The sequence below is a fragment of the Corvus cornix genome, chromosome 3, assembly GCF_000738735.6.
Source record: "Corvus cornix cornix isolate S_Up_H32 chromosome 3, ASM73873v5, whole genome shotgun sequence".
In the NCBI taxonomy this organism is placed as follows: domain Eukaryota; kingdom Metazoa; phylum Chordata; class Aves; order Passeriformes; family Corvidae; genus Corvus; species Corvus cornix.
In genome coordinates, this window is record NC_047056.1 from 57,607,433 (window position 1) to 57,672,957 (window position 65,525).

At 41.8% G+C, this 65,525-nt stretch overlaps 2 protein-coding genes across 4 annotated transcripts; one reads left to right on the forward strand and one right to left on the reverse strand.

Moving 5' to 3' along the window:
• Window positions 1–2,736: 2,736 nt before the first annotated feature.
• SLC22A3 (solute carrier family 22 member 3) lies at window positions 2,737–32,805 on the forward strand. The gene is made up of 11 exons (XM_010401221.4): window positions 2,737–3,495; window positions 12,534–12,637; window positions 14,600–14,754; window positions 17,195–17,360; window positions 18,339–18,456; window positions 23,082–23,179; window positions 23,317–23,531; window positions 25,936–26,044; window positions 26,288–26,400; window positions 27,580–27,679; window positions 28,411–32,805. The coding sequence occupies exons 1-11, from the start codon at window positions 3,082–3,084 to the stop codon at window positions 28,466–28,468; spliced, it is 1,650 nt and encodes a 549-aa protein (XP_010399523.1). The 5' UTR covers window positions 2,737–3,081; the 3' UTR covers window positions 28,469–32,805.
• A 7-nt stretch (window positions 32,806–32,812) lies between these two features.
• LOC104690418 (plasminogen) lies at window positions 32,813–57,199 on the reverse strand. Of its 3 annotated transcripts, none has more exons than XM_010401242.4 (19): window positions 57,092–57,199; window positions 53,739–53,874; window positions 51,275–51,381; window positions 47,528–47,642; window positions 46,539–46,678; window positions 45,818–45,935; window positions 45,606–45,724; window positions 44,578–44,740; window positions 43,855–43,985; window positions 42,935–43,100; window positions 42,017–42,183; window positions 40,970–41,118; window positions 39,388–39,481; window positions 37,719–37,839; window positions 36,910–36,984; window positions 36,433–36,573; window positions 35,268–35,374; window positions 34,286–34,431; window positions 32,813–33,503 (listed from the first exon to the last, which is right to left on the reverse strand). In XM_010401242.4, the coding sequence occupies exons 1-19, from the start codon at window positions 57,138–57,140 to the stop codon at window positions 33,342–33,344; spliced, it is 2,406 nt and encodes an 801-aa protein (XP_010399544.1). In that variant the 5' UTR covers window positions 57,141–57,199; the 3' UTR covers window positions 32,813–33,341. The 3 variants fall into 3 exon arrangements, with proteins under 3 accessions (XP_010399544.1, XP_010399536.1, XP_019145818.1); XM_010401234.4 differs by having other exon boundaries at window positions 45,818–45,938; XM_019290273.1 differs by lacking the exons at window positions 32,813–33,503; window positions 34,286–34,431 and adding an exon at window positions 34,911–35,139 and having other exon boundaries at window positions 45,818–45,938.
• Between the last annotated feature and the right edge of the window lie 8,326 nt (window positions 57,200–65,525).

Genomic DNA, 65,525 nt, shown 5'->3' on the forward strand with positions numbered 1-65,525 from the left:
TTATCCAGGGTGTTGCAGTAAAGTTTTAACTTTCCAGGATTCAGTCAGAGCAGGTATTGATCAAAATGTCTCATGCTGTCATCCAGGCATGTATAAATGGTCATCTAGTGCCACATGTGTACAGGGTGTGTATGTGCCTTCCTCTCTAGACTACATAGTTTTCATTCCATGTCCAAAATAGCTGTGACATTTGGGCTGCTAAACAGAGCTCCAAGTGAAGATGCCTGTGATTGTAATTTAGTTGTACTTCTATATCTCTTTCTTCTCTGCTCCTCTTTCATCACCACTTCTGCATCTGCTCTTTCCCTGGCTTGCTCTGTTTACACTCTTCCCCCTCCTTCTTTCTGTTCTCCACATCTATTTTTACTGCTTCTGTTCTTCTCATCACTCAACATCTTCCTTGTCATCAAAGAGCATAATTCTTTACTGTATGCATAGGCTAGAATGTTTAAAATGATGACCCAGAGATCTGTTCTCAAAGATTTAAATCATTCTTTCCATGAGGTTACAGTTACAGGCTTTGTGTACAAACCCATTATCCTCCTGTCCTTAGATGTGCTCAGCTGCCACAGCACATGAAGCTGAAGTTCATGGAAAACCACACAGAAGCTAGGAATTGCTTGCTGTGGAATAAATGCACTAATGCACACTCTCACGCATCTGCCACTGGGATATTTTAGATTTCTTTGACAAACTGGAGTCTTGCAGTACACTGATATGGTGCCAAACACTGATAAGCTGTTTTTGGACAGACGACTTAAAATACAGGTTAACACTGAGAAACCAAGGTTGCTATGACATCACGTATGCCAGGCAGTGGAAATGATTTTACTGAATGAGTCCTTGCCTCTATGACCAGCAGTGTAGCTGCAGGGAATGCTAGGGAGAATCCCAGATGTCCTCTGCCATGACCTTAGCACTGGTCCCTCCCAGGCTTTCTGGCTTCTGGTCTGACAGATTGCAATGCATGTGCTGTGCATGACCAGAGCACAATGGACAGGGATGTGTGAAATTTCGACAATGGGTTACTAGACCATGCTTTCTTTTAGGGAAGACAGTAACTCCAGAAGCAAGGTTCCAACAGTGGACTGAATTCTCCCTCAACTGAATCTGGTCTAGCTCCACTGATTACCAAAGAGGTGGCCACAGTAATGACACCAATGGATTTATGAAAAAGGTGGAATGCTGGGCACAACTATGTTGGTGCAAGGGGACTAACCCTCATGATTCAGAGTTGAGCTAATATTCTCTATGTAATAGTAGAAGGTGTCCCTGCCCATAGCAGGGGAGTTAGGACTAGATAATCTCCAAAGTCCTTTCCAACCCAAAGCATTCTATGATTCTACGGTAATATTCAACAGGGATAAAACCAATATTTTTTTTATTGGGGTAAGGCTTGAAGAGCAGTGGATGTTTAATACACCCTTGGTCGGATCTGTGAGAGCAGCACACAGCCTGATTATCAGGCTCTGTCCACATTTCTTCTCTTTATGGTGTTCCCTACATAGACAATCTCCTCCCCAGTCACTGGAAGCTGTTGGAATAAACATAATACCTTTGACATCTCAGCATGATTGACTTCCTAGTTAGCGCTATTGAGATAAAAGAACTTATCTTGTTTGAAACCAGCCATCAGAGTGTTCCCCATCTCCACCTGGACCCAAAGGTGATACATTCATGGCCTCTACGCTTGAGTACTACAAAATAGCATAACCAGGCATCAAACCAAATTCCCTCAAAAGCATATTCTGATGCAAGCACAGGAGTGCACCCACCTAGAAATCTGCATCTCTGCTGAGCTCACACTACAGTATCAGTTTTCATGCCAGATAGCCTGTATAGTAATCAAAGCCTTCCTTGATTTGCACCTGTTTTTAAAACTGTATTTTGTTTCAAAACCGTAGACAACCATAGTCAAAGACATCAAGTCAAAGGTAACCAAAGACAAGGCATTGCAGGAGGCATCTTTGATAGGTCCTGTCCCTCTGCTCCTTCTCACAAGAGAATTGAGTTGCCGTGGACCTCATGATCCTGAGGTTCAAAAGACCCCACTATTGCATCTCTGCTTTGATTCACGGTGTTCTGTGCAAGATGCGCTCACAGGCACACAAAATGCACCCTGGTCCTGGCTCCCTCTTCCCTTCCCCCCCTCCTCAAACAGCTGAGTAGAAAAGTGACTTAACTTGTTTTCCATTCATTTTTGATAAAGAAACACTGCCATTTCTCTTTTAAATATTTGAGATATTTTTTGAATAATATTTAACAAGGTCATATAAAAGCCTTCTTGAACAGATAGATCAAACTTCAAGAAAAATTCTTGGATTTTGGTTGCAGTTTGTGACCTTCACTTTATTTATGCTACAGAAGGAAAAGACCCTTGCGAATTAAGTGTGTACAGATGCCGAAGTAGTGCCTTGGAGAAGTAATTAAACTTTGCCAGAGTATTAATTTCTATTTGTGGAAGGAAAGACTATAGGTCTTTTAAAACAACTTTCTTCCGGCCTCTGCCATCCTGCAGAGAGCCTGCATCACTCACTGATGCTTTTTGCAACAGCTTCTGTGCTCTTTCCTATTTAACTTTCACCTTTATCCTTGCACCTATTAATTTATCGCAGCCGCTGCGGGAGCTGGCCTTTGCAGCTGGCTCGTCCCTTAAGGAGTTAACCGGGTTTATTGCGTAAGCTGTTTAACATTCGGAATGAATAGGAAATGCACGCCCCTCCTCTCCTACAATCTGTTTGTTGGCTTCAGCTCGCACTCCTCCCCGTCTGTGTGTAAGCCCAGTGCCACTTGTCGTGCCCTGAGTCTCCTCGTGTGTGCCTGGGTGTGTGCTGGGTGTGCGCCTGCATGTCCGCCTGCCGCCGAGTCCCGCTCCGCCTCCGCTCATGCCACCGGCAGCATCCTGGTGTCTCCGTGCCTGCCTGTCTGTCTGTCTGTGCGTCTGTGTGTGCTCATGAGAAGAGAGGAGCGAGGGGAGGCGAGACCGTCACGTTTGTAGGAAGTGTCAGCAGCCGATGCGAAGTGTGAAAGAAAACTCTGCCATCTCTCGGGCTGCTGCAAGTGGACAGACCACCTCACATAATGCCATCTTTTGATGAGGTTTTGAAGGAGGCCGGGGAATTTGGAAGATTTCAAAAGAGGGTCTTTTTCCTCCTTAGCCAGACAGGCATAACTTTTTCTTCCCTGTTCGCCAGCGTAGTTTTCCTTGGGCAGGCACCAGAGAACTTCTGGTGCAGGATCCCTGGGGCAGCTGAGTTAAGTGAACGATGTGGCTGGACACTGGAAGAGGAACGAAACTTCACGGTACTGCCCCTGCACCTGGGGAACAAGTCCATCAGTGGGGAGTGTGAGAGGCTGGATGTCACTTGGGACACCTCTGTCAGCTGCACCAGCCCGCTTGCCCACTATGGCAATCACAGCGCGGGCAACCTGCCACTCGCCACTTGCCACGATAACTGGGTCTATGAACAGCCCCACTCATCTGTTGTCAGCGAGGTAAGGAAAACACCCATCCTCTAATCGGTGGTGTCTATCCTGGTGTGGGATTGCAGCAGTAAAATGGGATTGCCAATGCAAGGGTCATTGCTTTGCTGGCTGGTTTTCCTTCCCAGATTTATTTCATTTTGAGTCATGAGCAAATCGGGACAATGAGTATGATCAAGTGCTGGCATCAAGCTTTTAGGGAAAGGTGAGCTGATATGAAAGGTGGCTATTCAAAGCCAAGTGCCCAAGCAAAGCCAAATATCCTGAAGAGATATTGCTCTGTCTGTAGAGGAATGTCAGATTAAAACAAAAACTTAAGTCCTTGCAGCTGAGGCTTCTGCTGCTCAGTTTTGGGCCAGCAGCTTTGGCGGTGTAAACTCCAAGGGTACTCTATGACCTGGATCAATGTAGATTATCTCTTCTCTGTATTTCCAGTATTGAATATTTAAGTTTGCAGGTAATAAAAAACAACAGGTGGCAGACTGCCTATCTGAGATCCGGCAGGAGTCAGCAGAAGTGATTGTGCTTACTTAAGAAAAACCAAACGCACATTTCTGCCCAAAGCTGACATTCATGCTTTCCCTCAACATCAGTGTCAGAGAACAGCAGGCTATTGTCACTAGTGGTAAGCACTGGCAAGTGCAGTGATTTTTTTAATGAGGCTGCAAAAGGCCATTGCAGATTCTTTCCTAGGAGATCCTCTGTGTAATCTGTAATTGTGCCATGGATGTGCTGTGATTTGGCTCCAAAATACAGTCTGCACTCTAGGAGTGTGTATGTTAGGGTCATTTTGACAGCAATTGTCACCCACGCAGTGATGAAAAATACAAAGTGTGCTTAGAGGGATTGGCTCAGAAATCATCAAGGTGCACTGCAAAATGTGTCAGCACAGCTGAGGGCTCTGGTTCCTCTCTGTCTCAGGAGCCTCCCACTGTGCTTACACCAGAGCTGTGTCCTCCGAAACACAGAGCAGGGCACAGCAGGCAAAGCCCTGAGCAAACACTGAAAAGAGATGCCTATCCCATCCTTTCAATTCACCATCCTTCTCCCATCCAGCTGGAACTGCTGTATCCACTTGCAGGCTTCAGGCTGTCCATTCCCTGAGCACCGCATGCAACCTGAGCAGCTTTAGCCAGGGTTTACGCTCAGGAGAAGAGAAATCAGAGCACCTGACTGGCCCTTGAGCAAAGGTTCAGAATTGGCTTTTGTGTATGATCGATGAAGTCAAGGCTGCTCAGAGGGCTGCAAATGACACGCAGGGAGCTGGTGTCAAACTTTGGTCCCTAATAATGATGTATCTCTGCCCACATTGGCAGTGGAAGGTAGGGCTGGGTGGGCAGGAGGCCAGATGGTGCCTGGGAGCTGCAGCCTGGCTGTGGAACAATCCATGGGACATGGATGTGGTGGGAAGTTTATACTGCCACCTCCAAGGCACCTCTGCTGGGGCACTGTGAGGAATTAGACCTTAAAATTAAAAATATAGATTCCTTTTCTGTTGCTGTCCCTTTTTTTTCCTGTTCAGCCTTGCTATAGGTGAAAGCATGTAGGTTGTGTCTGTAAGATCATGCTCAGAGTCTGTTTATGGCAGCACTTTGTGTATCAACCGATACACTGTGATTTTCCAGCAGTGATGAGTACAGCTATGGGAAAAGGAAACCAGTATTTGTCTTGCAGCAATAAATGGGAGAGAAAGGTTCAATGTTCTCGGGCAAATACCTCATCCATCTTCACCTTCTTCCTCTTTTCTGCTGGGGAGACCCTTCAGGGCCAGGGAAGGGAGGAGGGATGAAGGGATGCTTGGGGAAAGCACTTCCCACCTGTGCTCCCAAAGGTGCATATTGGGAAAACCATGGAGTAACAGTCTGCAAGGAATGACAGGCTGGGACTCTCTCTCCCCTGTGCCAGGGCAGCAGGTCCCACCATCGGTGTCACTGTGACTCCTAGAGGTACTTTTGCTGGCCAGGTCCACCTTGGATAGAGGCTGCTGGGCTGTGACCTGTGCCACTTGGAACCTCTTCCCAGTTTTGCAACATTTTCTGGATAAATCATATCCCACCAGGCTTGATTTCTTCATCTAAAAAGGAAGCTTGTGGCATGCATGTCCTGACTCAATTGCTCTGAGATCAGCTACTAAAAGGGGCTTCATATCTTATTAATGAGTTATATATCCAGCAAAGACAATTTAATTCTCAGATTTAATTTAACCTCTTTTTTGCCCAGCTGAGTCTCTAACAAACCATGACTCAATTTAGGCTCTGTTTAATTAGCTCACCAAAGACTTGTTTTCTTATCCATCTACTTGTAAGTGCTTCATTTTGCCCGTGTGTGCAGAGATGTTTCTTTCAACTAAAGATTTATGGCATGTCTTGTTGAATCAACAGTGGAAGGGACTAGGGAGACAAAATTAAAAGGATGAGTTACAAAACAGTCTCAGGATATACATCCAGGGAGAAAGAGAGAGGATGGGGGGAAAAGTCAGTGTGCTCAAGTCCTTCCAGGCTTATGGCAAGCACAGGTCCAGTATGAATTTGCAGTGTGACAGGGGATTCAGAGGACAAAAGAAGGCATATAAAGCCTTCTCTGAGAAAAGATGTCACATAACACCACAGGTCTGGCAGCCAAACCACAGGCTGTTGCAGTAAGTTCTGAGCACCCTTCAGATGATAATCATGTGGCTGGATGGACTGATTCATGAGAAGTTGTGAAACGAATGGCATTGTGGTACCTGACTTCACTGCTCATGTTGCTCACTGGCCATTCTCTCATCTTAGATAGTTGTCTTATGCAAAGGTATTCACAATAGCATCAGCAGAAGGAAGCAAAGGAAAAAAAGGGGAGTGTGGATTGATAAAAAGCACACACTTCTCTATATATAGTACTTGGGGTATCTGCTGCACCACCTGCTACTGCAGGACTCCTGAGTCTCAGTGTTGGGGTAACCTCAGTGAGGTTCTGAGAGAATGTACAGGACTTTCCTCCTTCAGCATTTGAAGAGAAGAGCAAATTGTATTAAAAAGTCATCACAGGACCAACACATGGCAAAGCCAGTGACCTTGTTCTAGTGATGGGCAACACAGTATTGCTAAAGATTCCCTCTTAAAATCTTCCTTTGGTGTCCAATGGGCTCTGACAATAGGTCCCTACTTCTGCAGTGACATGGCCAAGGGTGTCTGTTCCATTGCTTTAGGTCAGGCTTTAGGTCAGGCCTTTCTGTGAGGGCAACACAGGTTCGAGGAAGTTGTCACTGGTGCTGCACACAGAGATCTGCACTGTGTTGGAGTTGAGCAAAGCAGACCTGGGTTGACATAAATGTTTCGAGATACCATTTTGAGACACAGCTGCACTGAGGTGGTGGATCTGTGCAGAGGACCTTCCACTGCCAGAGGACCTTGGTCTGGTTTAGCTGAGCATGTCTTGCCCATCTCCCTGTGAAACTGCATCAGCAGCAGGATAGAAATGCAGTGGCTTCTCAGATTTTTCTTGGAGAGAGAAGCTGACAGGGTAAATTATCAAGGTAAATAGATTCCTGGCTCATGCCAGCTGGTGCCATCTGAAATGATGCTGGTCCCAGCAGGTGGCTGGCACTGCTCAGGAGGGAGGGCTGCTGACAGCAGCAGCTCTTTTAGAGGGAGGAGGGAAGGGAAGGGCTGTGTTTCTGTGCAGTGGATGGAGATGGAGAAACAACAGGTGTGCTGGGAGGCTGCAGTGGACTGGGGGCCACAAACTCATGCTCTGGCCCAAGGGTCTGGAGGGGAGCCCAGGTCACCCCCTGAGCTCTGTAGCACTTGAAACAAAAAGTGTTTTGCCTGCCAAGACCTGCTGGGTGAGCCTTGTGAAGGACCCATGTACCCAGGACATACCAAAGTCAATAAACCTAACTTTTCCAGGAAACTGTGCTGAAGTTGGGATCACTGATCTTTAATACTGCCAGGCTTTGGCACTGTGTACTTTTAACCCTGAGGAGACAAATCTAGTACTTTGTGACAGGGTGGCTGAAAATAGTGTGCAAAGGGAGAGCTATTTTCTTCAGACATTTTTGGCATTGATGACTCCTTGAGGCATGGGCATGAGTTACAATTGCAACTGCAATGAAATGGCCTGAGACGCTGGAGGAAAGGAAGAGGGAGGTCTATGTGGTCATCAGCAGCTACAGCACAGCTGGGCCTATTTTAGACAGCATTTATCTCAGCCTTTGTTGGCAGGAGTTGAGCAGAAGGGACAGTTCCCAATATGTCCTGTCTGCAGCAAGTCTTCATGCTGTAGATGATGTCATTTTGAGACCTAACAATAATTTGTTGCCGAAGTGTGAGGTCTGAGGAGGACAAATGATCATCTGAACATAGCCTATTACACCTGCTGGGAATCAATCTTCTTACTTCTCGGCTTGCCAGCCACCTCAGAAAATACCAGCCAACATTTGCAGAGAAACCTGTAAGGCAACAAATATTGTTTGTCTCATGGTTTTTACAGTCCCTCAGAGAAGAAGATAACATGTCAGTCAAACTCAGGATGGAGAAAGCACAGCTGGTCCTTCTGCTATCCTCCTCCAAGGGAATAAACAACTCAATTTACCCTCAAATTGTTGATCTAGTGTGACTGCTGTTATTGGCATGTCAGTATATCCTGACTTATTTTCACTGTCATGATGGGATTAGTATTAATTAGGGAAGGGAAAAGGGAAAAGGGCACAGAGAGCAGAGGGAGCTGCAACTGCTGAATTTCTCATGAAGCTCTGACTAAGATTTGTCTGTATGGGAGGGGCTGGAGCGGTTGCTTGCAGGGGTTAAGCCAATGGGGTGGTGTTTCTTCCATTGCCATCAAGCCCACTGGTACTAGCTGGGGGTTTAATTTTTTTCTTATTATTTTGCGGACAGCTGCTGCTTTTCCTCCGTTAGGAGATGAAGAGTTTCTCCACCTCCCTCTTTTTTTGGCCCTGAAGAGACAGAGAAAAAGGAGGAGGACAGAACAGGTCATTTGTCCTAGGATACTCAATGAATGAGGTGATCCAAATGTCAGGGACACAAAGGTCATGGGCCTTCAGTCATGCACAGCAGAGAAACTTAAAAAGCTTTCAAAGCTAACCGGTCCCTCAGGCTCTGAGTCCCAGTGCCCTGGCAGCAGGGTAGTGACTGATTCCTCTTGTCCTGTTAAGTGCTCAGCTTGAAACAAGATATGCAGAATGACAGTTGCTTCATCCCTTAGCACTCTGAGAGAAGCTTTAACAGAAAGAGAAAAAGAAGGTAATTTCTCCCTTTCCACTGCACTCCCTTGCAGAGGGGTTTGTTGCAATAAGGATGTGGGAAAGCTAGTAGTTTGAAAGGCCAGTGGACGGGAGAAGAGCTGCCCAGAAACAAATAAGGAACATGCAGCAACAGTCAGCATCTCCCCGTGTTTCCTTAAACTATGAATATCTCACTGAACCATTTGTCACTGGGAGTGAAAGGGTAAACCAAACACTTTTTGGTCACTTGTATGAATACCATTTAAAACGTGTCTGGGCTCTGGACATGCTGCTGCAAATGGGCTGGGGAATCACTGTAAAAGTTTATTGATCATAGAGTTTAATCCATTGTTTTGTAATTTAATTGTAACAGGCAGTAAAGCTCTTCAAAACTCCTACCCAAGGCTGCTACATTTTGAGGAGCTTTTAATGGCATGTTGCGATTTAAAACAATATATTTCTACAGGCATACGTGTGCTCAAGTGAATAAAGGTCTCTCAAGTACCAGGAATTACAAGTTTGTGCTTACTCTGTAGGTCAAACTTAAATGGAAAATGTTTGCCTCGTTTCAAAGCTACGAAGAAAGGAGAAGTTGCCACAGCCCCATATTTCCCAGTCATTAGTCATGTACAAGCTCATCCAGTTGCCACTCTTTCTTAGGCTGATTACACCACTAATGAGCTACAGGGAGCCAGTGCAAAGCCTCTTCCTTCTCCTAGAGAAATCTCACTCAGGTGGTTTGCTGCTCCTTTATAGATCAGTGAAGCATACCAGTGCTGCTCCTTCCAGTCATGCCACTGCTTCTGTAAATCTGAGCATCTCGTTGGTGTCCAAGCCTCAGCAGATATGCAGATATTCATGACAAGGATGTATTTCCAACCAGCAGTGGATGGCTGCATGGACTGCAAGGCTGGCAAGGAGGACAGAACTGTTTTTCCCATCTGTTAAGGACACTATAGAGGAATTCCGGAAGGAGCTGGTTCCTGCTGCCTGTCTGTGATGGCAGCACCTCATTTCTGCTTACAATGGCAGCTCATTGTCAAGGCTAAGAGAAAAGGAGTGAGGAAGTGGATTGTTTACCACTTTGGGCAGTTTTTCAGTCAGCTCCCTAAATGGAAAGGGTCGGTGTTCAGGTGCACAGTGGTTTGTGTCCTACAGTGGATAGAAATCCTGCAGGTGAGGGCAGGACTGAATACAGAGGTGAGTTGTAGGGCTGTGCTGGGTGCCTGCACTAGAGCAGTAAGAGGCTTGGCTGAGAGCACAGCAATGCCAGGAAGGGGATGTGCCCTTAGCTGGAGCTGGCCAGCTGAGCTAGATCACCTGCTTGGTGATTACAGTGAGGAGCCAGCTCGCTGCGTTCTAACAGGCTTTACTTTGCTGTTTTGTATCCTTTTCCCCCCGGCTGCATGGCACTGCAATAAATGCTTTAGCATTTTTAGAAGTGTAAACACCAGCCCCTGCATGGATGGGCATATGAACGTTCAGAAACAGACAGGAGGCACCATGCCACTACCTTTTGTGGAGGCTGCTAGCAAGGAACATGGGAAGTGTTTGGTAGGGGTGTCATACAGGAGGACTAAGGACTAACTGGAGGCAGTCTGAAAACGTGGGTAAACTGTTGCCGATGATTTTTGTCCAAGGGAAGCATATAGGGATAACTTTCAGGCACAACCAAGCCAGGTCACAGCTGAAGCAGTGAAGTGGGTCTGACATGCAGCTTGGATAAAGAAAAGATCTCTGCGGGGCATTCAATTCTCTTTTAAAGGTTACATTCCCCTCTAAAGGTTATGTTTGCAAATGAAAAACAAGACATTAGCGGGGTGATGACTTCAATGCTAGGTGTTACTGTCAAGCAAACAGAAGTGCTTATCTGTACCAGAATTTATTTAAATACTTAGAAAATGGCAAAGTGCAGGACTAACTTAGGAGAACAGTTAGTGTATTGTCACTAATCTTCAGGAAGAGCCCACAGCTCCTTTAGAAGTTTTCTGTATGTTCCTATTTCCCAGAATATATACAATATTTGATGATATTGTTAGTGTAGAGGTAGTTTCAGCTGCTGCATAAATCATAGGAAATTGCTGTACAGATGAAAGAATCCTCTCCGTTAAAGATACTTTCACCTTCCTTTCTGGCATGCCTTTGTTCTTCTGCTTTCTTTCATGATAGTTTGTTCCTTGCCTGTTTACAGCAAAGAGAGATAAAATAATTTAAAAATAAATACAGTTTTTGAAAAGGGGTCAAGGAGAGTCCCAGCCTCTGGCATCAGGACAGGGAATTGCATTGTGTTTTAAAAGTCTTCTTTTAGTGGTCGTTCTCACAAATCCCCATTATTTTTCAAAGATACATCTTTTGATACTATTTGCCAGGGTTTTCATTGCTTCAAAAAGCAAGAGGTTAAGCAGCATTTGAAATCTGAAAGTGCTGCTCCATGTTCAGGCTATTTTAGGAAAGCATTTCAATTGCCCTTGAGTATGACAGCTGAGAACTTTTATTCTTCTTAGAGGCTTCTGCAGCTCTTGCTCAAGATTTACAGAAGTGGAAGCCAGTGCTCATAGCTTGAGGTGGCTGAAAGGTGGCCAGTCAGGCTCCCTGGAGTAATGGGGTTGCCATCAAAACCATGGCTTTGCTTAAAGTCAGTGGAGGTGGGATATCTATCAGGTTAGAGACCTATGAGGTGCCCCTTGTATGTCCTGTGTAGGCACCTCTGAGCCCTCAGGCCCAGATAATACTCTGGGCATTACAGCATGCAAATGGGCTGAGATGGAGCTCAGGCACATGACACTAAATTTTAGGGTCTGGAGAACTGTGAATGGCAGAAGAGGCTGCTATCTCTCTATCCCATCCTGTGGCCATTCCCTCTGAGAAGAGTGCTTGAACATTGGTGGTTTCATGTGCTGGTGAGCACAAATGTGGCACACTGTGTGTGCTTCGGCAACCAGCACCTTGTTGACAATGAAAAAAATCTTATAGCTCACATTTGAAAGCAAAAGGGTGTCTCTAGGTAAATGGTGGCAGCTGCTGTTGTCTGTGGCTTCCTTTGGTCCTGAGACCTCATTGTTCAAATGATTACCCCAGGTATGGATTGAAACCTCCCAAATCCCATATAGTCTGCAGTGTTTAATATTCCTTTATTCTCCAGGAACTGTAAAGTAATTTCCCATGCCATGCTGTCTGTGTTAATTCTATTTTTAGTTCCTAGTCTCTCCCTTCCTCTCAACCACTTCCCTCTTCCTTTTGCCTCCATTCATCCCCATCCCCATCCTTGTTAGTATGCTAGGGAGCTATGGATGCTGCAGTATAAGGAATAGAAAAGTCTGGGAAAGCTACACCAAGAAAACATTTGTTCAATGTGTCTGAAATTGATCTGAGATCTGTTTGCAGTTTCCTCAGGGACTACATGTTTTTGCTTTTATCTAGAAGGCACAAAGAAGAATAACTAAACAATTTCTGTAAGATGCTGTTTTCACTGGCAATAGCTGTGGACCCTTATTCTGCACTAAACAAAGTCAGGACTTTGCCTTGGCAATGTATTTAACAGCGTTGTTTGCAGAAGAGTGATTTGCTGTCCAAATCTGGACAACTGATGTATGAAAGGCAGCATCCTTTTGGCAAGGAGGAGCTCTCCCTGTTCATGGCCACTTGAAGAGTGCTTGCTATGGGCCTACTGGTGCTTGTTATTGAGCAAGAGTATTTGAACTTCCCCTTCCCTTCCCTCTTCCCCTTCCTTTTCAGCTTCCCATGTGGACCTATGCAGTTCTGTAATGTTTTGCCCTGAGGGTGACAAATGACCCACCTGGGTGTTTATGTCTCTCCCTTGTTCCCACAGTATGATCTTGTGTGCGCCAATGCCTGGATGCTGGATCTCTCACAGGCCATCCTCAATCTGGGGTTCCTGGCTGGTGCATTCATCCTGGGCTATGCTGCAGACAGGTACAGTATGAGTTCTGCTGTCCTTTGGTTTGTTGGGAGGTGAAATCACTTCCAGTATCACCTGAAATAGACATGTGTCAACATTTTGCAGGTTTAATTCCCTTTGGATAAACATCCCCAAATGGTGCTAACAAAATCCAGCCAATGTAATTTTTGCTCTGATTTGGGCTGGAAACTTTATGTGATTGTACTTACTGGTCCTGTTTGGACCTCAAAATTCCATGAAATGAGCTTTTCTTGTGGTTTTTGATGTTTCCTGTGCACATCTGGACCCAGGAACGGCAGAAATAAAAAGGAAGAATTCAGAGCAATTTTCTGGACTGATGTTTACTTGAAGGATGGCACCATTAATAGGCACCATTGATGAAGAAAGCAGCTACTTGAGGAAAGAAGGAAGGGGCTCAGTGGGTAACTCTCTCCATTCACAGGCTGTGCTCATATACTTACCTCTGAGGTCACAGCTCTTGCCAGGCTCTCTCTGAGAGCTGGATGAAACCAAGGACAAGTCCCTCTCAACCTTACCTATTCTGTGATTCTGAAAAGGTGTGGGTGACATTCAGGCTTGAGTACCTAACCTGTGCCAGAGGCAGAGCTCCCATGAGCTCTACCTTGCTCTGAGAGTAAAGAAGGGAGCCTAGTTTGTGCTTTGTGCTGCTACTTAACAGTAGTCAACCTGTGCATTGGGTGAGTGCACCACTGATGATTTCAGTGACAGAGCATTTTTCTTCAGTTTGTAAATTACTTTCTGCCTGGTTCATATTTTCTTTTGTATCTCTAGTAATAATAATAACTTATAGTACAACTTCTTCATAGGTAGAAATACTTACAGGCTTATCTTCATCTCAAATGGAAAATTTTGAACTACCAAACAAAAGTAGTTTCAAGGAGAACCTCATCTTTCCAAAGGATATAGTAATAAGGGAAAAAGCAAGGCAAAAAAGCAGCCACAGCATTGAGTAACTTAAAGTATCTCTGTTCAGTGTCTGGCTGGGCAATTGTGACACTAGCACCTCAAAACTGTGAAAAAGCAGAGATATTACAGCCAATTATTAAAAGAAAATAATACATCTAGGAGTATGTGTGTAGTAAGCCTAATGTAGCCTACTGTAGAACTGTGAATGTTGTTCATTGACAGCACTGGGGGAACGTGCTGCAGCCAGATCATTTCACTCTTGTCTCCTTGACAGCACTCAAAAGAATGGATCTTGTTGAAAATTTCCTGGGTTTTGTCCTGCATTAATTCTTTTCATGAAACCCTTTGAACAAAATGAACAAACAAATACTGTTGCAAATACTTTATGGTAATATAAACAGCTGCATAATTTTTCACCGTTTCTTCTTAAAACAATGAGAAAAGATCTAGTTGTGTTCCAAGGACACAATTCCATGAAACTACAGGAAGACTTTTTTTTAAGTTATGGCTTACCTTGGGCACATAATTATGTTTCTTGCTGGAGAGTGAGATTCCTGAATACATTAGGCGTATTTTGAAAAGAAGTGATCTAAACCTAAACCAAACCTAGAAAATCACACCGAGTAGGTAAAGCAGAAATTATTTTCACAGAACTGGCTGTAATTATTATTAGAAGACTAATTTGTGAAAACAGAAATTCCCAACAAAAATTGCCCTTATTAAAAACCTGATCAGATCAAACACCTGAACTGGAATGTATGGGCCATAGTTTAGATACAAAAAGACAAACAGTTTTCTAAAACAAAATGAGGGCTGGTGAGGACATCACTAGTTTTGAAATTAGTGATATAAAGACAGTGATAACTACTACAGGGAAAAGAGTTCCATATCCCAAGGGCCAATACTACAAAATTTCAGAGAGCTACCTTTCGGAAAAAGGCTGGTCTCAAAAAAGCACTTTCAGATCTATCACTAAAATGAAATGTTGAGAAAAAAGAAAAATATTTGTGTCTTTTCATGATTTCCACTTTCTTTTCCTTTTTCAACAGATACGGCAGAATCCTCATCTACCTGCTGTCCTGCCTTGGGGTTGGGATATGTGGTATCATAGTGGCATTTTCACCAAATTTTACTGTATTTTTGATCTTCCGTTTTCTCCAAGGCATGTTTGGCAAGGGAACCTGGATGACATGCTACGTGCTGGGTGAGAGCTGTTGCCTTCTTTTTTTCTTGGTTAGGAAGAGTGAGGCATTTCTGGAGGACAAAGACTCTTGCTACATCTTCTTGTCATAATATTTTTTCTTGGGAACAAAGCACTGGCCCTAGAGTCAGCAGAAAAATAATTACGCAAATCCATCCTGGTTAATGCATTTGCTCTCCAATGATTAAGAGGTGAGGGAATGGATTATTCATATATAAACGTTTTGTTATTACATAGAAGATAACCAGGATGATAAAAATCTACAGAGCAGCCCCCAAAGAAACCGGATACACAAACAGGGACATGGTTTATTTTGGCAGAGTCTGAACATCTTCCACAGATGCTCAGAGGAGTTTGCTTCTCCTCACTGGGAGGACAGCTTGGCTGGCTGCTTTCATTCTTTAGCTGGGAGACTTTGCTTAGTGTCAGGCTGGACACCAGGGTCCTTATTAGGGTTATTATTTTCCTGAAAAGGGAAAAGAAAGGGAAGCTTTGTTATAAATAGCATCAAAACAGCAGGGATACGGAATCTTTGGTACATTGTAATTTATCAGTCTATGGTCTATAGCAGTGAAGCTCCTTGCATAGAAAGCTGCCTTTTGACAGAGAAAGGATATTGTTGTGATGTCTTGAATGACTTCCAGGTTCAGTAAGGCAGTCATAAAGCCTGAAAAAGCCAGATGGTGAGGAAGGCCTCCTACAGGAGATGGGATGTCAGATTTACTTAAAAATAAAACCAGCCATTTGGTGATCTACTGTTATAAACCAAAACATTGTGATAACATCATGATATAGGGCAAAAACTTGTATCATTGCTGTTGTCTGTGAGGCCTGTGACAACTGTTTAAAATTCCTAGTGGAATTTAGATGAATGGGAGCGGAATTTTAGCCAGACATAAACACTTACAGTGGGACCTGGGAGCACTGGGGTGATGTACGTGCAAACATACCAGTCTAGCCCTATTAGCATCTAAAGCCCAGAAGAACTTTGTTTTTCTGGGCAAAGTTACACTGCTGAGCAGCTCATGTTCAATATCCAGTGAAAGGACCAGAAGCTGCTTTTCCTCTCACTTCCATGCACATGGCTTAGTTTTAAACTGAGATCTTATCTTGAAACTTTGGCAAGTGCTCTAACCAGCAATATGTTTTATGGCAGATCCATGGCTTCCTTAAAATGGCCAAGCTTGAAAGGAATGTTTTTCTATGCTCAGATCAGGCTGCCTGACTTTAGGGAAAGGTTTGGAGATCCTGAGATCCTCAGGTACACTGTATTACTGCAGACCTAAGCAAGGTGACTAACTCTTGGATAGGGTGCTTCCTTCTAAATCCCTCCAGGGATTAACTCTTATCTGCTGGGATCACCCAGAGTGTTTGCCAACCTAACATCTCTTAAGAAACATATACAGACCATAAGTTGGTTTGCACCATGAGGGTGGTTGCTATTAATACATCTCCAAAGCTCTTGATCTGTGTTTCAGGCTGACCCAATAACCTCCCTTTGCTTTTACATACGACCCAACTCTTTTGGGGGGCAGTGCTAAGCAGCTACCTTTAGGCAACAGAGTTGCCCCTGAGCTATGCAGATGTGATGAATAGTCAATAAAAATGTTTGTGGTGTCATATCTCTCTGCATTGCAAGACAAAGCAAACCATTGCTACTTGTAAAATTGTGCCTGCTTTAGTAAAACAAACAAACAAATAAATAAATTTAAAAGAAAGTGTTTTCTGTGTGTTGCAAACCAAGGTAAAACCCTCTGCTTTTAGTCTGAAGGTGTTGTAGTGGTGACACTTTTGGAACAAACAGGAGACACTTTTTCATGCGTTGCTCACCTCAGTTGTGGATGTCACGGCCATGGGATATTGTCTGAAAGACAGGCATAGGTTTCACAGCTATTAGACACATTCACAAAATAAAACATCCACCAAATAATTATAAACCCCCCCCAAATAGCAAAAGCTATAATTGTCCTAATAAATAAACCAGACTGGATCATACCTTACCCTCAGAGCAACCAGCATGGTGTGGTTTAATTCTTTTCCCCACCGGTGCCTTGTCTATATTACCTGCTGGGAGCAGCCTCTGCCTGAAGGACCCTCTTGTCTGGGGCATGAGCCAAAACTGCCCCAGGCAGAATGCTAAGAATTGCCCACCAAGCATGATCATGATGCAATCTCAAACCCGTGTTGTGGCCCTATGTGGATCAGTAGTAAACACGCAGACAGAAACCCCTCTGGCTGAAGGAGGGTGCGTGAGTTGATGAGGAGGTGTCACCAGTGTTTGCCCTGGACAGCCTGTGACACGCCTACACTGCTGAAGACAAGATGCTGGGCTAGACAGACCTGTGGCCTGATACAGAATACCCTTCCTTATATTCCACCTCTTATAATTTTTTTTTTAATTGGGTTTGTTTCTGTGTTATTTATTTTCGCTTTGTCTGCTCAGTGACAGAGATCGTTGGTTCTGATCAGCGGATTGTTGGAATCGTGATTCAGATATTCTTTACCCTGGGAATTATAATTCTCCCTGGAATTGCATACTTGATTCCCACCTGGCAGGGGATCCAGCTGGCCATTTCACTGCCCAACTTCCTCTTCCTGCTCTACTATTGGTAATGTTGCTGTCATTGCTCTAGTCTTTATTGCTATTGCTATTTGAGCACCTTGAGACTCCTGCTGTGGTCCCAAGTCTCCAGAGTGGAAGATGTAGGTTAAGAAGAAGATATTTGCATATTGTTGGCTTTGTAATTTGTGACTCCTTTTTAGTGAACCACAGACATACATTACTTTAGTTTTTCTACCCAAAGTTTGTCTCTCTGATCAGCCACAGCTGGCCCTTCACAGAACCCTGCTCTGTTTATAAGGTTAATTTGACCAAAGTTTATTTTTCCCATCAGCCATGAGACCCCGCTTCTGCCTCTCATTATCTACTCAGTTCAAATCTGACCTTGCCCTCAGGTCCCCTGAAGGACAGCTGATGAGAAAGCAGAGCACTGTGCCATGGTAAACACCTGTCTCAGTGCAGCCATCCTATGGGATGGATCCGAAGAAACTAACTCACAGAGCCTCTTCCTGAACATTGCTTCCTTAAATGTTGCCTGCCTTGAACTTCTAAATTGTGAATCCTCTTAATCCTAGGCTAGCAGAAACTGAAACACCCATCAGTGGTATTGCTTTGTGTTCAGTTTATAGAAGATGTGTGTGTCTGTCTTACAGTGATACAGCCAGAAGCTTCCTGATCTGCCTGGATGTGTTACTCTACGTGTTTAATGTTGGCTTTCATTGCTGCTATTCTACAGGAACCTTCTTAGCTTGTTGGTTATACTTTTGACAACCATTGTGCAGACAGTTAGATTTCTGGTTTTTCAGCTTTGCAGAGTATAGATGTAGTCTATTTTCCTCTTTCTTGCCCACTAGGATCAAATATTTTACTGACTGACTGGAAAAACACTCCTCAAAAGTGTTTCTGTATCCCAAAGACTGAAAAATCAGTGTGTTTTTTGTTAACACAGGGTAAAAGATAGAAGACTTTGGATTACTTATGATGTTACAGGGTAAAAGACTAACTTATGACTTTTGTGTTCTTACAGGGTGGTTCCTGAATCTCCACGTTGGCTCCTGACACGCAAAAAGGGAGAGAAAGCATTAAAAATCATGCACGACATCGCCAAACACAATGGGAAATTTCTCTCACCACATTACTCAGAGGTACAGTCATGTTTTTGAGCTAGGGTTTTATTCTAAGCTTTCTTAACCTTTGGAAGGTTCAGAGGTGTTAAAATGCATTCTCTTTAAGGCACAGACAGGACTCTTGAAGGGTCACACCAGAACAAGATTGCAAGTCCTACACCTACTTTGTTAATTGCAAGATGGTAAAAGTGGACTGGCTGGAAATATACGGGCTGAAAAAATAAGTTTGCAAAACAGGTGTTTCTTTTGTAAAACTCCTACTTTAAAAACTTGTGGAAAATACCAGAAACTAACCTGAGGGACAATAGTATTTCACAGCAGTTTCCATTTTAACTGACAGAGCAAGTGGAGATAGCAGGATCCACTTCCCTGGCTCCTTTTCTTGAACTTCTTTTACAACTCAAAGAGAAGATGAAATTAGAATTTAAGTATCAATTTTCTTCCATCTCAATAGAGAGAAAGTACACTGCAAAGTTCACAACTGAGGAAGCTCTCTCTGAGATCACTATTCACCAAGTAGGACGATATGTGTTAGAGTTACAGACCTTTGGCCAGTGGTCATGACAGAACTGATGAATTTCCAATAGCATGGTTGTGGCATTGCAGCATTTGGCTTGTTCTGTGTTGGTAGCAGTGTCTGGCTCTCAGACCATGATTATTGCAGTATTGGCCTTATGGTTCTGTGACAACAGATGTGGTTTACTGGAATGATCATTAAAGTTCCTTTCAACCCAAACCATTCTATGATTCCTGTGCTGGGGACCCCAGAGCTGGATGCAGCACTCCAGGTGGGGTTTCACCAGACTAGAGGGACAGAATCCCCTCCCTCACCCTGGTGGCCATGCTGCTTTTGAGACGGCCCAGGATACAATAGGCTCTCTGGCATCCAAGTGCACATGACTGGGTCATGTCCAGCCTCTCATCCACCAGCACCCCAAGTCCTTCTTGGCAGGGCTGCTCTCCATCTGTTCATCCCCAGCCTGTGTTGATACCCGGGGTTGCCTGGACCCAGGTGCAACACCTTGTTAAACCTCTTGTTAAACTTCATGAGATTATGAAAGGACATAGACCTTTTGGAGTGAGTCCAGAGGAGGGTCATGAAGATGATCAGAGGGCTGGAACACCTCTCCTGTGAGGAAAGGCTGAGAGAGGTGGGGTTGTTCAGCCCAGAGAAGTGAAGTTTCCAGGGAGACCTCAGAGCAGCCTTCCAGTACCTAAAGGGGAGTTACAAGGGAGCTGGAGAGCAACTTTTGTCAAGGGCATGAAGTAACAGACCAAGGGGCTTAAACTGAAAGAGGGCAGTTTCGGATTAGATATTAAGAAGTAATTCTTCACTGTGAGAGTGACGAGGCACTGGAACAGATTTCCCAGAGAAGCTGTAGATGCCCCATCCCTGATAGTGTTCAAGGCCAGGCTGGACAAGGCTTTGAGCAACCTGGTCCAGTAGACAGTGTCCTGCTCATGGCAAGGGAGCTGGAACTAGATGATCTTTAATGCCCCTTCCAGCCCAAACCGTTCATGATTCTATGAATTACTGTCTTTTGCTGGGGCATATACACCTGTGAGATTCCCACATCCTGGTCAGTATTATGCAGTGCCAAGCGTGCCCCAAGTCATGTAGCAGGAAGTTTGTGCTGCTGCAGCTTCCCCTCCACATTCAGCCCTGCATTCCTACACCCACTTCCTGTCTAAACATCAGCATTTTCAAAGCATCATGTCAGAAAGATGCGTCTTTCCTTGCTTTTTAAGTTGTATTTATTTTTTTTTTTCAAAAGTATCCATGTTCATGACCTTAAGCCACTCACAGCTGCAACAGATTAACCTCCACACATCCAGATTTGTGCTGGATCTGTTCCTGAGACCTTTTAAATGTATAATCTCTGTCCTCCTTTGTGCTGTGCCCAGAGGAAAGAGAGCATCTCAAGGAAGCACATGGGTAATGGATCAAGGGTATTTCTCACATTAACAGATATCAGACTTCTCTTTCATGAAACAACTCCAGAATTTCAGGCTAAGTGCTGCAGGTGTGGAGGCCCAGGGAGAAGTGAGAGGCATTATCCCTCAGTGCACTTTGACTCAGATTTTCCAGTATGTCTGTATCAATGTCATTGGCCAAGTCCCTTGCATAGCTCTGGATGTTGCAGCTTTGGGTTTTTCTTGGCATGCAGAAACCACAGATGACCTTTCTATGAAAAAGGATAAACATTTGCTGCTTTTGCTCTGTGAGTTATGACCCTGGTATAGGTCAACTCCAAACAGAACTCATTACATTAATTGTAAATTATAAACTCTTTTTTTCCTAGTTGCTCATATTTATCCTAGCATGGAGGATTTTTTCAAACTAATTTTCTAATTCTTGGTCTCTGTCCAAAACCAGAATGAGCTGCAACCCTCTGAGTAGGAGCTGCTTCTTAAGAGAATTGTGGATCAAAACCTGTCCCTTTATATATAGATTTTTTCCTACCCTATAGACCATATCTAAACATGTATTTCTTACATACATTAACTTACATGTGTAAATGTTATATACATGATATCTGTATAAACATGCATGGCCTATGCAGAATTAAGCATGTGTAGAACTATATACATAAAAAATAATTGTGGGAAAACTGGTATGTAATTTTGTTGGAACATGAAAATATGAGGGAAGTTATAAAACTTCATCCAGGGTTTTCAGTAGTGTATCTTTGGAAACATGTGCCCTGTCACTGAATTCCTGGCTGCACCAGTGTGAATAGCAAAGCTCTCCTTGACTTCAAAGAACAAAAAGAGGATTTCTTCCCCTGCAAAGAGTTGATTCTCCATAGTGCTTTTTTTCTTCATCTGTAAAAAAGTGCTCAGTCATGCTTCGGGTTATTTTGACTTTATTAAGACATAAAAATACAAGTGGCAGTTGTGCTGAATTTATCTTTAGTCCTCTGGAAAACTAAAACCATATTTGCACAAAGTCACAACTGATGGCTGGCGGCCTGTTCTTATAAACAACAGACATGGCAGCTTTATAACCATGTTATGAGAGAGTCCAAGAGCAGTGCAGAAACCCAGCAACCTCAGCTGCCTCACTAAGGGCTCTGGCATGCAGCACAAGTGGCAGTGCTTTGAAGAAAACTTTTGGCTCTTGTTACAGAAGAAAAGTGAGACGGAGTAGAAAGGAAGTTCAAACAAATGTGGGGTTTCTCTGTCTTACAAAGCTTTGTGTCAGTCAGTTATGAAAAAGTCATGTGTAAATACATCCAGCCAAATCTCATCAAAAAGCAGTTGTGCTACCTTATAATACAATAAAACAAATAAAGAGTGAAAGCTTTGGGCTCAGCCCTGGCTGAGCTGATGAGACCCTCAGGCAATGCCTTTTGCTTTACCTGTGTTCTCATCATGGATCTTCGTGTTGCCTTGAGCTTCTCCATCCCTTCACCCCTGTCTGCCCCTGGCCTGGGCTCCTGCACCTGTGTGAGCAGCAGGTGCTGTGGTAATAAAGAAGAGTTTGCTCCTCTCTTTGCCCTCTTAGGCCTCCTCTCAGGAGGGATCAATAATGGAGAGTTAAAGCAGGAAGGCTCCCTAAAATCCTTCTAAAAGTGGCCCAGCAGGTTTAATCCCATGTCCCCCACAGCTGCTTTGAGAGCTGACAGCAATCCCAGCTGTGGCTGCCAGTTCTTGGGCAGTCATGTTCCATCCCTGCCTAAAACCACCTCTGCCTTATCTCCCTTGCGTCTTCCTCACTTGCCAAACGATCATATGAACAAAGGGTTTCCACCTGGCTTGGACATCATGGTTAAAAACTGCTGGCCAGAGTTAAAAACAGGCTCAATCAATGTAACTAATCCCTTTTTGGCCCTGCTAGTATTCTGGCTGTGTCATATCTATAGCAATGAACTTCAATGGGTAAACACAGCCTGTGTGAAATGCTGCTCTTTTCTGTTAGTGTTAAACCTTCTAATCAGTAATTTCATTGAGTGTCTCTTTGTGATTGTATTGGAGGCAGCTGAGAACAGATTTATTATACTTTGTAGGCAGTATGAGGACAATTAATTCATACTTAGCAGGTTTTTTTCTTTCAGGGTAAAAGCCATGTTCAGCACAGTGCGTGTGTGTTTGAAAACACTCTGAATTTCATTAGTTGAATATTTTGTAGCACCCAAGCACTGTCACAGATCTCTCGCTCCCTTTCTCTTCTTGCTGTCCAGCTGTGCCACCAGTGACATTCCCAAGCCCATTTCTGGCTGCTCAGCCCCCCTCTCCCTGCTTCCCTCAGCCCATTGCTTTGCCGTGTCTCCTCCTCTCTGCCACTCTTTGCAGAAGGCAATTCTGTGCCCAGTGGCCCTGATGTGACAATGACAGCTTATTACTTTCCAAGAAAATCCAGGTCAACAAGGAGGAAATAATTTTTCCATTCTCAAGTAAAGACTGGGAATTTTTTAATCGATTTTTGCACATTCATCATTAAGGAAAGCCCACAGCCATGTCCAGTTATTAGCTGTTCCAGTACCTGTGCACTGCTCTGGAGTGCTATGAGCAGCAAACTGGCTCATCAGCACCTTTGCTTGCAGGACTGGAATATTGCTGATCACTGTATTTACACGGGAACTCTGCCCCAGTGCCTGCCTGATGCCTGACAGCTGACTACTGCTCACTTATCTCCTCAGATAACTATTAGCAACGAGGAGGTCAGTAACCCCTCCTTTCTTGACCTGGTGAGGACTCCCCAGATGAGGAGGAACACATTCATCTTGATGTACGCCTGGTGAGTGCCCATGTCAGTCCAACTTGTTACCAGGGTGGTGGGTTTTGAGGAAAGATTCCCTTGTGACTTTTAGGGTCTCTCCAGCTTCTTGCAATCATCTGTTTGCCTCTCAACACTTTTCTCCCTTTGCTGTTTAGGTTCACAAGTGCCCTGATCTACCAAGGGCTTGTCATGCGCCTGGGAATTATCGGAGGAAACCTCTACCTAGACTTCTTCATCTCAGGAGCTGTGGAGCTGCCTGCTGCTTTCCTAATCATAGTGACAATTGATCGCATTGGCCGGCGCCTGCCCTTTGCCATGAGCAACATCGTGGCAAGCATTGCATGTCTCATTACTGCCTTCTTGCCAGAAGGTAATTCCCTTCCCTGTGTCAGGCTCTTCAGGTCAATGGCTTCTCTCTGACACCCCCTGAGCAAAGATACTGCGACACACAAAACTGCACATAAAAGAAAAAGCATCTGGTGATACAAGCAGCACCCAGTCATGGAACAACACACCTTATTTGTATATAGATGGCCCTGCAACATGGAATAATCATATCTTTGATGGGTTATGAACAACAGCTGGGGGTAGTCTTAGAGAAAATGTCTGTAAAGGCCCTGTACTCTCTTTAAAGACAAATGCAAGGGAAGAGTATACAAACATAATGGAAAATACATTCTTTGACATGGAACACACTTAGTGATGTAAGAAATCAGTCATTTAAGCGAGTCATCTTGGTAGTCTTTTCCTTTACAAATAAAACAATGCAATCCTCAACACAATGTAGGGGCTGTGGGACAACACAGAGATTGTTGCCTTGCCCTCACTTTCCCAGGGGTTTGGACAATGCTAAGAGGCTGGAAGAAAGATAAGGCTTTTGATTAAGCCATTCTTATCTGGTTTCAAGGACAACTAAAAGGTCTGATATTGTACAAAGGCTTCCCAGCACTTCTGTCTTTTCTTTAAATTGTTTTCCCTACCATGTTTTTTCGGGGGGGTTCTTCTGGTTGTTTTTGGGTTTTGTTTGTTTTTTCTTTTTAATCCCTAGGGAAGGATTTGGAAGTGCTTTGAATTGTGTATAACCACAGGATTATGCTTTGCCTTACCGTAACTGGGGACCAGCAGCTCAGTGGACATGAGAAAGGCTTTTTCCTCCCCAGAACTATTCCTGTCAAAGTGAGGGACAGTCCTGGCCATCCTAAGAGGCTTTAGTTCCTCAAGTTATATCATGGGGCTGCCAAAAGCTTTCTTTCAGTAGTGGTGAAGTGCTGAGAGGACCCTGCCCGGATGAGGAGAGGACATCTTGGGGATTAAGATACTTGCAGATTGGACACTTGAGGTCCAAGTCCTGCTTTAAAGAAGTCTGTTTACACAGATGGAAAAAAATGCAGCTCTCAGCTGTGATCTCCATCATACTGTGTTGCTCACACGGTTCGAGTCCCCTGGCAGAGGGAGGATCCACATGGACGTCACCATCACCGTGGGAGTCTGATGGACTAAAGGGGTGCCAGGGAGATGATGTGGATTTGTTTTGCTCTTTCCAGCCTTTGTTTTTCTTATATGTTTTTGAAAACAGAACTTTTCAGGACATAAACAGTGTCTCGCAACATGGGATGAAATTTGATGGGGATTTGTTTGGTTGTTTTGGAAGGGAATAAACCCAAGTGTCTCATTTTTTGGTTCAGAGAAAACTGAAGTGTTTTCTTTTTCTTCCTACTGAAAGTTTGAAAAAACACAATCACTGCCAGAGCCCTCTCTGGTGGCAGAGCTCCTCTTTGTGCCGAGTTCAGATTTGTTTCACTTGCCTCCCTCTCTGTCTAGTCATGGTTAGACCATGCAGGAGACTGTCCTCTCCCAAGGGCATGGCAAAAGTGCTTATCACATTCCTTGTGATGCACTTCCAGAGAGCACCAGCTCTCCAGAGAGAGGTTGCTCACAATGAGTGGGGCAGCTCTGCCTTACCGTGTGTGGGTGACCACTGCACCCCTGCTGATGTACAAGGGCTTCCCACTGATGTATTCAGGGAAGTGGCTGCTCACTGGAGCTTGAGTAGAGCTGGGAGAGCTGGGCAGAGCCAGCGGAGCAGTGTCAGGTACAGCCCATGCCAGTCATGCCAGGCATGCTGGAAGGGGACGGGAGGATGACCAGGAGTAGCATAATTAGGAGTGTATCTAATGTGCAGTGGCTAGAAAAATTACAAGGGGTAGGTGGACTGCTCTAGGGACAATTATTTTACTGCAGCCTCCCTGGAAGTTTTTAAGAGATGTGTAGATGTGGCACTTAGGGACGTGGTTTAGTGGTGGAGTAGGAGGGTTGTGTTAACGCTTGGACTCAATGGTCTTAAAAGTCTTTTCCAACCTAAATGATTCCATGATTCTATGCAGCTTTAGAGCTACCTTCCTTGTGGTCAGAAGGCTTTGACAGTGTTTCTTACAGCATAACATGCCTGTATAGATAAGTACTCCTTTGTGGAGCACAGTCGGATGTGGTCATGGAAGCTTCTGATGGTTATTCTCCCGCCCATGCTGTTATGCCCCACCAGCATCTTGAATCAATCAACTCCAGTGATTTCTAACTCTCCAAAGCAGCCTTACATGATGTTTGAGAGCAATAAATGCCAGTATAGATTGATACCTTCAACAGTGGCCTTTCAGTCTGATTTGCAAAGTGTTCCTATGGTATAACTTCTGCTGACAGGCCTGGGGCTCTCAGAAATGCTCTGCTGGTGTGGCAGAGCACACTTCACACAGAAGTGTTTCTTTTTGTATGAACAGGTATTCCATGGCTCAAAACGACAGTTGCCACACTGGGAAGACTGAGTATCACAATAGCTTTTGAAGTTGTCTATCTAGTGAACAGTGAATTGTACCCTACGACACTGAGGTACGTCAAAAGCTCCCAGGAATCGTTCAACTTCTCCATCTGCTTTTCCCCATTTCCTAGTTCACTGTCCTTTAGTTAAACTTGGTTTCCTCCAGAGTTTTCCAGCTGAATAGCCACTGCTTAATGTGGATGGCATATACTGAAGAGATAATTTTGGAGCTAAGTCTACATTCTACTCCTTAAACATCTGTTTATTCCGTTTGGTAGCACTTCTCTAATATCTGGTATTTTTGTCTTTTGCAGAAACTTTGGTGTCTCCCTGTGTTCAAGTCTGTGTGATCTAGGTGGGATCATAGCCCCGTTCCTGCTTTTTCGATTAGCAGCCATTTGGTTGGAGCTACCTCTAATTATTTTCAGTAAGATTTGATTTACAATGTACTTTTGGTTTAAATATCCTTCTCCTAACAGAGCTTTTCTTTTGGGGTAAAAGTAGTGTGTGGCCTCATCTCCACCTCAGACCAGCGGTTCTCTACCTTCAGGCCTAGAGCAAGAGGCTGAATGGCAAATGGGTGAAATGTGAGTGATTTCACTGCACAGTGTGGAAGAGCTCAGGTCTGCTTAGGTAACTCCACTGAAGGAGCAAAAAAACTATGTGAAGTGCTTTAAGACTGAGAAAGCTTACAGCTAGGTTCTGTAATTGCATGGGAGTGTGTGGCTAAACGAGACGTCTAGGAGGTAGACGTGACTGGAAAAAAATCAAAATAAAAAGGACAGAATAAGAAGGAAAAATTGCGCCAATGACAACTTTAGGTGAAAACAAAATTGGAAAGACAAAAGACTTTTTAAAAGATTACCATTATTTCAAGAAAAGACATAGATAGAAGTACAGTGTTCACATTATCTAATTATTAAATTCTGCTGCTTCTGAGGGACACATGAATTCCCTCTATCTTAAGTAAACAGCTACGAAATCAGAGGAGATCAGAGTGAACTGTGCAACAGTCAGGGAACATTTGATTTTTTGCTCCAGCCCTTCTATTTTTGACTTACTACATTATGTGAATTATATCTATGAAGGAAATTATTCCAAAATATCCATTTGTAATTCAGCTTGTATCTGAATGCTGTTCCCCAAGGAGGAATTTTTATTCTGAAACACATAATTTACTTTGGCCATGGATAAAGGAAGAGAGTATTTCAGGAAAATCTCAGTGGTTTCAGGAAACACAGATGCATCTGCATGACAGAGCCCTTTGAGCAAAGGCAGATCTGTTCTCCGCGAGAAATACCACCCTGGTTCCAGTGCTGTTTTTATACATTTGCCCATGTGCACTTATCTCAGGTTTTTGACTTCTAAGATCTCCCTTTGGGGAGATCAGGCTGCAAATGAACTCCTAGCCCTCAAGTGATTTTGTAATAGGCTAAATTAATGTAACATAGAGGTATTTGATTAGAGTTAATCAGAAATAGCTGATGCCCTTAAAATGTCTCACTTCAAACTTAATCTGAATAAGCTTTTCTTACTGGATAAATGCTGAAAATAGAAAAGTAACAATGTTCTTATTGCTTTTGTATTTCTTCAATATCCATTGTAGGTATTCTTGCAGCTGTCTGTGGGATCCTAGTATTGCTTTTGCCAGAGACAAAGGGAATCTCATTACCAGAGACAGTGGAGGATGTGGAGCAGCTTCCAAGGTATCAGATGTATTTTCTTCCTTATAGCTGGATGAGGTTTCCTGAGGATGTTGTCCTCCAGCTTTACCAACTGCCATAAAGCATTGACATTCTCCAGTGTCAAAGTAAATTTCCTAGTTAGGCTGATGCTATGAGTAGGTGGTATTTTCCTCAACAGAAACCTGAACTTCACAGTATCACTAAGGAAGGCTGTTAAAAAAAGTCTGGTGATAAAATCTGTATTTTTCTCATAGGGACACAAGTTTTCCTATGCATCTCTGGAAGCAGAAAGCAATAGTGTGCAAGAGAGGTGCTGCAAAGCATAGCCTGCAACTCTCTGCTTGAGAAAACCAGCCCCTTACCTCAGTCAAAGCATCCTGTGAAGAACGGTCCCTTATCACAAATGCAATTCCACAATTTATGAAGTCATTTAAAGGTCACATATGAGATGGATTTATAGGTGAAAAGTTGTAGGCACAGCTTTCCTGCTCCTGGCACACAGCAAGCCAGACTCTTCACTGCCCTGCAGATATGAGGGGAATATTTACACCTTGGCTAAATAATTTGAGGATCTAGTGCTATATATTAAGGTTTCAAGGAGAGGCTTTGGATATTATTAAGAACTTTTGCCTGATTCAATGTACAAAATAAAGAAGGAGGAATGTATCAGTACTGCAGCTTGGACTACAACTTGAACTATGTGTTTTCCTGATTTTTCACACTTATATCCCTCTCCCCTTCTGTTTCAACAGTCATTTTGGAAAATGTGGCAAGAAACGGAAACACCGGGACACCAACTCTTACATTTGATTTTTGAAGGACAGCACTGAGCTAAGAACTTTGTTCCCATAATGGGAATTTGTTCGACACCTGCCACCACTGCAGAATATGGATTAAACTTCATGTTCTTCTTCTAAGCACAAGGACACTTAATACAAGTAGTGTATTTTTCTATGAATATGGAATAAATTCTTTTTTTTTTTCTGAGTAAACTGTTTGCAAGAAGGCACTGTGGTTCTTCAGAGAGAACAAACAGCTTTAAAAAGATGCACTGTCCAGCTCAGTGCCCTTGTATTTATTTCTTTATCTGAGACATTTGTTTATTGTTTTGTTAGGATTTCTGTTTGGGTGGGAAGAGTTTAAACAGTACTGCTTGTTTAAGATTTAGATGACCTTGAGGAGGAGAGGATGACTATTTCAACCTGACCTCCTTTGCCCCTAAAGAATTTGGACAAATAGAAGACATGATAGCTCAGAAAGGAGGGTACTGATCAGGGTGATCAGACCTTTCCCTGGTTGGGAAGGCTGGGAATCAGCAGTGTGCATCAGGAGAACTTCTCTATGGTCTGATTGTCATCCATAGGGACCCTTTTCAACAAAAGCCCTGCTTCCCTCCTTGTTCAAGGGCTTTCTGAAATGCAGCAGCAGTCCTCCTCGCCTTTCCAGGGCTTTATGTAGGGTCATACCCTGCAGAGGGCATTAGCTCTGTGGGACAGACTGTCCTGCTGCCCACTAGTGCCTTTCCCAGACACAGCTGGGGTTCATGTGACACCCCTCATATCTCCAAGGGAAGGGATTCTCCCTGCTCTCCTCTTTTAAATGCTTTTCCAAACACCTCTCTCAAGAGCATGCTGATTTTTTCCTTTGCAAATCATGCTCTCTGCCCATCCCTACAAACCAAATTCCTTTACCCTACCACTGCCAAGGTGACCTGCAATTTCTGTCTTCTGTTCATTATCACTATTTGCCATCTTTCTGTCCTGGGGATAATTTTTTTGGGCTGTTGACAGAGATGTTAAGCTGTCTTGGGCAGGGCTGAGACAGGAGCTTTGGTTATGGAGGGAAGTGTTAACTGGTCCTTTGAAGACGATGTAACAGAGTAACTCTCTGGCTCTGCAAGCGGATTCCAGGGACAGACTGCTTTTCCTTTCTCCTGTATGACCTTCATCAAGAATGGTGTCCTGGCCACTGGCTGGTGAACAATACACTCCTTACAGGGAAGGACTTGAAAAGATGTGGCATTCAAAAGGTATCCTGTTACCAACAGAGAAATAAATAAACAAAAGAAAGTCAGTGAGCAGTGGTTAAGGGCCTTATAAGCTCAGAAAAAAATGTATTTAGCCTAAGCAAATATAGGACTGAGTTTGGAAGGTTCGTACCACAAATGAGTAGCACTATAGTACAGTCAGTGAAACTCAATGACCACTGCTCCAGTCTTACAATCCTAAGAGCACACAAGGATTTCCTATGGTAAGGAATATACTGTAATTTTCGACAGTTCCCAACTCTCCCTGCCTTTACCCAGCAACTGCCCTTATCAGCAGCCCTTCTGGAGGAAAACAGGACCTTTAATAATAATCCCAGCCTAATGTTTGCACACTTTAGGCAGTTAGTGATAAAGGCCTGTCTTTCAAGGCTGTTTCTAACTTACTCTGAGGCATGGTAAAGGTCAAAGGTATGCTTAGCAAAAGTCAGTAATGACTTAGAGATATGAAACTAAATGAACATCTCACAATGTATCCAGCTAATCTAGAAGACAACCCAAGACTGGAGCTACTGATACAGGGAGAAAACTTCTCCTACACCCTATAGATAGCTGAAGACAATAGCCCAAGGCTGGCTGGTAGAGACCAGCCCTGAACTGGAAGCTTTGGGCTGGCACTGGCCAGATGCTGTGTCTCAGTGCAGGGTGGAAAGTGCAGGCACCCAGCCACAAAACTCAGCCCAGCCAACCCCTACTGAAGGCACCATGGAGAACCAGGTGAAGTAATCACATGTGATGCTGGATGAGCTGAACCACTCTCTTCCATTTAGTGTTTCTTCTTTGTGACTTCTTTTTTTTTAAATCAGTGTCTTAAACACTTAAGCAGTTTGAGAAGGACTGCAGAGATCTTTTAAAGCTTCGACTTTCCAAATAAATGTGATTAATATTTGCCAGTTTCTTCTGTTTGTGGACAACTAAAACATGTTGAGAAGTGAGAGATGCAAAGACTTGTTTCTGCCTTTGAGATTATGCTTTGTTTTGCATAGCGTTATGTGTTGCTCAAAAGATAATATAAGTGATAAATTTTGATAGGTGAAGTGGCTAGGGGCAGTGTCAGAATGTTTAATATATTTATTTCTTAAAAATTAATTTTGTAAAGGACAGCAGAAAAAAGCCTGTGCGTATGTTTTGACTTCTAATCTAGTAGCAGTTAGCAACTTCAGGTGGTGTTTGTATTTGATAATTGCTCTTGTGCTAACTCTTATCCCTAACAGGGATTTTGTAAACTGAAAAATCCTCCCATCTCTGTGAGACTTTGCGCTGCCTCATGAAGGTGCAGTGGGTATGTAACGTGGGGTATGGCCAGCGGTTTGGTGACAGTGGGGTTCCACTCCTGTGGGCGAGAGAGGACAGATGAGGTGGTGGAACCAGATGAAGAGCTTCAGTGAAGGAGAACCCCAAGGAAAACCAGCTGCACGGAGGTGATGCACGTGGGCATGCAGACCACAGGACAGGCTGTTTGTTTAAAAAAAGTTATTCTAAATTCATGTGTGCCTCAAAGCGCTTAATACTTACAGGGATGTCCTACAAGCTTCTCAGGAGGCACAGCAGTGTTTTCCTAAGGTGCATGTGTTGACAGCAAAATGGCTGTTGTGACCCAGCTCACTCAGTGAGAGGCAACTCTTCAAGGAGGGCCCTAACTCTGTCAGCTATAGCTGTCCTGCATGTGTATCCTCCAGAGGCTCAGTGAGAGATCTGAGGTACACAAGAGACAAAGGGTCACCACACCATCACCAAAGGCACACGAACAATGTGAGCTCAGAAACACAGCTGTGTTCTTCCTGCCAGCAAAGAGGTTTCTTGGACCAACAAGCAGGGGGAAGTGCTATTTTGGGTCAAATGTGCCACTGCCACCAAATGTGCTGAGTTACTTCACCCAGACTGTGCAAATGTTTGCTGCAGAAAGTGGCAATTTTTATTGCCGCTGACAGTCTGGCAGAAGGAAAAGATCACAATTGGCACTTTTTAAAGGGTTGTGAGGTGGGACTTTTGTGGCAACTCACGCATGTCCAGGCACTTCTTACCATTTTGGCAAGGAGAGCAGGCCAATGGTTTCTCTGTCTACAAGCCAGGTATTAACCATGCATTCAAGAGTTCACATCTGAAGAGCTTAACAAATCACAGACCAAGCTGCAACACAGAATTTCTGTTGCCAGGGAAGTATTGTACAAATCTCTTGGCTGGCTTAATGATCAAAGTGGATATATATGGAAAATATGCAGGAGGGTATTTGTGTTCAGTGAATCCCTCTGACCAGACAGGGGGGTGGGATGTGCTTTATCAGAGCTACTCCTGCTCAGGGAGGCACTGCCCTGAGATGATTGCATCTCCCAGAATCAGACTCCAGGTGTAGAAACTTCAAAAATCACCCTGCCACCTAACTATGCTTTATAATTCTCATCTCCCTTTAAGGCAATGTGAGAAAACACCAAACCAAACCAAAACTCCTAGGATACAAAACATCCCTTCTGTATGTACAGGCATACAAAAACATAAACACAATTTAAAAATGATGCACAGTTTGGCTTGTCTGGGAGTGCACCTCTCCAGTGCGTAAAATGGACAAGACAAATCCCACCTCAGGAGGGGATTACTGTTACTTGGAGTAGACTCAGCACATTCTGGGGATGCAGGAAGGATGCTACACAGAGCTGGGGGTCCCCAGATGCCTGTGGGGAGCTCCCTGGTTTATACGCAAGAGAGTCGGGATGTGAGCAGGAGTTCATAGTCAGCAATTGTTTCACCTTGGCAAGCAGGAGTCAAGCTTTTCCTGGAAAGCATTTCAAAAGGTTTAAGCTTTCACTTCCTATAACCACATGTGTACATAATCTTCTTTTAGAGAAGAAAAATGTACATCTTACAGTTACGTAGTCAGATAATGCTATAAAAAGAAATAAATGGGTACTGTGGACAACTAAATTTTATAATATGTAAATGCATTGTCACTACTTGTGGTAATCATTGATAGCTATTTTCCTTTCTTGCTAGGGACTAACTTCAGCGTCAGGCTGTTTTTTATTCACTGTTTTATATCTTTGATGCAACATTTATACTTTTGCTAACACATGTATTTCCATGACAATAAAAAATACAAAAACACAAACCAAACGTGTTTCCTTCTTTTTTTTCCCCATCCCATGTGTTTAATGCTATCAGATATATCTAATAAAACTTTACAGGCATATAAGACATGCACTGTGAGATTCTTCTTTGGTTTGTAGCATCAAATTGGTAAGAGGTTCAGAAAACTCATAGAAAATGAAAAGTGTTCTCATTTCTTCATATGTTGGAAGCATGACATCTTGCAAATGATGACCTTAGAAGAAAATGTCATTGTAGAATCTAATATAAGATTAAAATGCAGGTGTCCAGTTACAGTTAAGGTTGGGATTTTTGACATGTATTTCAGAGCTGGGTAGGTCTACTGTCAGACATAGAAAACCACAGAACATATAGAAAGAGGGTAACAGATGGTCAGTTGGGCTTCTTGGTAATGACTATTGATTTATAGCAATTTAAAATGGATGATCATATTTATTTTGCTTTCTTATGAATGATTGTAGCTTTAATATTGCACTTGGAATCTTGTACTTCTGATGTGCATTCTGCTTTCCAGGAGAGGGCAGTCCATACCCAGGATCAGTTGCTTTCCATCACAGTTTTAATCCAAGGAATATAGTTGGAGACTCGAACATAAACACCAGGTTTCATGGGTTGGGCACAGCCAAGGCCCCAAGAGGTGACTCCATGCTGGACAAATTTACCTTGGTCCAGACAGACTAGAGGTCCTCCACTGTCCCCCTAAACAGAGAAAGAACAGGATGATTCCTTCTTGGACAGACCCATGTGGCCTTCTCACAGGAGGCACAGAAACAGAAGTACCTCCTACATGCGAAGGACACAGAAGTTATGAGGAAACACTGGAATTCTAGTAAGGTAAGAGTTCTCTATCCATGTTGTTGAACACTTTTGTAAAGTCACTTTTTCATGTCACCCAGGCATTACATTTATTTTTGAAGTAAGTGGATTTATTGAGAAAGAATCTGATTGCCCTTATTAACTTAAACTGTGCTTCCTCACTCAGTCTCTTTTCTGAGATCCTCTTGGGTTCCTATTGTTACTAGATGATCCAGTGGCATTGATACCTGGAAATTCATAGTTCCTTTGGCCCTCATTTTGCCTGCATGGCAGGCTCTACTGCATCCTTCCTTGACTGCTAACTGAGATGTTGTTAACTGAGCTACCTTGGACACTTGAGATAGTCTGGCTGAGGCAAGAAAAGGGGCCTGGGGAAAAAAAATCAGACCTTTTGTCATTCTAAGTTGGCTTCCATACACCTGACTTGTGCACCTGTGTGTTACCATGTGCTCTGTAGTTCAGGCTTATCTGAAAAACTGTCCCACTTCCCAGCAGCAGCCAAGGGAGCAAGAAAAGAGCAGAATATATGGGCATTTTTCAGCTCAGATACCACATGGTGTGGTAACATCCTGAGGATAATTCTGGGCCTCTAAAGACCAAAAAGCAATGCCTTATTTGATTTGAATGTGCTTACAACCAACTTTCATGCTCACAGACTTTCTTACCTGGCAGGTATCTGTGCCACCATGAATATTCCCAGCACAGAGTTCATGATTGTTGACTCTACCATTCAAAAATTCAGGGCGGTTGCATATTTTATTCTCAATTACAGGAAAGCCAGTTTCTTTTAAGTAGCCATCACCACGAGTACCTTTGCAAATAAAAATGAAACCAAAAAAGAATGACAAAGGTAATTACCATATTCACAAAACACAAATGTCAGGATATAGATAAGCAGTAAAATCAGTGTAGTGTGCACTGTGCATACACTTCACAGGCACAATATAAAGATATACCAAAATCAGTAAGCATTATCAATATTATGGTATTTATTATCACCCTACACCACCCACCATTGACCTTCCTGCTCTCACAGTAGATCCATGTGGATCCAGTACCCACGGATACTTGTGGGAGTCATTCCCAAGCCATTTTATTTCTCTGTATCTGAGTTTTCTGTGGAAGAAATTAGGTAGAAAGTAAACAGTTGAAAATGACATGATGGGCAAGGAGGCAGAGAAGGTACCGATGCACCTCTCCACAGAGACAGAGTGGGAGGTTTGAAAATGAGGATTTTGTTTGTGTGAGATGTGAACCAGGCTGGTTGGGAGAAAGAATCATTCAAGAGAATGAGCAAACTCACATTTATGTGATTGGGAAATCAGCTAAATCTAGAAAAACTTTCCATCCAACTGGGCAAAAGCCCACTTTAGGGAAAAGCATATGGACTGAGAGAGAAGTGACTACTTAGCTCTGCTTGTCCTCTTGTAGCATCTATTTAGAAGGTTTCAGTTTACATGGCATTGAATGATTTAGCAGAATCCTTGTCAGAGAGAGATAGTGGAAAGACTGGCAGCACCTGATGAATTTTGATGAAATAAGTTTTTCATCAGTAGCTTGTGTGGGGCACAAAGAGACTCTACTTTGAGTACAAGTATATACCAGTCTCCAAACATGGAGCTTTTAAATGGGTTAATGCTGTCTCACCTTTTGTATCCCCCCATCCCGTCACATAGCACTCCTCTCTTCCTCCTAACACAGAGTTTTCTTTTGGTAAACAAACTGGGATTACATGATTATTAATGACTGCTGGTCTGAAATGAACAAACAGGAACAAGCATTAGCACAATTATATTTAATAGTACCTTCAGGATTCTAAACAGACCTTACACTTATTCAGCCTCTTATCATTTAAATCCTTAGTTTCAGTTAAGGTTTTTTTCTGATGTGCAAAATTGCTTTTAGGCTCTAAACCCTCAGAAAGTGATACACAAAAGGGAAAAGCCTGAAATGGAGAATGACATAAAAAGAAACAACATTAAGCCAGGAGAATGCTTTGACTTAGGCTAATGCATAGCCAAAAACTACTACAAAGGGTATGAATCAGCGGCATTTAACACCTGGATGTTAGCTTGCTCTGTCTGCATCCAGTCTGATTATAAATCACTTTCTGTCGGGACACTTAGCACACAGCAGAACCATCTGACTTGCCTTTGGGTGCAGCTAAAGCTCACTTACAAGGCCACATTTTTATGCTGACCCTGCATGTGTTTTGGATGTGCACTGCAGCCACAGCAGTGGAAGCCCAAGCACCACACATTCACATCTGCTTGCAGCTGCATGGACAAATTCCTTTTGATTGCACAGTTCCACTGAGAGCATTTCTGATGAATGAGAACAGATGCAAGAAGGGCCATACTGAGTATTACATCAAACTCTTTGCCTGCCCACTGGCCAGACCTGCTGGAAGAAGAAATCTCCACACCAAAGCATGGAAACAGCATGGAGTGACATCATGCTAATACTGCAGATTTCCATCATTACCTTATCAAGGTAGAAGCATGTAGAAACACAGACTGAAAGCTCCTCTAGGCATTACTTCCTCCTATTCTGCTGCCACTGCCTCACCTTCCAGGAGCTGACACCCAGTGCATTTCCAGCCTGGGTAACTGTCCCTAGCACTCCTCTCCTCCCAAGGCAGCCTTTCCCTTTCTGAAATCCTGGAGCTTTTGCAGAAAAGGAAGAAAAAGAGGGTCTCAAATCACTAACTGAACAAAGAGTGTGCAGAAACACTCATTTCTACAACACCAGCAAACACTTTTTAGTCATTTTGTCCCACCAGAACGAAGGAATGCTTCAGGTGAAAGGGTACCTCCTCAATTTGAGCAGAGCAATATCTGCTCTGCGTGGCTCCTTGAACAACTTCTCTACATCACGGATTTGTACTGATGGCTCTGTTGCTACTTCTTTGTGTAATCCAAGGTATACTTTATATGCAGCTGGTCGTGAGGACCTATTGGAAATGATTGCACATGGTGAGCTGATGAATACACAACCAGGACATAGACCACCTACAATATTATTGGGCACCTTGTTCTAGCAAAGCCAGATAGCCAGCTTTGGAGTGAACTTAATCCCTTACAATGGCACATGAAATCAAATTGGCAGAAGTTATCACTGTCACTCTGTTTTGCAGTCAAAACTCAGCTTTAATGAATGACAAATAGACTTGGCTCAATTCTCAGCTGTTTGCAACCAGCTCGGGTTGGTTATTGGGTGTCTTTTGTTTCTCCTGTGATTTTCTATCTAGTGTAAGAAGTTGGTGGTGCAGACTGTAACAGATACTTACTTTTCTAAGCAGTGGGCGGCAGTAAGAACCCATTGAGGATCTATAAGAGTTCCTCCACAGAAATGCAAGCCAAAACTGTAATAGAGCAAAAAGGCATGAAAAGGGCAGTGGTTTAAGATGGGGAAGTTAATCCCACTGTATTTATTGGGTAATATTTCTAACATGTGTGCCTTTAAAAACTAAAGATATTATTTCCACAATTTCATTAAGAAATGTTTTGCTTTCCTTGTATAATGTTTCTTAAAATGACAGTAGGGTTCTGCGGACATTTTTATGAGGCCTTACATGAAAACACCTAGATCTTCGTTTTTAGTCAGCATTTCTATTACTGGAAAACCCCATGTGCAGTGAGGTTCACTTTTTTAGAGATTCTGATTTTTCTAGCTCTAATCACAGCCATAAAGCTCTACAACTGGTCTTGATTCCTAGTTTTATTAATAATTTTGCCAGTAGAATCAAATACTTACATGGAAGCACTGATCAAGGGGTGTACTAGCCATACTGTTGCTTTTATTCATTGGAATCTGATTCTATTGTAGAATACAGTGAGAGATTTAAAGTCATTCTGCCTTCTACTGAAAATGTTTTTGAAATTAACAATTTTATTGATCTTCTCATTGTGTGTCACAAATTAGAGAGTTCTTGGTTGTCTAAATGACCTTCTTTAAGAATAGCACATACAATGCTTAGCCTTGAGCTATTTTAAAATTAAAATCAAGTTTAGAATGCTTAAACCACATACTGTAACATCCTATGAGAGGCAATGTTTCCTTGCATGTAGAGTCTAATGTAATGGGGAATAACCATACCTGGTACGGAGACTGATCTGCCAGGGCCAGGAGTGTGGATGTGAAATACACCCTGCAACAATCCTTTGAGCACACAATTTTGGTCTGAACTTGGATTTTCCACATTCATACTGAGGAGGAGCTTCAGAATAAGAAAAAAAAAAATCACTTTAAGGAACTTTAGCAGTTTGATTTACATTCACTATGAACTCACTAAACTCGCAGGTGAACCTGTTGCATTTGTCACTTCAGCTTCTGACTCTCTTCAAGTAATTCGATACCATACATCAAGTATATTTTGTTAGGTTACCTTCATCTGGAACACCTTAAAATGCCTAGTAATTTTTTTTTCACATACAGGTCTCAGTGGCCAACGAATTACATGAGTAGCTCTACAGTCAGATAGAAAAAAAGAAACCCAAACCAAAATAAAACAAAAACAGAAGGGGAAGGAGAAGAAAAGAGAGAGAAAGAAGAAATAAATTCTCTCAACATTCTTAAATGGACTCTTATGGACATCAGCAGTGCAGAAGCTGCACTGGCAGATGTTTTAAACTAATCTTGGTGGTACAGCAGGTGAAATTCTATCACTGTTTCTAAGAACAAAATTTTGTTAACTTTTATCTCAGGATCATTTGGCACTTCAGATGTCTCTGAGTTATTAAAAAAGGTAGTTCTTACTTCGCCTTGGTAAACTGACTCTTATCAACACAGAATTTAGAATTTTGTCAACAAAAAGAGCTAACTAATGTAATTAAAGGCAAAAGCCACATTTCCTCTGTTCTTTAGATTAACATCTCAACAAAAAACCAGTATTAATTTAAAGAAGAAATGGATCATCAAAATTGAATACAATAGTCATGTGAAAATGTAATTTTTTTGCTTAAGAGTCCCAGCCCAACACGTTCACTACAGTACTACTTTCACAGCTACAGTGCGTATAGAAAAACTTTATTTTTTTTGTTTGCTCCATTTTTGGGTTTTGATCTGAGCACATTTTCTTCTGCTCACCTATTAGAGGATAAAGCAGCAAGAAAGTCACCCTTCTCTTGAGAGCTACCTCTCTTCCTTAGCATAGTTTTTGTTGTTGATGGACATAAAAGGACTGGAAACCAAAATGTTATAAAATTTTATCATTGTATACTTTGTTGCACCACCTCATTCAGAGTATGGCTTGATTACAACTAACAAAGACAAAGGGCATCTTGTTGAATATTTAGGGTCAGATGCACTTTGCAGACATCAGATATGGTACAATATCAGAGGAGGGACAATCTGGTTATCATCCAGAGCAGAACCAGAGACACATGAGCAGGGAGTGCAAAAATTTTGCATGGATAAGAGCATGCCTTGTTCAGCAAGGCCACACACAGAGTTATGCCAGGAGATTAGGCAAGAGCAGGGAAAATTTCTGCTGGAACGGCCCATTTTGAAACACATGGCAAAACCCCATGAGCTTTAGTGGGCTCCCTATCTTGGGGCTTTCAAGGAAGATCAATTTTAAGACTTCAGACAGAGACCTTGAACATCACTTCCCAAGAGCCTTAATTTCTAATCTAAAGCTATTGCACGTAGATCAGTCTTCCAGACTAATCACCAATTATTCTCCAGTTGTTATAAAAAGGTACAGGAAAGGGAGCCACTAGTCTTTAAGGGAAAGGGAGACACTAGTCTTTAAAGGAATAATTACGGCACTTGGGAATGTCACAGTACTCCCAGGCTTTTCTCGGGTCTGTTGTGTAGCACCAAGGTCCATTCACATCTCCATCAGGATTCCTGCAATACTGTAACAAAGAATAAAGACACCAGCTATTAACCAGGAAATAAAAAGCCAACCAATTAAAGTTTCCAAATAAAATAAAATTAAATTTGGGAAATATTTTTTAAATTTCCTTCTTTACAAGTGATTTCCAAATCCTTTTGTCAAAATTTGTTTCATTTTTCCATTTGGTCAGTGAGTTTAGAAAAGGATAATAAAAATCAGACTTCTTCAACTGTCTTCAGACAGCAAGCTTCTCTAGGGCAACCTTGGATCTCTAAGGTCTCAAAAAGTAGGAGACCTTGACCTTGGATGAAGCTTTCTAAAGCACAGAAAAGATCTTCTCCTGCTTTCACTGCAGTTAATAGGAGCAGTAGGATCAGTCCTGAGGTCTTTTCACATCCACTCTGGCTGCATGACTCGGGGACAAGTGAGTATTGTGTAAGCTGTTCTTGCACAGCCTGGTGGTCTCCGTGGTGATGCAGGGCTGCAGTGTTCACCCTCATGTGGGTGCTGGTTAGCTGAATTGCTCTCTAGATTTTTCCTGCGCATAGTGATCTCTGCTCAGCACAGAGATCGCACAGAGAACACCTCACACAACTGTGTGCTACCAGGTATCTTTTCTAATTCCCTTCCCTATCCTGAAATATATCCCAGGTCTTAGAAAAAAGGAGAAAATATATGCTACCAAGAGCCCCTGACAAATGCAAGAACCAAGAATTTATGGCAGGCAGCTTTTTAGATGGAGTTTCCCCAGTCTGAGCTGGAATTCAATACGGAGTATGTGATTCCATCAAAGAATTGACTAAAGCAAGTTCTAAAGTCATCCACCTGGTAAAAAAGTATTCAGGCTGGCAGCATCAAACAAGCTCTTCTTATCACATACAAAGCTTGTGACAAATTAGGCAAATACTGTATATGGGATATTACAAGTCTAAAGAACTGGTGATGAGTACATTTGTAAGGACTAGGGAGATGAAGGTTAGAAAGGGAGATTGTCTTACAGGATGGTCAGGTACATTCAGGGCTATCCCTGAATAACGGGCTGCGGCAGAAGCTGGAGGGCTGAGGGGGAACTACTAGAGGATAGGGGGGCTACAATCCATCAGCTTTATATCTCAAGGGACTTGCACTGAACATAGGATTCATCACCATCTCACCTGTCCCTGGTATTACTGAAACCTAAGACCCCAGGTGTTCTTCCTGTCAGAGGAGACAGAGATGCTGCACACAGACCAACTCTGGTTAGTCCTTGGTAGTGGGGAGAAGAAAGTACCCATCTGAAGCCCCTTGGCTGTCCTGCAGAAGCATTCAATAGAGCTTCTGGGCATCTCTGTGTCCCACAGAAGTACAGATTGGTCATGCCAGCAAGAATTATCACAATCAGGTTTTTAGACTGGACTGAGGAAGAGAAATTAATTAACAAAGACCTGTCACAAAATGCTTGCTGAGGGACCCTGAAAAAGACAGGCAAAGCTCAATGACAACAAGTGTTGAATGAACAGTTGTTTACATTTTTATCCAGGCCTGCTCTTGGATGAGTTGTGGGAGTGAAATAGTCGTGGCTATGAGGTCTCTGAGAACTCCACTCTTGACAAGTCCTGCCCCTTGCAGTTTTTGCCACTGTGCCACGGTAGTCTACACCATTTTCATTAATGCAGTCTGTGAAAAGTGAAGAAAAGGAAATGGTTGTTAGCTGTGAGCTATTGGGCCACATTTGTACTTGGTGAAGCAGAGAGAAATTTGAGGAAATACTACTACAGTTTGCAAGTCCTACACAATATGTAGACAAGGAAAGAAGAGCAACATAGTGTCAATGATGACTAATGATGACATTTTAATTTCCTTGTATTTTAAGAGTTTTATTTATGATCACAAAAGTCATAAATCAAAGAAGCCTACATTCAGTTGATCCTTCATAACTCCAGAAATCAGGAATACAATGACCGTACACTCACATAAAGTGTTTCCCTTGCAGACACTGATATCTGTCCATTGCCCCATTTTACAGTAGGTAACAAGCAGTAACACGTGCTCAGTCAAAATTATTAACCTTCTAACCAGAGAAACGTGTCATAGCAAAAAAAAAAAAAACCCAAACATGAAAGCTGCAGTACTCTAACCATCTACTGCATAACAAAGTTGCATCTGAACTGAATCAAAGAAAAGCCAGCTGTCCTCTGATGGGAAATGGAACCCTGGAAATATCAATGCATGGCACAGGAAGAGACTTTTTGGAGCAGTTGCCAGCAAAATGCCATCACTGCTGCATTTTCTGTCATTGCTAGTTGCCCTCCCACAGTAGTGTGGTGACTGGTAGCCATCCTCTTCCTCGAGTTTCCAAAATTGTCAGATGTAGCAGGTAGAAGATGTGATATTAGTCTAAAATCTAATGCAGAAACCCCACTATAAAATGAAGAGAGTGGATACAATACTATATTAAATTCTGTATTCATTTAGAGTTTCCTGTATTTCATGCTCATTAAATTCTTGAAGATGCTTCCATAAAAACCAGCTTCCTGGTTATGAGCATTTCTGGGGAAGCTGAAAGTATTCTCACCAGGGCTTGTTTCCAGTGTTGTCTGAGGAGGCTGAGGTACAGTCTGTAGCCCTTGGCCATCACACTTCTTCAGGGCACAATACTCCCACCTCACACTGGGGTCGGTGGTGTAGCACCATGGACGGCTGTCGGCGTCTGGGTTTCTGCAGTAATTTTGGCTCAGGCCCCTACAAATGCAAACATATTATATTCCTATCCATGCCACTGCTCTGGGGAGAACTCAAAAGAACATTTTAGAAGGCAGATCTGCTATGGAGTCATATATCTTTTATTATGTGCATTCTGTCATGGCCACTTGAAATCATTTTGGCAGCAGAAAGAAATCAGGATACATATAGCGAATATTTAAATACGCCAAATAGTTATTCACTGACTAACACTTATAGTAGAATAAAATTTTAAAATCCAGAGAAGTAAATTCCTACATTTATAGCAAAGATATTATTTATTTTCTTTTTCAAATGCAGTAATAGCTTTTAAAAAGGAATAGTTTTTTGCATTTTGCAAAAAATGAATGATAAATATTAGGAATAAGAAAACAACCTATCCCTTCCTCAAAGCTCTAATGACTTGCAGACTAGGAAGCAAAGAATTAAACTCATGAATAAATTAATGTATAGACACGGTTCATTTCAGCATAAGGGAAAATTTATGTCAACCATTAATTGCTTTAGAAGCAATGCAGAAACACACAGTTAATTAGTCTAAAGTATAATAGTGACAACTGTGGTTTCTTTCAAGATTAGGTTGATAAAAAACATTTCCATGATAAAAAAGGAAGAAAAGGAAGGGATAATTTTTATCAAGTACACTCCCTTCCCAGCTTTATAATCACCGTTGTGCAATGATGATGCAAATCAAAACAAGTTCACGAATGATCATTGCCCAATGAAACCTGGAAATGGGAAATACACATACCCATTTGGGAAGTTCTCTGCTGTTTTGTTGTGCCGGTGAGGCGACATTGAGCTCCAGGCTTGACATTTCTTTCCCGTGAGAGTGAAAGAAGCTGTACCACGATAAGTCACCCCATTGCCCTGATAGCACTCCTCAGTAACTTGAGCCTGCTCAGGCACGTCAACAGCTGTAGTGAATAACAGAAACCAATCTCTTGCATCTTAATACTTTGACATTTATACTTGAGCATAGAAAGACAACAGAAAACAACAAGCCAGAGTGTTTCATTGACCACCACAGCACGCTCTCTGTAACAGAATCCTTCTCAGACAGTAGATCAAAAGGAAGATTTCAAAGGATGTTTGCAAAAATTTAATGATATGCTATGAAAGCACTTGTACGCCAATTTTGCTGTCATGCATGCAGATTTATTTCGGCTCACAAGCCAAATAGTTAACATATGGATCAAAATTTTTTCAGGATAGCGGCCTGGCTGTGTCTTTGCCATGGACATATGTGTGGAACAAGACTACCTTGTGTAAGGAGAATTTCCTTCTCCTTGTTTTCTATGGAGTCTTGGTTCAGTGCTCTTAAATTATCTTAGGTTTTGCTTCAGATTTAGTTTTTAAGGAACTGGCATGTAAAGCTAACTAACTTTTCCATGGAGCATTTAAAATTTTAGAAGTGGAGGTAACCACCACTTGGCAAAATGAAAAGACATCTGTTACTGCAATATTTCCTGATCTGAGTCGATAGCTGACTTAAAACCTTCTACACTTAGCCATCAGACTGAATATACCAGCCTGGGCTCCACATCAGACCCAGGAGTTCAACCAGACATGGCAATGCTGACAGTTATAGCAGCAATGCAACTGAGTCACACAAGGTTTTTCAAAATAAAGCATGATGAGCCTTCACTTTCAGTTGTCTCCTGTTCTTACCGGGGGCCTCTGGCTTGGTACTGTCACAGGAGGGGATGTTGCAATATTCCCACCGGGCGGTTGTGTTGGTGGTGTAACACCATGGCCTCTGCTCACCATCGGGATTTCTGCAGTAGTTTTCATCTAGGCTCCTAAAACAGAAAACTTGACTGATAAAAGTCTCTCATGGAAATCTCTTAAAGGTTATGAACAAAAGGAGAATCTGTTGCTGCCTAGTTTACTGTTGCATTTACTGGTAGGTAACTGTGGCTCTCATTTATTGATGCCATCTATTACATGAAAAATTGCAATTCACTGGTGTTTCCGATGTGCTAAACCAGGCACTCGCTTGACTGATGGATGAATTAAGAGATTGTAGTACTTTGAGGCCAAAAACAGCACAGTAGAAAGAACTAGGGTGAAAGAATCTAGCCCCAAGCAAATATTATAATTGTACCTTTCTTACTCCACATGGTTTCATCTGAGCAACCGTACAGTAAAAGGATGAAATGAGGATGGAAAAATTCAATCAAGCAGAGCTTGAAAGTCAGAAGAGGAGACACCAGTATTCAAGAACAAAGAAGTCAATTAAAAAAATGTACAAAAAAATGGAAAATATTAGATCCAGCAGGTGATGAATGCTGGTGTAACTGAAGAACTTTGCAATATAGATGAAGAAAACTGAAGTAATTTTGAGACTTGGTATTCCTCCTGGACACTGAATAAGAGAGGGGTTTCACTTACTGGCAGGGATAGTTTTCAGGAGTGCGTGCGTGTCTGTGGGGAGATTGAGAATTCCAGTGCTGACAGGTATTTCCCGATTCAGTAACAGATATTGTGCCTCGATAGTCTTCTCCCCTTCCTGAGAGACACTGACGCCCTGGTGCAGGAGGTGGTGGGGGTGTTGCTGTTACAGAAAAAGGAACTCAAATTAAACAGTGCCTTCTAGATATAGTAAAAAACTAAACCAACAAACCACTCTGAACTTAATAATTAAGTGGGCATTTTAGATTTCTTTGCAGGTAAGTTCTAAATGTCAAAATATTTGAAAAGTCCAAAAGGCAGAGAAAGATCTAAAGATATCTTTCTTAACTTTTTTTTCTCCCATTTTAACTTCTTCACAAGCAGTCAGGCTGCCAAAAAGGCATTTGCATGTGCCCCTTTACAGCAGCCAGGATACAATACAGGATACAAAAGTCTGCATATGGAAATGCTAACAGCCTCATCAGAACAGAGCTGGAAAGTGAGCAAGTGGTAATACTGTGAAGAAAACCGGGGTGAAAGTGTCAGGCCCATCACTGATACATACACTTGCAGGTGTAAAATAGACATACTCTAACTGGTGAGAGACAGCAAGGATGAGGTCTGGTGAGAAGTCCCAAGGAAAAGTATAATGGCAAGGACAGGCCTTTAGGGGAAAAGGAAACTGAAAAGGTGGAGAATTGATTTGGAAGAGCGAAACAAAAGCCAAAGTATTTTCAGGAAGAGTGAAACTGCTTGGCATCAAAAGAGGAACATCAGAAGAAACACCAGAAATGCCTGGTCATAGAAAAACACATCAAGGAAGGGAGACGTGCTCCAGACAAAACCATTAGAAATGCCTATGACAGAAATGTCTAGCCTCAATAAAGCTATCAGAGATTCATTTCAAAATGATTAATTATTTTCTTTGAGATAAAATTCAGCTGTCTTTTATACTTTTCTTTATCTGTTCTGTTTGTTCTAGATTCTTGAACCATTCTGACTGGAAGAAGTCTAAAAGTCAGACTCACTGCAGCGAGGAATGTCACAATATTCCCAGCGTTTAGTTGGACTGGTAGTGAAACACCAGGGCCGAGGTTCACCATCGGGATTACGACAATAATTATTCTTCAGATCCTTCTCTGGAAAACTGAACCGGAAAAATAACAATTATCCTGTCTGGTGCAGGGTGGTCTTCAGCCCACCACAGATGAGAAATAGACCATCACAGAACCTGACTTACTTTTCCGGGAGGTATCCATGAGAGTGAGGTTGCTGGGAGTCCCAGCGCTGGCACTCAAGCCCAGACACCGTTGTTGCAACTACTCCATGGTAGTTTTCTCCACTGCAGTGCATGCACTCTACTGTAAGAACAAGGCAGAATAAGGACAAGAGAGACAGAAAGCCTCTGATGAACCGCTCCATAAACACTCCCAAACACTTCATCTCACATGAAGCTCCAGAGCCTGATCAGAGCACAAGGCTGAAGTACAGTCATTTTTTTGGCAAAGCAAAAGCTTATTTTCCTTGGTGAGATGACTTTAACTAGTTGATAACATTTCTAGTATTCCATTAAAAAACGCAAATCAACATTATAGACGACAGGTTTTAAAAGAGCTAAATTGAATCTATTAAGATATAATTTAAAACCTGTGCTTTGCTGCTGTCACATTTTATTGAGTTTTGCACTAGCAACTGTCATTTGGTTCAATTCTAAGTTTAAGATATGTGAATACACCCATATGTCATGTTTTATCTAGGGAGAATAAAAGACTTTGTACAGCTGTTTTCAGGGTCTTTTGATATCTTCCTTGCTGATGTTGAAAATGTTTTGGAAAGTTTCATGTTGAACTAAATTCAAGTTTGAAACAAATGCTCAATTGAAAATAAAAGTATCTGAATAACTTCACATTCTTGAACACATCTTGCAAAAACAGAAAAGAAGTCGGTATGTGTATCCTGACCTTCACACTCAGGGATGTTACAGTAGTCAAATCTGGTATCAGGATCTGTTGTGTAACACCAGGGTCCCTTTTCATCCTCGTCAGGATTTCTGCAGTAGTTTTCCTCCAGTCCTGCATTGGGATACTTTTCAGGTGTGTAACTGCAACAGAATTAAATGGGATTACAGAATAAGGGAAGTGTCCCAGCTGTTCAGACGAGGACTCTAAGAATGAAATCTTTATCTGAGGACCATTTTGTAGATGTTGGTCTTTAGAGGGCTCCTAACTGTTACTGTGTGCCATTGCTGAAACATTAGAAGTGCTGCAGCGATAGACTTCAGGAAGTATGGTGCCTCTAAGGCCAGTCATGCCTTTAATACTTGCATTTACTTTAGTTATTGGTTTCCAGCAGTTATTGCTCAGTCAAGGTACCGTGTAGCCTGTAGTGAACTGTTTTCCTCTGGATGTGTTCCCTGGGAGATGCAATGAGAACATACTTGCTGAAATGTGAGAGTCCTCTGTAACCTGAATGCTATAACTTTTGAATAGAATGTTACTAAATAAACCGAGTCAGGTATTTTTTATTAAATACAAGAAATACTGCCTTGTTAATTGTGGATTCACTGATAAAATGAAGCACATCTATCTCATCTGCCACATGTTACACCTTTGGCCAAGAGAAGTTCTTGCTCTGGTGAGATTACTGAAAAAATCTGATTTCAGAAGAACCAGAGGTGTCCCTGTCTAGTGCTTTGCTCATGTAAAGAGCATAAAATTTAAATGGGGCTGCCAAGGCTTACAATGTCTCTATTAATCATAGTCTCACTTGGAGAGCACCACTTGGAGGTCTCTGAATTACAACTGAGATTAGAGAATGATATTATTTTAGATAGGTGTAGAAAAATAATTTATTAGAAGACTTTTAACACCAAACAAGTTGCTTACAAGACTAATTAGCCTATATGTATGGCTTGACAAAATTTCAGAAAAACATATAAACAGATACTTACTTTGGTTTATGTGGGTCATTATCAGCCCACTTCTGGCACTTCACACCTTTCTGAGTCCTGGCTTCTGTTCCTCTGTAATCCACTCCTTTTCCCTCCTTGCATTCTAGAAGATAAACTGAAATATGTGCTTAATCAGTATCATGACATATTGATTGGATTCTAACATGTACAAAATCCATTTTCATACTAACACACTTAAATATATTTGATCATATTTTGACTTTCTTATGTTCTCAAAGCTAGACAGTTCACACTGTAAAAACCTACTACTTAGCTGATGTCTAAGTTGACTTAATTAGGACTGAAAAATGTATGTGAAAGAAAAAAAAGTTCCACACCAGAATTCCAGACAAGTAAGTGTAACACGATCTAGTTATTTTGGGAACACACCATGGTAGATTTAAATAATAAAATATGCTTTTAACATTTACATAGATACTATAGCAAAATAGAAACACATTCTCTTTTTCTTACTTCCTATGACATTATTATAGTTATGCACAGTAATACTTTAAATCTTTAAAGACAGTCCCTGAATTCAGTTGAAGACAAGAAGACAGTTTCACAGATGCACAGACTATTTTACCAGTTTAAATAAGCCATTTTTTAAAGTTCATTTAAATTCCGATGACATTTTTTCATTAAAGTTCACCATGTAATGAATGAGATTTAATTAATTTATGATATGATGAAACAATGATTTTTTGCTGTTCAAAATAAAATGGATATTTGGTTGAATGTGTATATTATATATATCTTTGCACTCTTATATTTTGGAACTTAATAGTACTTCCATGAATAATAGAAAAATAAGGACTGAATGAATTAGCGATTAAATCCTGTCTCTGTATAAGACAAAGGATTTTAATTTTAATGCTGATGAAATCTGGGGTTAGTAAGCTTAAAACATAAAATTGTTTTAAATGAATAATAATTAAATTAAAGGAGAACTGAAAGCTCAGTGTTGCAATTTTTTTTCCCAGGAGGTGGGAGCAACCATAACCCCACTGAAGCCCCTAAGATTTCCTAGCAGACCTGGGCAATCACCCTTCCCAGCACAGAACTTGTGACTGCAAGGGCAGAGATGGCTTGCAAGGGGCATCTCTTCCAAGGCACAGCTGAAGGAACTCAGATCTTGGCATATTCCCTCAGAGCTTCTGTGTCTGCAGTTCAGGGACAGTCACTGTCAGGCAACGTGTCCTCTGTCTTGAAAACTAAGTAGGAAACTCATTTAACATTTCCCTAGAGAAGCAATCTCTCTTTTAGGTTGTGAGCTTGTTTGTCTCAGTGTCTTTAAGTAGTGTCCAAACCGAGTACTTGTAGAGATGCAGTTTTGATAGTTTTTCTCAGCACCAAAGTTGTAACAAAGCTGACATACAAGCAGAAGATTAAGAGAAACCTGGAGAAATAATGCCATTTTACACAGATCTGTCTTGCCCAAAGTGAGAATCCAAAGTACTTGAATCCAAAGTATGGTTCAGCTTTTCTGAGGGCTGATAGTTTAGACCTGAATTCACAGATGTACCTTTAGGCATGCTTTTATTTCAGTGTATGTATAGAGTTTACTCTAGAAACTTTAGCTGGAAGCCATTTGGATCCCTCAAACAATTTCGCAATAAAATAACATTAAACCCCTCAATTACTGAACATTGAATCAGTCAAGTGCTGACTCTTTTTGTTTGTGTAAACTTTTGACCGTTTATATAACCTTTAGGGCTTTTTCTTTCTGATGACAAATGACTAACTTTGATCCCCAAACTCAACCCGTGTCCCTGGGATTAACTATTTCCAAACAGATATGTAGGTAACAATTCCCAAATGCGACTTTAATTCTTATTACTTTTACTATAAGTCAGAGAAGATTAACCTTCTCTTTTATAGCACATAGTATAGAAAAAATAACTTCTGAAACTGTCTGTTTTGTACTAATTTTCATCCTTTTCTTTGAATGCAAGGATAAAAAGCAACTAGGTCTCATTGAGTAATTGCATTGACTGAAAAAATTACTGCAAATAAAAAGATGAACAACACAGAAACCTTCTGACACATACACAATAGGCTGTGTTTTTGATGTTTACGATACCAAGGTCTGTCTTTTGGTTTCTGTAGGTAGAGGTGCAATTTTTGGAAATTTTGGTTATGTCAAACAACAGTTTTTCACACTTTTAGTGGTGTGGGTCTGTTATTTCAAGAAACTAAAACGCATGCCTATGGCCTCAAAAGATGTAACAAAACCTCAATGAGTATTGCAGGACCAGGTTCTACCCTCAGGAAATCCAAGGGATGACTCAAAAATAAACCAAAATCACAGTCTAGGTCCTGATCACCATAAGCAAAACCAATACGATTATTTACATATAACTCATTCAGTCTTTTAGCTTTGTTAGTTGCTAATTGATTCACTCAGTTTTCTTTCTACATAGGAACTGCAGAAGAATTTTTAGCATTACTTAGATGTGATTTATGGAAATTCCCACCTCCTTCTGTGTATAATAAAAGAGCTAATGTTCTAAACATTAAATTACCTACAGAAAAAATGCAGCTTGACATAGGCTTCAGAAAACATCAGGTTGAAAAGGACCCTCAGTGGTCTTTGGTCCATAGCCCCAGAAAGAGCACATTCAGGTTCAAAGGTGGATGAGACTGCTCAGAGCTGTGTACAGTCAGTATCTGCAAGGGGAACGCTCCACGGCCTCTCTGGGAAATGTGGCCCAGTGCTTACCCACCTTTCTGTGGAAAATGACTTCCTAATATCCTAACAATGTCTGAACAAAATCTCATTTGGATGTTCAGCTGCAATCCAGCTAGTAGTTCAACTTATCTAAAATCTCCTTGCAGCTGCTATAGACACAGTATTGTCCTATTCCACAGGAAGGGATAAGGGCAGGTCGACAGAGAAGTAAAGATGCAGTTCTCCAGAGCTCATGGGTATTTACGGTCAAGTTATTATGATTCTTGCCTCTTGCTTGGAAACTGGCCCATCAAAACAACTTCATGATTCTCAGCAGCTGAGAACCTGCTTCATCTTAGCTTTTGATGCACCTTTCTTTGTTGAAGGACACCAAAGCCTTGAGATAACATAGTTTTCAATTTCTGAATATTTTCAAATGCATTAATATTTTTTTCAATCTTAAAACTCAGCAAATGGTCAAAGACAGTGTTTATGAAGTCATTTAACACAGAACAGAAGTAATTCTATTCAGAGTTTACCACATTATCTTTTATCTGAATGATCCCTAAGGAGATCTTTTCTCTTTTCTATATTACTAAAGTCAGGGAACAGGACAATTAAATTTATGTTACATTAAAAAATAAACCACATTCCTTCTTTCCTGTATATAGCAAGAGCTCCATGCTCGATAATGTAGTTCAAAAATAGTCTTAAAACCCAATTGTTTCCTTCCATTATCACCAATAAGGTGATAATATTTGAAACAGGATAAAAAATTGGATAGCTGCCCTTTCTCAGAGACATACTTTGTATTTTCAGAAATAATTAGAGACCATTTCTGTCAAATAATCCTCATCTATTACAAAAATATTAATAAATAAAATATGTACAAAAGGGGAATACAAAAATTCACCATGTCAATTAATTATGCCATAAAAATAAGAATAGGATAAAAATGCCATCAATTGGCACCAACTGAAGAGTACAAACATCATATAGCAATATACAAATATTATAAAAATAGATCCTTTTTATCTGAAGCACAGTCCAATAATATAAAAAAGACATAGACATACTTCTTTTTTCATAAAGAACTGCATTTGCTCTTCTGAATATCATTGCTGTTTTGGTGTTCTCAGTCAATGTTAAACACTGTTGGTCTTTACTGGTAAATAAGAAGGCCCTGTTGAAATTAAAAGGAGAGAGCAATGTAAGAAACAATGGCTGGATAGATGCTTATTTTCCTGAAAACATTTTTGAGTATTCAGTTGTCATTTTATCAAGCACTACAGTTCAGTGATATTTAAGACTGAGAAACTGAGCTCACATTTTCAGTGGTGATTTTCACTTCTAAGCGTTCATATCAAACTTAGGTTGAAATGGAGCAACAAGAACAAATTATAACAAGGGACAAAAGATTTATAACCTGCTAGACGTTCAAGAGATCATGCTGAAGGGGATATATGCACAAGGCACCTTGATCTTATTTCAGAAATATTAGTGGTCATTCGAGGAGTGGGACATTCCACAGTATGCAGCAGTTAGCAAGGAGCAGGTAAAACACAGGCCAGGACCTTAAATTATTTTGTGGTAACTGTTCTGCATCTTTGTACATGAAGCAGTGCAAGCACTTTTTAAGACACAGCCTTCTGTCTTTTCAGCAAGTGCCTACACTGTAAGCTGCAAAACTGAAGCAGATGGTGTAGCCTTTACAAGAGCATCCAAGGAAACCTTCTGACAGGCTAAGCAATTCCTACAGCTGGCTTTTCTGAACTAGGAAAAGAGCAATAGCAGCATGGCATTCAGTGGGTAGATCCACACCAGGAAAGGAAATACTGACAAAGCATATTCTGCAGCCCTGTGACCAGGTGGCATGGCCCCAGTGGGCCTGTGCTTGTAAATTCACACAGCCTCTTCCTAAAGGTGCACGATCACATCCGGACTCATTGCTGGCAACCATATCCATGAGTGGTCTGGAGAGTGCTGCCTGTCCTGGGCCAAAACTACACCAGGGCTTCTGCCCCCAGTTAAGCCAATTAAGCTGTCAGTAATGTTAAATTTGTAAGTAGGGAAGTAACTAAGGAGCTCAGCCCAATCCACCTCTAAGGTGGGATAACATGTCTGAAGTATTGATCCGAACAGGTTGGTCTGAAGCGTTAATGTGAGGATGCTGCAGTGCTGGCCTGGTCTTGAGCTCTGCCTTTCTTTCCTCAGATCCTTCCTGCCAGATAGCACCTGTTCTAGCTTGATTGTAATAGATCTCACATAATTAATGTTAATAACTGATATTATTCCAGTGAAAGGTAATGGTAGGCTTAGACCCCAGGACAGAGGCTAAGGAATGATACAGTGTCTGAATACGCCTCAAAAGGAAACATTAATTCCCTGAAAACTGTAAATGTATAATCTGAATATATAGACTTGACCTCTCTGCCTTCCTCCCTACACTCCTGAACCACATGCTACTGAAGCTCTGCCCTCTTTGTGGTTTTCAGAGCGAAGCTGGCTCAAAGGTAATTGGTGGTACTTCACACTCTCAGCAAACCCCTGTAATCCTTCAGGGTTACACCTTTTTAAAGTAAGTCCCATTTTCCCTTTTGAGTTAAAACACAAAGTTACAAAACACATTTAAGAAGCCAGCACCACTGTATCCCTGCCTTGAATAAAAGCATTAAGTAGAACCAAGTACTTGAAACAACACTGCAGACAATCACTCTGCTGAGTTCCAAAAGGTGTGCTGCAGAAGTGGTAGATCAAGATCTTCTGAAGACTGGAAGAGAAAACCCCTCTGCCCCATGTGTGCAGATTGCCTCCCACCACAGTAAGGGACCTCTCTCCTCACTGCCCCAGTTTGCTGCTATACTGCTGGAGCTCAATGGGCTCTGAGGCGTTGGTGCAGGAGATCCAGAAGCCCTAGGCTCAGAGCAGTAGGCTCCACTGGGGCAGAAGCCTGAGCAAAGAACAGTGGTACAGACTCATCAACACATTTCATGCTTTCTAGCCCCTTGAGCCTGGTTAATGCAAGTGCAGAGAGAGGGCTTGGCTGAAAGTAGGGTTTAGGATCATGGAGGTTTAGGTGGCCATCTCTTTCTCAGAGTAAGTAGAAATTACCTAAGTGCAAATTCTAGTAAAATTCAGAATAATGGATTTATCCGCAAGATAGCCAATGCAATGAACATAAGCAATGCCATTATTGCTGTCCTAAATTCCCAAGAAATTAATTATGATTCCTTGTTGCAGGAGTGCAAGAGTCTTGATAAAACCATGTTCAGTTGGTTTGCAGCGTGTCAAGCTGTGCATCAAGATATTGTAAACTTTTTCAATAATAATTCAACATAACTTTCTTAATTTCTCTATTTCTTCTGTCTTCACCTATATGTCCCAGGCATTCTGTTTCTACACATTGTTTGTTTTTACAGCAAACCTCAAACCCACACATAGTCATAGGGAAACACTTGAAAGTTCAGACTGCTGATAAAAAAGGCATATTGTTCCATCACTTGCAAGGAAAGATGCATGTGGGAACCAGTAAAAAATTACCTGCAAGCAAACTTTTCCTCATTTTCACATTTCTCCGCACATTCTTCTTCACTATTTGCTCTATAAGCCTGCTTCATTGGGTTCAGCAACCAAGCTCCCTCTGTTCTCACATAGCGGTCTAGGATGCCTCCTTGCACTAAAGGGAAAAGAGAGAAAAAGGAGTGAAAATGGGAATGACAATTTGATTTATTTGAAACCCTCATGTTAAATTCCTTATCACCTAGTCATGTAACATGATCATTTAATTGCTGCAATAATTGGGTTAATGGTGACAAAATATGGGTAAATCTGAAATGCCTTCCTGGTATGATAAAAGGTAGCATCACTGAAAACCCAGTGTAAGGCAGGACAGAGAAATGGCTTAGACAGTGCTTTGTATCATACTGAAAGTCATAACAAGTAACACAAACCTACGGTATAAAGTGATGGGAGCACAGAAGACAACCCAAGGAGGAAAAACAGTGAGGTGTTTCAGAAAGAAAATACTGGCTATGCATACTTTGGAGAAAGGGGACCGATGGGACTCAAGAAAGATGTGAAATAATGTTTGTCCATTGCTGTTCCTCTATCCACATGGAATGACTTCATATTTATCAGCCACCTCTTCTCAAAGGCTCCTATGCTTGCATGAAACAAACCATCCTCAGTCACTGGGGTTGTCAGATGTTCAGTTTGCCATTTTCGTAATAACCCTGTACTGAATTTACTTAATAATCAAGGTAGCAGTTGTTGCCCTCCATTGCAATGAATTAACACACAACACTAAACTGGTAAATAAATTCACCTAACAACCTCTGGGCTACAGCTGCGTGTCAAACACAGAGGATACTACAAAGTACAGCTATGTTTAATGGTAAACTCAAAAAATGTTCAAGAACAGTCCTCCTTGTAAAGGACTTTTTCATTTAGTATTTTCCTGTTACAGCTCTGCAATCTCTGAATTAGTGCACAGCACTGACTTCCATGACTTCTAGCTGCAGGGTCATGGAGTTGCACAAGTCCTGTGATTTTTACAGTTTCTTTATCAGAGGAGCATATGACTCTTCTGATGAACATTTGGCTCTGGGAACTACCTGTTCTGTATGGTTTCAACCCCAAACAGACACCCTGGCCCCTGGTCATTGCAGGACATCTCGGTCCTGCTCTGTGTTTTTGTGCCTGGCCTTATGCAATTGCTGAATAAAAGGCAGACAGGGGATGAACCAGACCATGACTGGCATCTCAGGAATAGCAGCCGTGCTGCAGAGAGGAACTTCTTCACTTTCTCTGACCCCTCTCTGTCTCAGCCATGGCCCAATGCCAGCAGGAGGGACAAAAAGCCTCCTTGTCCCACACAGCCCCATGGCCTGTGACCGGGAGCTTCACTGAGTTGTTCAGTGGTGTCTTTCCAGCTGAGAAAGGCAATAGCTCCTGCCTTTCCTGAGTAACTCTCTTTAGTGTAAAGCAGGCTCTTATGCATCCTGGTATTTAATAACCTGAGAGGTAGCTCAGCCTGCCATCGGGTATTTTCTTGAAGATCATTTTGCATCTACAAGTTGAAGATGATAAAACAGGGATAAAAGCCAAATTGTGCTTCCTCTCATACAATTGCAAAAGCAGAGAAGTTCCTGCAGGGGTTTTTCTGCATGTAGACTAGGGAAGAGTTCATCCCTAAGGGTTGACAGTTACTTTAACAGTATGCATGGAAGAAAAGGATAGCTGCTGGAAAAGAAAAGAATAAGTGAAAAAAAATACAATGAAATTTCATGTGGCAGGCAGAGGAATCACAGATTCCACTAGTTATTTCAAAACAAAAACATTGAGAAGAAATGAGTTTTGAGAGAAAACATTAAACTAGGTTAAGACAATGTCATAGGGATGCTGCAATGCTCTCCACAAGGAAAAGAAAAACAAGTAAAGAATTCCTACTATGGTACAGCTTCCATGCAAACTTAATTCTGTTCTGTTTTGACATTTTGCAATAATATCGTCATTAATATTACAGCATTTTATTTTAGAAATATTGACAGGGTCATAATTAACCTGGGTCATAAAAATATTTTCCCCCTTTTCTGTTCTATTTATGTGGCATGGCATAATACTTTAAGAAATAAGAAAGGAAAATATGCAATCGGAATAAAAATGCAGTAAATTTTCTAGCTACCATTTTCCCTATATCTATGGTATTTTACAGTCGCAGAAAGATGTATAACTATCTTATTCAGAAATGCGAATATTTACCACCATTTGATAAAGGATTTGCAAACAAAAGTATAGTATTTCAGATAAAAGCCCAAATAGTATATTTTTCTCCTCCATATAAAATCCTTACTTAATTGAGAAAGGTATTTGATTTGACTGAGGCTGTTCATTTGCAAAAACAATGCTTAAAAACTAGAATTTAAACTAGGATAAAAATTCTTAGCATTAAATAACAGGGGTTTTTTTATGCTGGGGCATGTCTCTAATATTTCCAGCTAAAATCTACCCATACTTTTCCTAACTTCATTTTTATGTTTTAAAACTACACATGTAAAATGTTTATTTTATTGCATCTTTATATATGCATTAGCACACTCATAAGTGTGTTTTTTACTGCAATCATAGCATACTGTGAGGTTATACAGACAGCTGCAAGAAGATGTGTGGTCTGAATCTCATAGTTCATTGGACTTTAAGGTTTTTAGGACAGATAATACTCATATATATGAAACCCATACAAATATATCTAAAGAATCCTATTCAGTTCTTATGGGTTAAAAATTTTTTTGCACCGTCTTCCACAAAAATATCTTTTCATACCAAAAATATTGCAGAAACTAACGCTGATCAGATTTGGTCTCCCTATCACATGGAATGAAAAACCTACTTGTGGTTATGAAAAAGACTGAAACTGCAGTGTGTAGAACAAGCTTTCCCTTCCTTTGTATTCTGTTTTGCACAAGCATTAACAAATTTTAAAGCAATCAAAATAAGGATCACAGTAGCTGGCAGTAACATAGAAAAAAATCCCCAAACCTAAGATAAAAGGCCGCTGAAACCAGAGAGAGCCATGCCTTTGTACAAGCCTTTGACAGGCAGCTTCCCAAGGGTCCCCCCATCTCTGGCCACGGGAAATGTTTGCTGGGAGCCATTAGGTGCCCATGCAGACACCAAGGCTGCTGCTTTTCTGGTGTCTCTAATGAACACAACCCTGGAGCAAGCACTGCCCTCCCTCCATTCAGCAGCAGCTCTTGCTGGCGAGCAAGCCCCAAATCCATCATCGTCCCGGGAAGTTGTGACGCAGGGATTTGGGGACCTACCTTCACCACATGGAGCTTGTAAGTGTTTGGCCCCAGTCTGACCTAGGCAAGAAGAAGGCAAAGGACTCTTACCTGAGCTGAGAAAGAACAGAAGGAGAAAGGCAGCTTTGCTAATCCCCATTCTGGCCCAGCCGGGGGGTGCTGGAAGTTGTGTGTGTCGGTGCTCAAAGTTTTATTGACTCGCACTGGAGTGAGGCAGCATCAAACAAACAAGGCAGGAGGATTAAGTTAATCATTCTCCCATGCTGTTCCCCCCTTGCTGTGGTGGGGCCATTCAAACAACCTTGAATTGGATGGATTACCAAATCAGATTCAATCATTTCTACTGGATGCTATTAAATGTGAAGGCACTTTCTTGTTTTACAGGATGTCTTTTGTTCTAAAATGGTTAGGTCTTTCTCTAGAGAGAGAAAAGAGAGGAAAGACAGGAATAGTGTTGCTGGAAAGCATGGGAAATCATGTGTCCAGGATCTGAATATCTCTTGACACTAGAGTCCCAATAGTAAATTCAGCCATGAATACCTGTATTGATTTATAAGGAGCGACTTCTATTTAATCTCATGGTAAGCATGATTATAAGATTCAGATAATATTAACTCTGTAAAATAGTTTAATCTTACTTCTTTATTAAAGAATTCCTTTTCTGCTGTCTCCTTGACCTAGAGATTCCCTTTTTTCCCCTCTATTTGGGAGTAGGACTTAATTTTAATTTCATTTAAATTTTAGATTTAAGAGGCTACTTTAAACCTTAAACATTAGGTTTAAGAACCATAGGTAGCAATTTAGTGTTCTTCCTCACCAGACATTTAACCTCACACTGCATACACAAACTCATCCAGTGAGGGTGTCAGACTTTGCTCTGCTGTGTGTTATCCTGATTTCAACATCAGCTCACTCTGCATTTCCCAAGCAGCCTTTACCTCAGAAAAGTTGCACTGAAGCACCATTTCATGGCTTCTCTTGCATGTAAACTCTCTGGTGTTGCTTCAAAACAACTTACTGAATCACATGTGCTAGTGACTCACCAGAGGCAGGAGCAGGATGAATATTTGGATGGGGAGAACGGACTTGAATGGACACTGCTGGATCATGCAATTCAGTCCTCTGCAATTGAAGGCCAAAAGTTTACAGAATCATGAGTTGCTTCTAAAAACTAATGAGGCTATCCACTTCTACATCATCCTGCTTGCTTTAAGTAGAAGTTCCATTGTACTGAGGGCTTGGGATAAAGCTAGGAGTGCAGGAGTAAATATGTGAGAGAGGCATTCTAGCATGAGCAGCAGCTTAGCTTCTATTTTACTGATTATGTGAAAATTTTAAAGCTGATCCTGCCTCTGGTCCTATGCTATTTTTCTCTTGTAGGGTAGTATAACACTATGTTATTTGGTTGTTTTCTGTGCTTGAATCTGTTTTAATGCAACTTGTGAACAACAGCAAAGCATGGGATATCTGTAGAGGCTTGGGATACCACTGATGTTAGTCCAGGGAAGCAAAGTAGATGGGCTAGGGAGAGGAGCTGATTGGAGCTGAACTCAGCTCAGGGAAACATTTGAAGGGTGACAGGGAGAATGGGTCAAGATATAGTGCAATAATATGTGGGATCGGGCTTATCAGGTTTTAGGAACCGTTACTCATTGGGAAAGAAGGGTAAAACAAAGGAGCAGTAGGCTTTAAAACCAAGTAGGCTTTACTAGCAAGCAGGCTTTTGAGAAATATTCAATCCTGGTTTAGCCTCACATATTTTAATCAATCTTAAATCCATTTGCAATTCTTGCTCCAGATCCTGGTTTCCCTCTCTCCTGCTCTATACCCCCTGACTCCCTGGCCACAAACAGCACCTGCTCACCAATCCCTGTGCCTCCTTCCCATCAGATATTATCTGATAGTGGGTTTTTTTCCTTACTCCAATGCAGAACCTCTTTTCTGCTCAGCCCTGCCCTCCCCAGCATCTCTGGCACCTTCCCCATTTTTCTGTATCCCCCATTTTTCTGTATCCCCCATTTCCACTGAGGTAGTCATTGGGTTACTGTGTTATGGTGCACATCTCGTGGTAAAAATCTAAGAAAAAAAGCTGCAGAAGTGGGTGAGTGCAGCTTTTTCTGCTGCATGGAGAGGTTTGAAAGGCTATGAGTCTTAACTGAGTTTGTAAAACCCATCAATAAACACTACATGTCAGAGATTTTAATCAGATTAGCTCTTCCTACTGGTTCTCAAAACCAAAGAAGCTAATCGTGGTAGCCAAAGGTTTGTTAACACATGTCCAGGACAGTTTGGGAAAATTTGCATGCATCACACAAGCAAACTCTTCTGCAAGCTTTCCTCATGTTAAAAGTCTACATATACTCCTTCAGAATCTATACTCCTTCCTTATAGTCGATAGTTGTTGCCACTTTTAGGCTTGGCTCTGGTTCTTCTCTCAATCTCATTGCCTCAAATCTGATTTAAATGCACCTACATTGGTGCGGATGCTCTGAAGAAAGGAAAGAACACTCATATTGTCATTTCATTCAAAGATGGCAAGGCAGATTTGAAGAAATCTTATTATCTCTGCCTAAATGGATCTGATCCTGGAAAACTGGACTTGACAATATTATCAGCAATTGCTCCTGGTACAAAACCAGTCATTCTGTAAGTTTTTCCACAAGAAAATGACAAAACAGAGGTGTCTTTCATCTGCCACACTGGCACTCCTCACTGTTGTCTTGTGACAAGGATGTGACCCGTGAAGGCATTCTGTTTGAAAGGATCTCTTGTAAACTGTTGGTTTATCCTTTTGTGCCTTTCCTTCCTTCCTCTTTTCCCTCACAGATACACACTGTATCTAAATCTTTCCCCAGTTCTGGTCTTGTGGTGTTTGTTCTCATTTATTTGATCACTGTGAGGCCAACCCATAGGTGGAAGTTTATCAGATCTTATTTCAGAGTCAGGGTACATTTGTTAGCACAGTGGTTAAAATATAAACAACAGTAGGAGGCTTTTTAAATAGAAGTTGACCCTTGAAATTGGGTTTACTGTAAGTTCAGAAAAATACTGCCCCCCCCCAAAAGAAATTGCAAACAATGTCAGAGCACAGAGCACATAAATTCACTTAAACATAAATTCTCTAAATTTCAGAACAAGAAATTGTCAGAAAACAGACACTTAGATATCACTTACTTGCTAAGAGGAAAGGACCAAAGGAAAGTTTTAGTTCTCTTTGAATATCCTCAAAGGAAGGGAAAATTTCAAAAGGCATCTCTAAGGCATTGCACATCCACAAGACTGGGGCAAGCATGAAGAAAAGGAGTTTGTGTAGTTGCTCCAAAGAATGCCATGACATAGAGCCATGCACAGCTGGGAAACAAGGAAGGCATTTTTACTTTCTTTTCAAACACAACCAGAAAAAGTAAGTTACATAGCCCTGATTCCCAGAGCGAGAGGGAACTTTGGGCAGCAACCCCAGATGGACAATGTGGATGGCTTCTAACATCAGGAGCTGCTGAATGTAAGGTAGGGAGAAGTTTGGGAGAGGGAAAGGTAGCCAAGTTAAAAATAAATTCTGTCCCTGCTCTGCACTTGAAAGAACACAGAGGGCAGAAGATCTGGTAGATAAATTCATCTCTGCGACTTGTGGCCACAGATGCTAATGGATCCAAGGAAAGGAAAGTGACAATAAGGAGATGCAAAGAGGATGTTTTTCCAGTAGTGAAAGCTTCTGCCTTTGAAATGTTCTTTTGTTCTGGCTGCTGCCAAATGTAAGAAACCAGCAGAATAAAGGCAGACAAATGAGGAGAAGTTAGGAAGCGAGCAAACTGAGTGTCATCTTTACAGCAGAATGAGCTAAAGAATTACTGAGGTTTCTACATTGCTGAAAAAGTGTCTGGAAATACAGAGACTGTGCAATTGCCTTTAACAGAGGTGTGGAGAGCATTAAAGCCATAGAGAATCTGACAGCCAGCACTTAGCACACTGTGTGCTACAAGTCTTTGTACATAAGTGACAACTGCATCATGTCGCTGCTAGACAAGAGGGTAAAATAATTCTTCATTTCCTAGACAGAGAATATCAGAGAAACCACAGCTACACTAAAGGACTGTGGACAGCAGAGTGACCCTGTGTGTGCAGCTCTGAGTCCTGCTTGAGTGCCCCAGCACGTAACATTCAGCACTAGCACTGCTTTGGGAAGCGGTTCAGCAAAACTGCTGTGGTGATCTCCTGTAGCCTACTCCACGTTTCTGTTAGGGGGAGCACGTGTTCCACACCCATAATTGTCCTTTCTTGATTTTGTTATTCTCCTGCTATACTGCTGTCATCACCCTGTCTAAAGAGTGCTACCTGCCATTTGCATGTGCGGCTTCACAACACAGAGAAGCAGCACGTAATAGGGCCTGAAATGCAACCTGTATGTCTGATTTTCTTTTTAGTTCTGTGTTCTTCTTGGAAGAGTCCGTAAGAAAGTGAGAATCTGTTTGTGTTCAGGCTCCTCAAAGACTGGTAGGGGCCAGATCATTTTTGTGTTTAGCAGGCGAGCAGTTCCTGTCTCTGCTGTTCCAAGTCATGGGACTCAGCCGTGAGCTCTGTTCTGGAGCCCATGCAGATGGAGGGTTGTTGAACTCTTATCAGTCCTTCCTGTCACACCTAATGGTGCAACTTAACCCTTTGACCACTCTGTTCAAAATGTTTAGAGTTAATGGTGAGTCCTTGGATGAGGGTAAGGGCAAATTGGCAGCAGAATGTGGAAGAGAAAATGAAGAAAAGAAGCATAACCATTATTCCACTTATGGTTAGAAAAGCCAAGGAGAGACTCTGTGGAGAGATTTTGCATTTTACCCAACAGTTGTCCAAGTGCTTCCAAAGACCCCTGCAAATGTCTGCTATTTGTAAGGTGCTGTTCTGGACTATTTCTACTCACCTAGGCAGTTATATACAATGATCAGTGCTGCCGTGCTTTGATGGTTCCAGCTAGTGATGAAATCAACTGTGTAGAAATGTCATTGAAATAAAATGAATGTTTATAGTTCCTTACTTCTGTGACAGTTTCAGAAAAGAGGGACAAGCCACCTCCATTTCCCACAAAAAGGGTATCTTGAAATTTCCAAGTGCATTTTCTGCTTGTCACTTACATATAGGTTCATTTCCATGCTTGCTCTTGGCTCATTAACTTGCATAAAGGAGGGATGTTCTAACCAGTTTAATTTTATTGAAAGTAAGTGTTAAAAGGGTAAGGCAGCAAATGATGCTAATACTCCATTCAGGGCTGTGTGGAATGGGATCAATTCAAGACACTTGAATCAGTGAGGTTTTCAACAATATGTCAGCAAGGTGAGAATATTACCTTCAGGTTTAGTTTAATATTTTGACAAATTGCGTGTGTGTGTGCATATGTGTGAATGTGTTTATAGAACCTACTATAACATCTTTGTTTACAAACAGTTAATCAAACTGTTTATGACATTCCAGTTTAATGGATGTTGTATAAAACTCCTCTATTTTTTACTAATTTTTATGTCTCTATGCAAAAAGACCTTGTCATTATATTCCACAGCTTGCAATTGCTGAAGACAACATTGGAAATGTTGCTTGGTTCTTTTTTCCCTGACTCTCATGTAAACTCCAAAGTTGAGATCAGAAAATTTTGCATTAGGAATAATGGAAAATTTGCATGTCATCTTTATCATTTTCTCCTATTATATTTTAATTCAAAGTAAATTTCTGAAAGATATGCCATTTACATGTGTTGTGTGTCCCAAAGGCTGTAGCATATCATGTTCTATTTTTGTCATAGAAAGTGCAGAAATATAAGAGTCATCACAAACAGGGGGGTGGAAGGTGGATGAAAGTGGGATAAAAACTTAAATGGATGATGCTGTCAGCAACTGGAATTACCTTAATAACTTTTTCCAAACTTGTTTCTCAAACTCTGCAGCACCTTCCCTATTTACAAACTACCCATTAGTCTTCTGACATCCTGTGTAAGACACCTTCTTGAAAAAAAATGTTTTTCTAACACTCAGAAAGCTCTGGAGTGTTGCAGTTGTCTACAGGCTTAAGAGACAGGAAAACAAGAAAAAATCCAGTGGTACTACATTTAAAAATGTGGCAGAATAGGGACATACAGATCACCGAAGCAGACCCAGACAGATGAAATGAGGAGGATGGTAATTGTGTGCCAAGGATTCACAATTGTGTGCAGAGTCCCATCCTATGACAAAGTGCTGGTGTTATCATCAGAATCAGGGTCCAAGCTCCTACATTCTATGTCAATGTATTGACACACTCCTAGTAGTAATGGCACAGTCCTAGTAGTCAACTGTAAATATGAAAAAAGATTTATTATTTAGGCACATCCAAAGACTGGAAAATGCAGGAAACCTTGCCAGAAGTATCACTAGGTGCCAGAACTAGGACAGATGACATAGTAAATCAAGAATTCCCATGCTGCAAAAGAACAGATAAAACTGCAGCTGTTTTCTAAGCTGGAGAAAATAATGCAAGATTTTCAGACTGTATTCGCACAAAAGCTAAAAAAATATCCCAAGTCACAAAATGACACATAGAAAAGACTCAAAACACTGTGGAATGAAGTCAAAGAAGATTCACAGAATATTGCAAAGTGAAGGTCTGACAGTCTCTAGCTTCTGAGAACATCTTGTAGCACAAGGATGGACTGTAATCAGTCACATGGATTTCTCTGGAAGAAACCTGATTTCCAAATGTGATGCATAATAACATGAAAAATTGTTATACTGATGGGCACCCCAAATCTAACCAGAGTATTGAGAGGTACAGAGACAAAAGTTTCTGAGGAGAGTAGCCATTTTTAAACTTTAAAATCAAGAACAATAGCCTTTGGTTTACATGAAACAGCAGCAGCATTTCAGTGACAAACGCACAGGGTTGTTGGGTTCCATGGGCAGCACGCTGCACGTCTGTCCTGCTGTGATCTGTGCCTTACAGGCACACTGTGCAAAGCCTCTCCAGGCAACAGCATCACCTAGGGGGGCAGATGCCCAGCAGGCACAGTTCAGCATCTGCTACCAAAACACAGTATCAGATATCAGAAATTTCCATTAGACAGCGCCAACAGGACCTGCAGAATGTCTCACAGGAACCAAAAGAAACAGGAACAATTTTTGGGTCTGGCCGGTTATTACAGAGAATTGGTGCCAATGTTTTTTTAAAGAACAGCACTACTGGCAGAACTTTCAAAGCCAACAGTACATGGGGGATAGAAAGCAAGTGCCAGATGGCAGCTAGCCTTTTGTGTGCTCTGGGAAAAGTTGTGCTCAACAGGTTCTGAAAGCATCCAAATTTACTGAGCATGAAGCTCAAGAAAGGCCTTTGGGGCTACAGTACAACAGAAGAACTAGGGAGAGACACACTGAGTACTGTACTTGAGCAAGGAGAGCTGGTTTTGAGTTCACATTTCAGGTTTTCCTCTGACCTTGTCTCACTGGTTGATTAGTGAGGCAAATGCTAAGAGCAGGCTGCAGAAGTGCCTGTAGGCTGAAGCATGGTCCCCTGTAACAGCCTGTTCAGATGACCACACAGAAAAAAGTGGAAGGGACCCACCACCATTTTCAGCTCCCCTGGGTGAGAGTACAGGGGTCTGTGGCAGTGTGAGAAACTCCACACACTTCTAAAGGGCCACAGGGGTCTGTGGCAGTGTGAGAAACTCCACACACTTCTAAAGGGCCACACACTTAAAAAAGGTAGCCTGTTCTTATGGCTGTGATGGGGATACAGAACTAAGGGCAGAGTGAATGGAAGGAGAGCAGGAGCTTGGAGAGGGGAAAAATACTCAGGACTTGGAAGGAATCGAAGAAAAGATGCTTTCAAGAAAGAAAGTTATAGAAGAGCTATTCAAACAATATCATGCTGAGCAAAAGAAATTGATGAATGGATCAGAATGGAAGCCATAAATCATTGATGAAGATTATCAAGGAGTAAGCAGAGAGTCTACAAATATTTAATTTCTTTTTTAGCTGTAGCTTTTTAAAAATCCCAAAACGAGTTTTTGCAGAGCCTGATCTCTGTAGGCTTCTTTATAGCAATAATAAAATACCTAAATACTAGATATAGATTTATAATATACTTTAAATCAGGCATCCAACAGGAAGACTAAAAAAATATAGATATCCTTCTTCAGATTTAGAGGTCCATTTCTAACGGGCAGGTGTACATTTCTTTCATATGTAGGTCAATACATATTCTGTTTGGAAGTGGTATGTTTTTATGTGATACACAGAAAACTAGAACAACAGCTAAAAATTCTGGAATTAGCTTTGGTAACTGACTGGGAGTCTATGGGTCAGGTGTGTTTCTGTTCATTTTTGTTGCTGCTGGAACATGCCCCACTCACCAGTTTCCTTTGGTCACTGGAGTACTGCTTGAAGGACTAACCCAGACTTTCCTGACACTTCCAGTGGCAGTCCTTTTCCATTGCTCTGGACGGCACCCAGGCCACATTCCACGGCTCTCAGAGGCTTGACTAACCTGTGGGTGCTTCTTTCTCCACTTCCCTGCA

What these genes read in the sequence shown, in the direction of transcription:
- SLC22A3 (XM_010401221.4), top strand. Translation starts at nt 3,082, where the DNA reads ATGCCATCTTTTGATGAGGTTTTGAAGGAGGCCGGGGAATTTGGAAGA. An exon ending in CTCTTCCTGCTCTACTATTG is followed by an intron (nt 17,361 to 18,338) that starts GTAATGTTGCTG and finishes GTGTTCTTACAG; the next exon opens with GGTGGTTCCTGAATCTCCAC. An exon ending in TTGTACCCTACGACACTGAG is followed by an intron (nt 26,045 to 26,287) that starts GTACGTCAAAAG and finishes TGTCTTTTGCAG; the next exon opens with AAACTTTGGTGTCTCCCTGT.
- LOC104690418 (XM_010401234.4), bottom strand. Translation starts at nt 57,140, where the DNA reads ATGGGGATTAGCAAAGCTGCCTTTCTCCTTCTGTTCTTTCTCAGCTCA. An exon ending in AATGACCCACATAAACCAAA is followed by an intron (nt 46,679 to 47,527) that starts GTAAGTATCTGT and finishes ATTCTGTTGCAG; the next exon opens with TTACACACCTGAAAAGTATC. An exon ending in GGGATGGGGGGATACAAAAG is followed by an intron (nt 34,432 to 35,267) that starts GTGAGACAGCAT and finishes TTATTTGCAAAG; the next exon opens with GTACTCGTGGTGATGGCTAC.